Source organism: Pristiophorus japonicus, unplaced genomic scaffold (genome assembly GCF_044704955.1).
Source record: "Pristiophorus japonicus isolate sPriJap1 unplaced genomic scaffold, sPriJap1.hap1 HAP1_SCAFFOLD_251, whole genome shotgun sequence".
Lineage (NCBI taxonomy): Eukaryota > Metazoa > Chordata > Chondrichthyes > Pristiophoridae > Pristiophorus > Pristiophorus japonicus.
Genome location: NW_027252241.1, coordinates 274,705 through 346,793, shown reverse-complemented (window position 1 = coordinate 346,793; position 72,089 = coordinate 274,705). Strand labels below are relative to the sequence as shown.

Here is a 72,089-nt window from a genome sequence, read left to right as displayed (position 1 = left end):
ACCAATTCACCTGCACCTGTATTTGTACTGAGACGATCGACTCAGGAGCGAAAAGCCCCAGATCATCTCAGCTTGCAAATAAGTATACGATTGACTTTGGGAGGGAGTGATGTTATGTGTGCAACCCTATGTAACCAGAATTCTACCACCACAATAGGCCGTATCTGTTGGAGTCCCAAGGGATCCCAGCGTCCCTTGGGAGCACTGTTTATAAGCAGACCTTCCATGTTGTACGTGCACTCTGAAGTTAGAATAAAGAGACAGGTCACAATTACTCACGTCTACAGTACTCAATCACATTACTTTTTCTGAACTGAACAGGTTAAATATAGAATAAAACTCACTCTATACTGTTACACCAAACGTTTCCAGTGCATGTACAGCACAGGTTAGACACAGACTACATCTCCCTCTAACTTGTCTCAGCCATTCCAGGGCCGATACAGATCTGTTAGATCTAGAGAAAATATCCCTCTATTCTGTTCCAGCGGATATTCGCGGTACAGGTGCAGCACGGGTGAGATACAGAGTAAAGCTCCATCTACACTGTCCCACTTTAATAAAAAGGCAAGCATGAAAGCTCGGTGCCTCAATGCGAGGAGTATTCGGAACCAAGAGAGGGCTCTGAGCTAGTTAGAGTGGGGGAGAGCTCAGATGAACAGGACCCCAAGAAAGAATGCAAAAGGCAGGAGGCAACAGAGCAGAGCAGCACTGGGGTAAGAGTAAACCACAAGGTGATAGGAAGGGACAATATTTATAAATATAAAGGGCTGCAGGAGGGGTCAAAACTAAAAATTATGGTTCAAAAACTAGTATTAAAACACTCTACCTAAACGCATACAGCATTCGAAATAAAATAAATGAGTTGACGGCACAAATCATTACAAATGGGGATGATTTGGTGGCCATTACAGAAACGTGGTTGCAGGGGGTCCAAGACTGGGAATTAAACATACAGGGGTATCTGACAATTCGGAAAGATAGACAAGAAGTGAAAGGAGCTGGGGTAGCTCTGTTAATAAAGGATGATATCAGGCCAGTTGTGAGAGACGATATTGGCTCTCATGAACAAAATGTTGAATCATTGTGGGTGGAGATTAGAGATAGTAAGGGGAAAAAAAGTCACTGGTGTGCGTAGTTCATAGGCCCGCAAATAATAACTTCATGGTCGGGCGGACAATAATCAAGGGAATAATGGAGGCATGTGAAAAAGGAACGGCAGTAATCATGGAGATTTTAACCTACATATCGATTGGTCAAATCAAATCGCACAGGGTAGCCTTGAGGAGGAATTCATAGAATGCATACGGGATTTCTTCTCGGAACAGTATGTTCCAGAACCTGCAAGGGAGCAAGCTATCTTAGTTCTGGTCCTGTGTAATGAGACAGGAATAATAAACGATCTCCTCGTAACAGATCCTCTCGGAATGAGTGATCACAGTATGGTTCTATTTGTAATACAGATTGAGGGTGAGGAAGTAGTGTCTCAAACAAGCGTAATATGCTTAAACAAAGGGGACTACAGTGGGATGAGGGCAGAGTTGGCTAAAGTAGACTGGACACACAGCTGAGTGGCACAATTGAGGAACAGTGGAGGACTTTTAAGGAGCTATTTCATAGTGCTCAGCAAAATTATATTCCAGTGAAAAAGAAGGGCGGAAAGAGAAGGGATAACCAGCCATGGATAGCCAAGGAAATAAAGGAGAGTATCAAATTAAAAACCAATGCTTATAAGGTGGCCAAGGTTAGTGGGAAACTAGAAGATTGGGAACAGTTTAAACGACAGCAAAGAATGACTAAGAAAGCAATAAATAAAGGAAAGATAGATTACGAAAGTAAACTTGCACAAAACATATAAACGGATAGTAAAAGCTTTTACCGATATATAAAACGGAAAAGAGTGACTAAAGTAAATGTTGGTCCATTCGAAGATGAGAAGGGGATTTAATAATGGGAAATGTGGAAATGGCTGAGATCTGAAACAATTATTTTGCTTCGGTTTTCACACTGGAAGACACAAAAACCATGCCAAAAATTGCTGGTCACGGGAATGTGGGAAGGGAGGACCTTGAGATAATCTCTATCACTAAGAGGGTAGTGCTGGACAGGCTAATGGGACTCAAGGTAGACAAGTCCCCTGGTCCTGATGAAATGCATCCCAGGGTATTAAAAGAGATGGCGGAAGTTACAGCAGGTGCATTCGTTATAATCTACCAAAATTATCTGGGCTCTGGGGAGGTACCAGCGGATTGGAAAGCAGCAAATGTAACGCCTCTGTTTAAGAAAGGGGGCAGAGAAAAGGCAGGTACCTATAGGCCGGTTAATTTAACATCTGTAGTGGGGAAAATGCTTGAAGCTATCATTAAGGAAGAAATAGCGGGACATCTAGACAGGAATAGTGCAATCAAGCAGATGCAACATGGATTCATGAAGGGGAAATCATGTTTAACTAATCTACTATAATTATTTGGGGATATAACGGGCATGGTGGATAGAGGTGTACCGATGGATGTGGTATATCTAGATTTCCAAAAGGATAAGGTGTCACACAAAAGGTGACTGCAGAAGATAGAGGTACACGGAGTCAGAGGAAATGTATTCGCATGGATCAAGAATTGGCTGGCGAACAGAAAGCAGAGAGTCGGGATAAATGGGTCCTTTTCGGGTTGGAAATCGGTGGTTAGTGCTGTGCCACAGGGATCGGTGCTGGGATCACAACTGTTTACAATATACATAGATGGCCTGGAAGAGTGGACAGAGTGTAGTGTAACAAAATTTGCAGATGACACAAAGATTAGTGGGAAAGCGGGTTGTGTAGACGACACAGAGAGGCTGCAAAGAGATTTAGATAGGTTAAGCGAATGGGCTAAGGTTTGGCAGATGGAATACAATGTCGGAAAATGTGAGGTCATCCATCTTGGGAAAAAAAACAGTAAAAGTGAATATTATTTGAATGGGGAGAAATTACAACATGCTACGGTGCAAAGGGACCTGGGGGTCCATGTGCATGAATCCCCAAAAAGTTAGTTTGCAGGTGCAGCAGGTAATCAGGAAGTCGAATGGAATGTTGGCCTTCATTGCGAGAGGGATGGAGTACAAAAGCAGGGAGGTCATGCTGCAACTGTATCGAGTATTGGTGAGGCCGTACCAGGAGTACAGCGTGCAGTTTTGGTCACCTTACTTAAGGAAGGATATACTAGCTTTGGAGGGGGTACAGAGACGATTCACTAGGCTGATTCTGGAGATAAGGGGTTTACCTTATGATGATAGATTGAGTAGACTGGGTCTTTACTCGTTGGAGTTCAGAAGGATGAGGGATGATCTTATAGAAACATTTAAAATCATGAAAGGGATAGACAAGATAGAGGCAGAGAGGTTGTTTCCACTGGTCGGGGAGACGAGAACTAGGGGGCACAGCCTTAAAATACGGGGGAGCCAATTTAAAACCGAGTTGAGAAGGAATTGTTTCTCACAGAGGTTTGTGAATCTGTGGAAGTCTTTGATCAAGGAAGCAGTTGAGGCTAGCTCATTGAATGTATTCAAATCACAGATAGATAGATTTTTAACCAATAAGGGAATTAAGAGTTATGGGGAGCGGGCGGGTAAGTGGAGCTGAGTCCACGGCCAGATCAGCCATGATCTTGTTGAATGGCGGAGCAGGCTCGAGGGGCTAGATGGCCTACTCCTGTTCCTAATTCTTATGTTCTTATGTTCTTATCAAACACTCCCAGAACAGATACAGCGTGGGTTGGAGACAGAGTAAAGTTTCCTCTTCACTGTCTCATTAACCATTCCCTGGGCAGGTACAACCAAGCTCATGGTCTACAGGGCTGTCGTAATACCCGCCCTCCTGTATGTCTCAGAGGCATGGACAATGTATAGTAGACACATTTTCTCGCTGGAGATATACCACCAACAATGTCCCCGCAAAATCCTACAAATCACCTGGCAGTACAGGCACACCAACATCAGCGTCCTAGACCAGGCTAACGTCCCCAGCATTGAAGCACTGACCACACTCGATTAGCTCCGCTACGCAGACCACATAGTTCGCATGCCAGACACGAGACTCGCAAAGCAAGTGGTCTATGCGGAACTTCTTCACGGAAAATGAGCCAAAGGTGGGCAGCGGATACGTTACAAGGACACCCTCAAAGCCTCCCTGATAAAGTGTGAGATCACCACTGATATCCCTGGCCAGGGAGTCCCTGGCCAAAGACCACCCTAAGTGAAGGAAGTGTATCCGGGAGTTTAATCGCCAAGAGCATGCAGAAAACAAGTGCAAGCAGAGGAAAGAGCGTGCTGCAAATCGGTCCCACCCACCCCTTCCTTCAACAACTATCTGTCCCACCTGCGACAGAGTCTGTGGCTCTCGTATTAGACTGTTCAGCCCCAATTAACTCACTTAAGGTGTGGAAGCAAGTCTTCATCGATTCTGAGGGACTGCCTATGATGATGATGATGATAACACATGTTAGATGCAGAGTAAAACTCCCTCTACAATATCTCACCAGACATTCCCAGGCAGATACAGCTTTGTTTATTGAAGGTTAGATCTCCCTCTTGTCTGTCCCAAACACTCCCAGGGTATGTACAACATTGGTTAGATACAGAGTTAATCTCCCTCTACACTGTCCCATCAAACACTCGCACAATAGGCACAGCAGGGGTTAGTCAGAGAGTAAAGCTCCCCATAGACTGATCCATCAAATACTCGCATCGCAGTTACGTCATGGATTAGATAGAGAGTACAACTCTTGCAACACTGCCCCATCAAACACTCCCAGCGCAGGTATAGCACGGGTTACTAACAATGTAAAGCTCCCCCAACACTATCCATCAAACACACCCAGGGGAGGAACAACACGGGTTAGATACTGAGTAAAGCTCACCCTACACTCTCCTATCAAACACTCCGTGGAAAGATGCAACACGGAGTAGATGGAGAGAAAAGCTTGCTGTACACTATCCAATCAAGAACTGCCAGGGCAGATACAGCACGGGTTAGACAGAAATGTTTAGGTTGGGTTTTACAGAACTTGGGGACTTGGCAACAGAAGGCACAGCCACCAAAGCCATCAATGGTTGAACAAGTATAATCAGGGATGCTCAGGAAGACAGATATCTCATGGGTGGGCGGGGGGCGGGGCGGTGTGGTGCTGGTTGGGGCTGGAGCAGTTTACAGAGCTAGGGAGGGGCGAGGCCATGGAGAGTTTTGAAAATTTATTAGAATTTTGAAAGCAAGGCGTTGCTGAACGAGAAGCCAATGTAGTTCAGCGAGCACAGGGCTGATGGGTGAGCTGGACTTGGTGAGAGTTAGGGCATGGGCAACCGAATTTTGGATCAACTCAAGTTTATGCAGGTGAGAATGTGGCAGGAATGCGTTGGAATAGTCAAGTCCAGAAGTACAAAGGCAGGGATGACGGGTCAGCAGCGGATGAGCTGAGGCAACGGCGATGTTACAGAAGTGGAAATATGTATTCATAATTATGCTGTGGATATGTGGTCAAAAACATACTTCAGGGTTAAGTATGGCACCAAGGTTGCAAACAGTCCGGTTCAGGCACAGACACAAGTTGGGGAGAGGGATTGAGTCGGTGGCAAGAGAGCTGAGTTTGTGGCAATGACAATTACAAATATCAGAATATTTCACAGGCTATCACGTGCAAAATGTGTGGATGCATTTTAAAATTCAATCGGTTCCAAAACCAGGTTACAGAAAGTTACGGATTTCAAATCTTATGCAAGACAGTTCAATAAAGGGGCGGTTCAAAGGATTTCAGCTGAGTTTAAACTGCAGTTAAGTCTATTACAACGACAACTCGTGTACTCAAACGGAACACGTTTGGGGTTTGATATAATAGAAGGTGAACTAGGTGAGAAGTGATGTAAGTTAGATTAAGAAAAAGCACTAAAATGGAACAGTCGGTAACAGAACATCAATTAGTCTCCTCTGATCATGGAGCAATCAAAAAGTCGACACACTGTTTTTGAAACGAAGATAATTTGTTCAACATTTATACAAGATATTAATCTCCAGCCCATATATAGGGGTTGTTAAGATAATCGGAAACAAACAAGAGCAGTCAGAATGAACATGGTTCAGTGCCCAAAGCAACCCCAGTAAATCCTGTTCTATTTACAAATGCAGCTTTTCTCCTCAGACCATTTAAAACTAAAATGAGGAGGAATTTCTTCTCTCAGAGGGTTGTAATCTGTGGAATTCTCTGCCCCAGAGAGCTGTGGAGGCTGGGTCATTGAATATATTTAAGGCTGAGGTAGACAGGTTTAACAGAGTTGTTCACAATCAGGAAGGCTTTAGATTGAGTCAGGGAACAGAGTAGTTCTGCTCACACAATCAAAGAATGATTACAGCACGAAAGACCATTCGGCTCGTCGAGCCCTTGCCGGCTCCCAACTAGTCTCACTGCCCCGCCCTTTCCCACCGGTCCTGCAAATGTTTTCTTTCAGATGCTTATCCAATTCCCTTTTTAAAGCTGTGATTGAGTCTGCCTCCACCACCCTTTCAGGCGGTGCATTCCAGATCCTAACGACTCACTGCATTAAATAGATTTTTCTTCCATTGTCTTTGGTTCTTCTTCTCATCCACTTTAAATCCGACTCCTCTGGTTCTCGACCCCTCCACCAATGGGAACAGTATCTCTCAATCTACTCTGTCCGGACCCCTCATGATTTTGAACACCTCGATCAATTCTCCTCGCAACCTTCTCTGCTCCAAGGAGAACAACCCCAGCTTCTCCAGTCAATCCACGGAACTGAAGTCCCTAATCTCGTGAATCATTCTTGTCAATCTTTTCTGCACCCTCTCTAAGGCCATCACATCCGAATCTGCGGTGCCCAGAATTGGACACAATGATCCAGTTGAGACCGAACCAGTGTTTTACAAATGATCATCACAACCTCCTTGCTTTTGGACTCTGTGATGCCCAGGATCCTGCAAGCTTTTTTAACTGCTTTCCCAACCTGTCCTGCCACCTTCAGCGATTTGTCCACATATACCCGCAGGTCTCACTGTTCATACATCCCCTTTAGGATTGTACCCTTTCGTTTATATTGTCTCTCCTTGTTCATTTAATCATGCTTTTCTAATTTTATTTCTTAACTCAGATTCACGGCCTCATTTTATTTCTTCCTCCGAACCCCACAACTTAATCTGGCAGCGTAATGTTGGCGAGTGGTGATTGATTGCCCTGGGAACCAACAGGAAGAGATGTCAGAGGCCGGAGGGCAGAGGGTGCAGCGTGTTCTGCAACAAATCACGGTGCTTGAGGGGTGGATCCTGAGTCGGCCCATCGGGTAAGTATGTTTCAACATCTGTTAAACAATTTATCTTTAAAAGTTAAATTGAGATTTCCTTTGTCAACAAAACAGTTTAACATCTGTCAGTATTTTATTTCCATTTATGAGTTCCTATTATGAGTTTCAGACACTTCAGTTCCAAGTGTACCAGGTATTTAAAGGTCATTCATTCCCTCTTTTCATGTCGCTGTTAGTTAAAGGGACAGAGATTGATTTCCTCTCATTATGCATTTGTAGTAGTAAAAGTAACATCCTTCCTGTTGGTAGTGATTTACATTCTGTGCTGGGCGAGATGACTGGTGGCATCAACCTTTAAAATACACATTCTCGTGTTCAAATCTCTCCAGGGTCTCACCCATACCTATCTCTGTAACCTTCTCCAGCCCACCAATCCTCTTAACAGAGGAGGCTGAGTGCAGACGTTAATGAGGTGCAGAAAATTATGAGGGACCTAGATAGAGTGGCTAGGAAGGTCCTATTTCCCTTCGCAGAGGGGTCAGCAACTAGCTGAACCTTTTAACCAGTATGTAGCAAGCCCAGCAAGAGAGGGGGAAGTTCTGGACTTTGTATTAGGGATTGAAGCTGGGCAGGTGGAAGGGGTATCAGTGGGAGAGCATTGGTGCTATTGATCGTAATTCTCTTAGATTTAGGGTAGTTATGGAAAAGGACAAAGATAGACCAGGAATAAAAGTTCTCAATTGGGGGAAAGCCAATTTTACTGAACTGAGATGTGGTTTAGCCAAAGTGGACAGGAAACAGCTACTTGAAATGGTGAGAGATTGGGAAATGTTGGTGTTCAGAGGGACCTTGGTGTCCTTGTACACGAATCACTGAAAGTTAACATGCAGGCACAGCAAGCAATTAAGAAAACAAATGGTATGTCGGCCTTTATTACAAGAGGAGTTGAGGATAATAGTAAACATAAGAACAGGAACATAAGAAATAGGAACTGGAGTAGGCCATACGGCCCCTCGAGCCTGCTCCGCCATTCAATGAGATCATGGCTGATCTGATCATAGACTCAGCTCCACTTACCCGCGAGCACTCCATAACCCCTTATCCCCTTATCATTTAAAAAACTATTTCTGTCTCAAGTTTATTCAATATCCCAGCTTCCACAGTTCTCTGAGGCAGCGAGTTCGACAGGTTTACAACCGTCTGAGAGAAGAAATTCCTCCTCATCTGTTTTAAATGGGCAGCCCCTTCTTCTAAGATCATGCCCTCTAGTTCCAGTCTCCCCCCATCTTATACGTTTCGGTAAGATCACCTCTCATTCTTCTGAATTCCAATGAGTAGAGGCCAAAACTACTCAACCTTTCCTCATAATTCAACCTGCTGATCCCTTATATCAACCTAGTGAACCTTCTCTGAACTGCCTCCAAAGCAATTATATTCTTTCCTAAATATGGAAACCAAAACTGCATTCAGTATTCCAGGTGTGGCCTCACCAAAACCTTCTATAGCTGCAGCAAGACTTCCCCGCTTTTATACTCCATCCCCTTTGCAAAAAAGGTCAAAAATCAATTGGCCTTCCTGATCACTTGCTGTACCTGCATACTCTCCTTTAGTGTTTCATGCACAAGTAACCCCAGGGCCTGCTGTTTTGCGGCACATTGCAATCTTTCTCCATTTAAATAATAACTTGCTCCGAGATATCTTACTGCAATTATATAGGACCCTGCTGAGACGACACCTGGAGTATTGTGTACAGTTATGATTGCATACCTAAGGAAGGATGTACTTACCATTGAGGATGGCAACGAAGGTTCGCCAGACTGATACCTGGGATGGAGGGATTGTCCTGTGAGGAGAGATTGAGTAGACTAGGCCTATATTCTGTACAGGTTAGAGGAATGAGAGGTGATCTCAATTTAAAACATAAAAATTCTTACAGGGTTTGACAGTATAGATCAGGGGTGTCAAACATACGGCCCGCGGGCCGAACACGGTCCCGCAAGCCTCTTCCTCCGGCCCACCACGTGTTTTAATTTATATGAACCCTCCCCTCCCCCCCGCCCCGATCTTTTGCTTGCTGACTGGAACACAACTTGAATTTGACGGCCGTCACGGAACAGGAGGAGGGTGGCGGAGGAACGGGAAAGGTCAGTCGGTGTCCACGGGGCGCAATTCTGGGACAACGAGGGCACTCACATGGACTGTCAATGGGAGATAAGTTTTGAGTGAGGCAGTGAGTAGATAAACACCAAGAGAGAGGGGGAGGAGTGTCGCTGGAACTCCAGGTGATGTAACAGATGATGGGGGTTAGTGCAGGGTAGGTAGTGAGGGGGTTGTGTTCTTGCACTTCTCCCCCCTCCTCAGCCCCAGTGAGGCGCTGATTTTAAAATTCTCAGCTTCCTGTTCAAACCCCTCGATGGCCCCGCCCCTCCCTATCTCTGTAACCTCCTCCAGCCCCTACAACTTTCCCTCTCTCTGTAACCTTCTCCAGTCCCGACACCGCTCCCTATCTCTGTAACCTCCTCCAGCCCCTACAACTTTCCCTCTCTCTGTAACCTTCTCCAGTCCCGACACCCCTCCCTATCTCTGTAACCTCCTCCAGCCCCTACTCCCTCCCTATTTCTGTAACCTCCTCCAGTCCCTACACCCCTACCTATCTCTGTAACCTCCTCTAGACCCTACACCCGTCCCTATCTCTGTAACATCCTCCAGCCCTACACCCCTCCCTATCTCTCTAACCTCCTTGAGCCCATATACCTCTCCCTATCTTTGTAACCTCCTCCAGCCCTACACCCTTCCCTATCTCTGTAACCTCCTCCAGCCCTACACCCGTCCCTCTCTCTCTAACCTCTTCGAGCCCCTCCACCTCTCCCGATCTCTCTAACGTTGTTAGGGTTAACTTCAACCCACCACTAGGATTCTGTTAGCCTTAAAGTAAATGCAGGTTTTATTAATACAAGCCGGCAGGGGAGCTATCCTTGAAGGAATGCTCGAAGATAGAGCCAGAGACATATTACTTTATACAGTTTCAGATTATAGCATTAAGTAAATACGCAAGTTCGAATTAATAAATGCTGATTGATTAATACATGATTGGTACAGCGCTTCCTCCAATCTGGCTTCTATATGCCTTAATTGGCAATTCCAAATACATGTTGTTATGATTCTTTTTAATTAACTCTTATCTTGCTATACAATTCAAATTCTATGTTATATGTGTCTGTGCCCAGCTCCCAAGGCCTTTGGTCTATGAATTGGAACATCTGCTCCTCTGTGGAAGGCATCCCACACATGGTTCCCACAGTCTGAAAACAGGCTGTGGGATCCATTTTAAAAACCTCTTAACTCCATTTTAAAACATCGCAATTGTTATTATTAATTGTAATTTCAATTTGTAATCTGCCCTTTCAGTCCCTCCTGTTGATCCCTGAGTATTTCTAAATAATCAGCTGACCACATATATGTTCTGAGCAATCTGCTGGAAATGGTGTTATCAAGTCCATATTCCTGGGATCGCTCGTAGTTCCATCTTTTGCGGAGTCTTTACACACTACCCCTGACCATTCCCCTGGGATATTGGCACGCCATTTATATTTCTTTTTGTACATACAGTGCATAAGCTCGGGGGTCTTGGTTGTTTCCCTAACGCGTTACAAAATCATTCGCCTCCCTATCATGCCTACATTACATAATTAACAAGGCTGTTTGATGTTCGGCTAGAACCACGTGGTTGTATATCTCTCTGATCTGACACATCAGATATAGTTGGATCACGATACATGTCCCTTCCACTACCCTTATTATCTCAATTAAATGCCACATCAATTTGAGGACTGCGTAGGCTTCAGGTGACCAGACCTTAAAAATATCCCACCATGAACAACAATCTTCCTTTCCCTGCCTTATCCTAACCTGATTCCTATGTCTCCCGCCTCGGTTTCGTTGATCAGGCGATAGGATTGGGACACTCACGACTCAGATCAGGTGTTCATGCCGTTTTTTTTTGTTTGATTAACCCTCTTTGGATCTAGCAAAGGCTTTCTGCGTTCTTGGTTACGGGCCTTGGCCAACCTCTTCTTCCTGCATCTCTTGTATCTGCCTGTGCAGTCTCCCAGGAGCATCAACACCACTATCAGCTGCACTAGGACTAACACATGGGATATAATTCGAATCCCTATCTTGTAACTTTACTCGGGTAAGCCTCGCCTGTCTTTGCACTTGTTACATAACATCACCAACCAACTCAAGGCTATTACTATCTTTACTGCCACTAGGGTATGGGAAAGGATCCTTATCCAGGATTGTATAATCTCAAGTACCAAGGCGGGTTTTTCAGGTTATCCTTTATTTCACTGTCCAGTTCTTCAGCTTTCTCCTTCAGCTCTTAATATCTTTTAATGTTATTTCTTGAGCTCAGTTAAATCTTCAAGTAACAGGTGAATTGATTGTGCTTGCTCTTCCATGTAAACATCCATGCCTTGCTTAATCTCATCACTTATATTTCATGTCATTGTCTTCCTGGCATGTCATGTTTGCTCTTCCCACTGCCACCGACAGTCTTGGAGTAACGTAAGTTCCCAGGCTAGTTACCACACAATATTCTCCTCGCCCATGATAGGTGTAATGTGTGGGTTCGGTTCGGGCAGGGTTTATTCCCATGACACGTCCTTCCGTAGTATTGTCAAACCCGCAGCTATCCTTGCTCCCGTCTCCCACTGGGTGAGGGCATATAGTTAGACTCCCTTCTCTCCGGAACATGGATAAAGATATTCCCCTTATATTTCCATTATTTTTTATCTCATACTGGTCCATCGCGGATGCACTCTTCCCCTCGTATTATGTTTGTTTCCCCTCACATCCTCCTGTAACCGCATACACCCTTGTCATTCCTTTTAAAAAGGGCCACATTACAGCAAAAGTCTAAAGGGACAAAGTGTGTTAAAATGACAAGCCTGAAGGCTCTGTGCCTCCATGTGAGGAATATTCGTAATAAGGTGGACGAATTAACTGCACAGGCACCAATTAATGAATATGATATAATTGGCACCACGGAGACATGGCTGTCCTAAGGCTGTGTCCCCTGGTTCTGGACTTCCCCAAAATCGGGAACAAGCTACCCGCATCTAACCTGTCCCGTCCCGCCAGAATCCTTATGTTTCTATGAAATCCCCTCTCATCCTTCTCAACTCCAATATATAAAAATCCAGTTGATCCAGTCTCTCCTCATATGATAGTCCAGCCATCCCGGGAATCAGTCTGGTGAACCTTCGCTGCACTCCCTCAATAGCAAGAACGTCCTTCCTCAGATTATGAGACCAAAACTGAACACAATATTCCATGTGAGGCCTTACCAAGGCCCTGTACAACTGCCGTAAGAATCTGTTGAATCTGCATTTTACTGTAACTCTATGACATTCTGAACCGATAAAGAAATCGAATCGTGAAATGTATCTGTGTCACTCAGTCTCTGCCTCACTCTCTACCTCTGTCTCTTTAGAGATCTGTGCATGTGTTTGCGTGTTTGAGTCTTTGTCTCCCTCACGCTGCCTCTCTCTGACTCACTCTGTCTTTCCCTGTTTTTCTGTTTGTCTCGATCTCTCAATCTGCCCGTGTCTTTCTCACAGTGTCCAGTTCTGTTCCAAAGGGATTCTCACAGTCTCTCCGTCTGACTGTCTCTCTCTTTCCCATCATCACTGTCTGTCGATGTCTCTGCCTGTCTGTCTCTCTTTGCCTGTCTCTGTTCGACCCTGTCTCTAACCTGTTGAGTATTTCCATCATTTTCTGTTTTTATCTCTGTCTCTCGCTCTCACCTCTCACTATCTCTCTCTCTCTCTCTTTGACGCTCCCTTTTTCCATGACTTTGTCTTTGTCTCTGGCTTTTCTGTACTCTTTGCCTCCCTCTCTTTATGGAGCACACACACACACATATCTGTGTATGTGTGTGTTTGAGTCTTTGTTTCACTCAGTCTGCCTATCCCTCTCAGTCTCACACTTGCTCTCTCTCTATTTCTCTAGCTCGCTCTCTGTCTCTCCCTGTTCCTGTTTTTGTATCTGTCTCTCAATGTGTCTGTCTCTTTCTCATGGTGTCTAGTTCTTTTCACAGCTCGATTCCTGCTGTCTCAAAATCTACACCCGTCAGTACCTCGTTAGTATAGTCGTGAGTATCCCCACCTGTCATGCGGGAGGAAGCATTTTCGAAATGTAGAATTGTACTTCTGTTATTCGGTATAGATTCATATTAAAAGTTCCAGAGCAACATAGAAGAGTAAAAATACAGCAAGACGATATTGGCTCTTCCAGATTTTTAGGAAACGGAGACTTTTTCAGGACTCTGTGGTGTTCTGATGCAGAGAGATGGATGATTGAGTTATATCTTAGTAACATTTAAAAACACACAGACGCAGTAATCGTGGCCGAGTGGTTAAGGCGATGGACTAGATATCCATTGGAGTTTACCCGCGCAGATTCGAATCCTGCCGAATACGGATGTCAGCATTTTTCATTCAATTTCAGACTTTAACCAGGTCCCTGCAAAACGGATCCTGAGTTGGATGGAATAACGTCCCACACCTTTCAACACTGACATGTTATTCTCATTTTCATTAATCTGCAATATTTACGATACATACGGATAGAAAAACGCAAAAATCAGCTAAATTAGCGACAGTGATTCAGCCTGTCTATCCCTCTATATGTCTAAGGCACTCTGTGTATGTCCATTGGTGCATCTATATTTTTGGTTATGTATGCGTGTGTGTCTCTGTGTCTGTCTATCTGTGTGTGTGTCTCTGTGTCTGTCTATCTGTGTATATGTCTCTGTGCATGCGCAACTGTCTGCGGATATCATCACCATGAATTTGGTATGTCCTGGAACTTTTAAAAAAGATTTGGGGAAAATAATACGGTTGTGACATTTGATATCGGCTTTGCTTCAGCGACAGCATTTTCGACTTCAAGTCCCACTCCTGAGACTTGAGCATATAATCTTGGTTGACACTCAAGTGCAGTACTTGGGGAATTTTGCATTGTTGAAGATGTTGACTTTCGGATGAAATGTTAAATTGAAGCTCCATCTGCTCTCTCGGGTGAATGTGAATGTTCCGACAGCATTATTCGATAAAGAGTACTGAGTTGCCCCCATGTCACTTTTATATAAATATTCTGAAATGCTCACTGAAAACCTGTGTGTATGCGTGTGTCTGTGAGGGTGGAGCTCAAGCCCAGATTCTCACAGAGACAGAATGTGAAGGTGCACAAGTCCAGAATGGCCGAGTGTATAAGTCGTTGCATTTAAGATCCAATGGGTTTATAGTCACGTGGGTTCGAACCCCACTCCTGGTAACTCTTGAATTTAACACCGATTTTCTCCCATCCTGCTCAGTGATACCCTAATGCCTTCTGTTGAAACTGTAACTCTGTCACATTCTCAACTGACCAAGAAATGGGATTGTGAAGTGCCTCTCACTCTATGTCTTTAGAGAGCTCTGTATATCTTTACGTGTTTGAGTCTCTGACTCAATGTGTCTGAGGACCAACAAGCTGAATTCAGGGAGCTAGGAGTTAAATTAAATAGTAGGATTTCAAAGGTCGCAAACTCATAATTGCTACCAGCGCCACCTGCTAGTCGGAGCAGGAATCGCAGGATAGCTCAGATGAATACGTGGCTTGAAGTGTGGTGCAGATGGGAGGGATTCAAGTTCTGGGACTTTGGAACCGGTTCTGCGGGAGGTGGGACCAGAACGAAACCGGACGGTCTGCACCTGGGCAGGACCAGAACCAATGTTCAAGGGGGAGTGCATGCTAGCGTTTCTGGGGAGGGTTTAAAGTAATATGGCAGGGCGACGGTAGACAGAGGGAAGTAGAATGGGCGCAGAAGTGAAAGAATAAAAGTAAAGGTGGAGGGCAGAGAAACCCACGGCAAAAATCAAATAGGGCCACTTTACAGCAAAATTCTAAAGGGTCAACGTGTGTTAAAATAACAAGCCTGGAGGTTCTGTGCCTCATTGCGAGGAGTATTCGTAATATGCTGGACGAATTAACTGCACAAGCAGCAATTACTGAATATGAAATAATTGACATCACGGAGACATGGCTCCAGGGTGACCAAGGCTGGGAATTCAACATTCAGGAAGCATAGACAGAAATGAAAAGGTGGTAGGGTAGCGTTGCTGGTTAAAGAGGAAATTAAGGCAATAGTGAGGAAATTAAGGCAATAGTAAGGAACGACATTAGCTTGGATGATGTGGAATATGAATGGGTGGAGCTGCGGAATACCGAAGGGAAGAAAACGCAAGTGGAGTTGTGTACAGATCAGCAGACAGTAGTAGTGAGGTTGGGGACAGCATCAAACAAGAAATTAGGGATGCGTGCCATAAAGATACAGCTATTATCAAGGGCGACTTTACTTTACATGTAGATTGGGCTAACCAAACAGGTAGCAATATGGTGGAGGAGTATTTCCTCGAGCGTATTAGGGATGGTTTTCTCACTCAGTATATCGAGGAATCATCTAGAGGGCTGGCCATCCTAGACTGGGTGATGTGTAATGAGAAAGGACCAATTAGCAATCATGTTGTGCGAGGCCCCTTGGGAAAGAGTGACCATAATAAGGTAGAATTCTTTATTAAGGTGGCGAGTGACACAGTTAATTCAGAGACTAGGGTCCTGAATTTAAGGAAAGATAACTTCGATGGTATGAGGCGTGAATTTGCTAGAATAGACTGGCGAATGATACTTAAAGGGTTGAAGGTGGATAGGCCATTGCAAACATTTAAAGATCAAATGGATGAACTTCAACAATTGTATTTCCCTGTCTGGAGTAAAAATAAAACGGGGAATGTGGCTCAACCGTGGCTAACAAAGGAAATTAAGGATAGTGTTAAATCCAGGGAAGAGGCATATAAATTGGCCAGCAAAAGCTTCAACCTGAGGACTGGGAGGAATTTAGAATTCGGCAGAGGAGGACAAAGGGTTTAATTAGGATGGGGAACATAGATTATGAGAGGAATCTTGCTGGGAACATAATAAAGTTCGATAGATATGTGAAGACACAAAGATTAGAGAAGACAAACGTAGGTCCCTTGCAATCAGATTCAGGTGAATTTATAATGGGGAAGAAGGCAATTGTAGACCAGTTGAACAATCACTTTGGTTCTGTCTTCACGAAGGAAGAAACGCATAACCTTCCAGAAATACTAGGGCACCAAGGATCTAGCGAGAAGGAGGAACTGAAGGAAATCCTTATCAGTCAGGTAATTGTGTTCGGGAAATTGATGGGATTGAAGGCCGATAAATCCCCGGGGCCTGATAGTCTGCATTGGAAAGTACTTAAGGAAGTGGCCCTAGAAATAGCGGATGATCATTTTCGAACAGTCTATCGACTCTAGATCAGTTCATATGAACTGAAGGGTAAATAATGTAACACCACATTTTAAAAAAGGAGGGAGATAGAAAGCGGATAATTACAGACCGGTTAGCCTGACATCAGTAGTGGGGAAAATGTACGAATCAATTTATTAAAGATGAAATAGCAGCGCATTGGGAAAGCAGTGACAGGATCGGTCCAAGCTGCATGAATATATGAATGGGAAATCAAGCTCGACAAAACTTCTGGAATTATTTGAGGATGTAGCTAGTATAATGGACAAGGGCAACCAGTGGATGTTGTGTATTTGGACTTTCAAAAGGCTTTCAACAAGGTCCCACACACGTATTGGTGTTCAAAGTTAAAGCACATGGTATTGGGGGTAATGTACTGACGTGGATAGAGAACTGGTTGGCAGACAGAAAGCAGAGAGTCGGGATAAACGGTCCTTTTCAGAAAAGCAGGCAGTGACTTGTGGGGTGCCACAGCGCTCAGTGCTGGGATCCCAGCTATTTACAATATACATTAATGATTTAGATGAAGGAATTGAGTGTAATATCTTCAAGTTTGCAGATGATACTAACAGGGTGGCGGTGTGAGCTGTGAGGAGGACGCTAAGAACTGCAGTGTGACTTGGACCGGTTAGGTGAGAGGGCAAATGCATGGCAGATGCAGTATAATGTGGATAAATATGAGGTTATCCACTTTAGTGGCAAAAACACGAAGGCAGAATATTATCTTTATGGCAGCAGATTTGGAAAACGGGAGCTGCAACGAGACCTGGGTGTCATCGTACATCAGTCATTGAAAGCTGGCATGCAGTTCCAGCAGGCAGTGAAGAAGGCAAATGGTATGTTGGCCTTCATAACTAGGGGATTTGAGTATCGGCGCAGGGAGGTCTTACTGCAGTTGTACAGGACCTTTGTGAGACCTCACCTGGAATATTGTGTTCAGTTTTGGTCTCGTAATCTGAGGAAGGTCTTTCTTGCTATTGAGGGAGTGCAGCAAAGGTTTACCTGACTGATTCCCGGGATGGCAGGACTGACATATGAGGAGAGATTGAATCGACTGTGTCTCTGTGTCTGTCTATCTGTATATATGTCTCTGTGTATGTGCAACTGTCTGTGGAAATCATCACCGCGAACTTGGTATGTCCTGGAACTTAAAAAAAAAGACTTGGGGAAAGTAATACGGCTGTGAACTTTTGTCTCAGCTTTGGTTCAGTGGCAACATTCTCGACTGAATCAGGAGTTTGTGTGTTCAAGTCGCACTCCTGAGACTTGAGCATATAATCTTTGCTAACACTCAACTGCAGGACTTGGGGAATTTTGCAGTTTTGAAGCTGTTGACATTCGGATGAAATGTTAAATTGAAGCTCCGTCTGCGCACTCGGGTGGATGTGAGAGGTCCCAGAGCATTACTTCAAAAAGAACAGGAGAGTTGCCCCCGTGTCAATATTGCTAAAAATGATCGGAAATGCTCCCTGAAACCCGATGTGCATGTGTGTGGCTGTGGGGGTGGAGATGAAGCCCAGATTCTCACAGAGACAGAATCCAATTGTGACGGGACCAGGATGGCCGAGTGGTTAAGGCGTTGGGCTGGTGATCCAATGGGTTTTCACGCTCGTGGGTTCGTATCCCAGTCCTGGTGATTGCTTAATTAAACAAAGATTCTTTTCCCATCCTGCTCAGTGATACCCGAATTTCATCTGTTGCATTTGCATTTTTCTGTAACTCGGTGACACTCTGAGCAGATAATGAAATGAAATTGTGCAATGTATCTGTGTCGCTAAGTCTCTGCCTCTCTCTCCCTTTAGAGAGCTGTGTATGTGTTTGTGTATTTGAATCTTTGTCTCTCTCAGTCTGCCTCTCTCTGATTCACTCTGTCTGTCCCTTTTACTTTGTTTGTCTCTGTCTCTCAATCTGTCTCTTTCTCACGGTGTCAAGTTCTGTTCCAAAGGGATTCTCTCAGACTATCTGTCTGACTGTCTCTCTCTTTCCATCATCTCTGTCTGTCCATGTCTTTGCCTGTCTCTATTACTCCCTGCCTCTAACCTGATGAGTATTTCCATCATTTTCTGTTTTTGCCTCTTTGTCTCTCGCTCTATCTCTCTTTTTCTCCATCTGTCTCCCTCTTTGTCTCTCTCTTTGTCCCTGGCTTTTTCTTTTCATTCCATCACTATTTGACTCCCTCTCATTTTGGAGCACGCAAACACATCTCTGTGTATGTATGTTTTCAAGTCTTTGTCTCACTCAGTCTGACCCTCCGTCTCAGTCTCAAACTTTCTGTCTCTCTCTGTCTGTATCTCACTTTCTGTCACTCCCTGTTTCCCTGTTTGTCTCTGTTTCTCAATGTGTCTCTCTCTTTCTCACGGTGTCCAGTTCTGTTCCAATCGGATTCTCTCAGTCTCTCTTTCTGACTATCTCACTCTTTCCCATCATCTCTGTCTGTCTATGTCTCTGCCTGTCTGTCTCTCTTTGTCTGTCTCTGTTAGTCCCTGTCTCTAACCTGATAAGAGTTTCCATCATTTTCTGCTTTTGTCTCTATCTCTCTCTCTCTATCTGTATCTCTCCTTGTCACTGTATTTATCATTGTCTTTCTCTCATTCTATCCCTCTCTCTCTTAATAGATCACACACACAGACCTCTGTATATGTATGTGTTTGAGTCTTTTTCTCACTCAGTCTGCCTCTCGTTTTCAGTCTCACACTTGCTGTCTCTCGTTGTCTCCATCTCGCTGTCTGTCTCTCCCTGTTTGTCGGTTTGCCTCTGTCTCTCAATGTGTCTGTCGACTTTTCATGGTGTCCAGTTCGACTCACAACTCGATTCCTGTTCTGACAGAACTGATGCTCGTCAGTTTCTCGTTTGTATAGTGGTGAGTATTCCCGCCTGTCATGAGGAGTCCGGGGATCAATTCCCCGATGGGGAGGCAGTTGTTTCAAAATGTTGAATTTTACTTCTGTTTCTTGGAAGAGATTCATATTAAAAAGTTCCTGAGCAATATAGAACTGTAAAAATACAGGTAGAGGAGATTGCCTCTTCCTGATTTTGAGCAAACGGAGACTTTTTCATGATTCTTTGGCCGTCTGCTGCACAGAGATGGATGACTGAGTTGTTTCTGCGTAAAGTTCAAGGAGGCAGAAATGCATTAGTCGTGGCCGAGTGGTTAAGGCGATGAACTCGAAATCCATTGAGTTTTCCCCATGCAGGTTCGAATCCTGCAGACTTCGATAACCAGCAGTTTTCATTGCATTTCACAATTTAACCATGTCTCTACAAAACTGATCCTGAGATAGGTGGAATAACGTTCAACACTGACATCTCTTTCTGATTTTTATTAATCTGCAATATTAAAGATACACACGGATAGAAAAACGCAAAAAGCTGTCAAATTTTCTGCAGTGATTCAGACTGCCTATCCTTCTATATGTCTAATGCATCGGTGCATCTCCGCTGGTGCGTGTAACTGTCTGTGGAAATCACCACCATGAATTTGGTATGTCCTGGAACTTATAAAAAAGAATTGGGAAAAATAATACAGTTGTGAACTTTGGTATCGGCTTTGTTGCAGTGGCAGCAGTCTCGACTGAATCAGGAGTTTGTGTGTTCAATTCCCACTCCTGAGACTTAAGCATATAATCTTGGCTAACACTCTAGTGCAGCACTTGGGGAATTTTGCATTGTTGAAGCTGTTGACGTTCGGATGAAATGTTAAATTGAAGCTCCGTCTGCACCCTCGTATGGATGTGAAACATCTCGGAGCATTACTCGAAAAAGAATAGGAGAGTTGCCCCCGTGTCAATATTACTAAAAATGTTCGTAAATGCTCACTGAAAAACGATGTGTATGTGTGTGTCTGTGGGAGTGGGGTTGAATCCAGATTCTCGCAGAGACAGAATCCAGATTGTGACAGGACCAGGATGGCCGCGTGGTTAAGGCGGTGGCTTTAAAATTCAATGGACTTTTCCCGCGTGGGTTTGCACCCCACTCCTGGTATCTCTTTAATTTAACACGGATTTCCTCCCATTCCGATCAGTGATACCGGATTTTCATCTGTTGAATCTGCAATTTTCTGTACCTATGTGACACTCTGAGCCGATAATGAAATGAAATTGTGAAATGTATCTGTGTCGCTCGGTCTCTGCCTCTCTCTCTCTTTCGAGAGCTGTGTATGCGTTTGTATGTTTGAGTCTTTGTCTCAATCTATCTGTCCCTGTTTCTCGATTTGTCTCTGTCTCTCAATCTGTCTCTTTCTCACGGTGTCCACGTATGTCCCAATTGGATTCTCTCAGACTCTTTGTCTGATTGGCTCTCTCTTTCCCATCATTTCTGTCTGACCATGTCTTTGCCTGCCTCTGTTCGTCCCTGTCTCTAACCTGATAAGTATTTCCATCATTTTCATTTTTTGTCTCTATCTCTCTCTCGCTATCTGTCTCTGTCCTTGTCACTGTCTTTATCATTGTCTTTCTCTCACTCTTTCCCTCTCTTTCTTTATAAATCACACACACACATCTCTGTATATGTTTGTATTTGAGTCTTTTTCTCACTCAGTCTGCCTCAGACTCATACTTTCTGTCTCTCGTTGTCTCTATCTCGTTGTCTGTCTCTCCCTGTTTGTCGGTTTGTCTCTGTCTCTCAATACGTCGGTCGGCTTCTCATGGTGTCCAGTTCTGTTCACATCTCGATTCCAGGTCTGACAGAGCCACTATCTGTCAGTTCCTCGTTAGTATAGTGGTGAGTATCCCTGCCTGTCATGCGGGAGACTGGGGTTCAATTCGCCGACGAGGAGGCAGTTGTTTCAAATATACAAAGTTTTACTTTTGTTTCTTGGTATCGACTCATGTTAAAAAGTTCCAGAGTATATAGAACATTAAAAATACAGCAAGATCAGATTGCTACTTCCAGATTTTTAGCAAACGAAGACTGTTTCAGGATTCTGTGGCCGTCTGCTGCACAGAAATGGATGACTGAGTTTTATCTGAGTAACATTTAAAGAGGCAGCGGACCAGTAGTTGTGGCCGAGTGGTTAAGACGATGGACTGAAAATCCATTGGGGTTTCCCCGTGCAGATTTGATTCCGGCCGACTGCGTTTCTCAGCATATTTCATTCTGTTTGATAATTTAACCAGGTTCATGCAAAACTGATTCTGAGATAGATGGAACAAAAGCCAGCCAAAGTAGCGACAGTGAACCTGCCTGTCTATCCATCTATTTGTATAAGGCACTCTGTGTATATCTTGATCTGGGTGTCATGGTACATCAGTCATTGAAAGTTGGCACGCAGGTGCAGCAGGCGGTGAAGCAGGCAAATGGCATGTTCGCCTTCATAGCTGGGTGATTTGAGTACAGGAGCAGGGAGGTCTGACTGCAGTTGTACAGAGCCTTGGTGGGGTCACACCTGGAATATTGTGTTTAGTTTTGTTCTCACAATCTGAGGAAGGACGTCCTTGCTATTGAGGGAGTACAGCGAAGATTCACCAGCTTGATTCCCGGGATGGTAGGACTGACATATGAGGAGAGACTGGATCAACTGGGCTGGTATCCACTGGAGTTTAGAAGAATGAGAGGCGCTCCCATAGAAATATATAAAATTCCGACGAGATTGGACAGGTAAGAGGCGGGTAGAATGTTCCCATTGCTGTGGAATTCGAGAACCAATGGTGACAGTGTAAGATTAAGTGGTAAGGTATTTAGGACCGAAATGAGGAGAAACTTCTTCACTCTGGCATTCTCTACCGCAGAAAGTTGTTGAGGCCAGATCGTTAGATATATTCAAAACGGAGTTAGATATGGCCCTTACGGCTAAAGGGATCAAGGGGTATGGAGAGAAAGCAGGAAAGGGGTACTGAGGTTGAATGATCAGCCATGATCTTATTGAATGATGGTGCAGGCTCGAAGGGCCGAATGGCCTACTCCTGCAACTAATTTATTTGTTTCTATGTTTCTATGTTGATGCGTGTATATTTTTGGTTATTGTGTATGTGTGTGTCTGTGTATGTCTGTCTGTATGCATGTCTCTGTGTATGTGCAACTGTCTATGGAAATCATCACCATGAATTTGGTGCGTCCTGGAAATTTTAAAAAGCTTCGGGAAAATAATACGGTTGTGATCTTTGGTATCGGCTTTTTTTCAGTGGCTCCATTCTCGACTGAATCAGGAGGTTGTGTGTGTCAGTCGCACTCCTGAGACTTGAGCACGTCATCTTGGCTGACACTCAAATGCAGTGCTTGGGGAATTTTGCATTGTTGAAGCTGTTGACATTCGGATGAAATGTTAAATTGAAGCTTCATCTGCACACTCGGGTGGATGTGAAAGGTCCCATAGCATTCTCATGGTGTCCAGTTCTATTCACAGCTCGAATATTGCTTTGACAAAACCCATGCGCATCAATTCCTCGTGGGAAAGTGGTGAATATCCCCGCCTGTCACACGGGAGACCACGGTTCAATTTCCTAACGGGGAGGCTGCATTTTACAAAAGGCAGAATTTTGCTTCTGTTTCTTGGTATCGATTCATATTAAAAAGTTCCAGAGCAATATAGAGCAGCAAAAATACAGCCTCTTCCAGATTTTTCGCAAACGGTGACTTTTTCACTATTCTGTGGCCGTCTGCTGCACAGAGATGGATGGTTGAGTTTTAACTGAGTAACATTTAAAAAGGCAACGAGCCAGTAGTCGTGGCCCATTGGTTAAGGCCATAGATTAAAAATCCATTCGGGTTTCCCCGCATAGATTTGAATCCTGCCGACTCCGTTTCTCAGCATATTTCATTCTGTTTGACAATTTAACCAGGTCCCTGCAAAACTGATTCTGAGATAGACGGAACAACGTCCCACACCTTTCAATGCCGCCGCTATTTTCTTTCTTTCATTAATCTGCAATATTCACGATACATACGGATAGAAAATCGCAAAAATCAGCCAAAGTTGCGACAGTGATTCAGCATGTCTATCCCTCGAGATGTCTAAGGCATCTGTGCATGTCCGTTGGTGCGTGTAAATTTTTGTGTGTGTGTCTCTGTGTCTGTCTATCTGTAAAAATGTCTATGTGTATGTGCAACTGTCTGTGGAAATCATCACCATGAATTTGGTATGTCCCGGAACTTAAAAAAACCCTTGGGAAAGTAATATGGCTGTGAACTTTTGTCTCAGCTTTGGTTCAGTGGCAGCATTCTTGACTGAATCAGGAGTTTGTGTGTACAAGTCGCACTCCTGAGACTTGAGCATATAACCTTGGCTAACACTCAACTGCAGCATTGGGGAATTTTGCATTGTTGAAACTGTTGACTTTCGGATGAAATCTTAAATTGAAGCTCCGTCTGCGCACTCGGGTGGTTGTGAGAGGTCCCAGAGCATTGCTCGAAAAAGAATAGGAGAGTTGCCCCCGTATCAATATTCCGAAAAATGTTCGGAAATACTCCCTGAAACCCGATGTGTTTGTGTGTGTCTGTGGAGGTGGAGTTGAAGCCCAGATTCTCACATAGACAGAATCGAATCGCTGACAGCACCAGGATGGCCGAGTGGTTAAGGCGTTGGGCTTAAAATCCAATGGGTTTATACCCGTGTTGGTTCGAGCCCCACTCCTGGTAATTACTTAATTAAACAGTGATTTTTCCCATTCTGCTCAGTGATAACTGATTTTCATCTGTTGCATTTGCATTTTTCTGCAGCTCATTGTCAATCTGAGCAGATAATGAAACGAAATTGTGAAATGTGTCTGTATCGCTCAGTCTCTGTCTTTAGAGAGCTTTATATGTATTTATGTGTTTGAGTCTTTGTCTCTCTCAGTCTGCCTCTCTCAGATTCACTCTGTCTGTCCCTGTTTCAATGTTTGTCTCTGTCTCTCAATCTGTCTCCTTCACACGGTATCCAGTTCTGTTCCAATGGGATTATGTCATACTCTCTTTATGACTGTCTCGTTCTTTTCCACCATCTCTATCTTTGCCTGTCTCTGCTCGTCCGTGTCTCTAACCTGAAGAGTATTTCCATCATTTTCTATTTCTGTCTCGATGTCTCTCTCTCTCTATATATCTTTCTCTCTATCTGTCTCCCTCTTTGTCTCTCTCCTTGTCCCTGTCTTTCCCTCACTCTTTCCCTCCCTCTCTTTATAAATCAGACAAACACATCTCTGTATATGTATGTGTTTGAGTCTTTGCCTCACTCAGTCTGACTCTAACTCTCAGTCTCAAACTTTCTGTCTCTCTCTGTCTCTACCTCGCTGTCAGTTTCTCCCTGTTTTGCTGTTTGTCTCTCTGTCTCTCAATGTGCCTGTCTCTTTCTCACGGTGTCCAGTTGTGTTCCAATGGGATTCTCTCAGTCTCTGTCTGACTGTTTCACTCTTTCCCATCATCTCTGTCTATCTATGTCTCTGCCTGCCTGTCTCTCTTTGCCTGTCGCTGGTACTTCCTGTCTCTAACCTGCTGAGAATTTCCAACATTTTCTTTTTATTTCTTTGTCTCTCTGTCTATCTGTCGCTCTCTCTCCATCTGTCTCTCTCCTTGTCACTTTCTTTATGATTGTCTTTCTCTCACTCTTTCCCTCTTTCTCTTTATAGATCACACACACAGATCTCTTTAGATGTATGTGTTTGAGAGTCTTTTTCTCACTCAGTCTGCCTCTCGTTTTCAGTCTCACACTTGCTGTCTCTCGTTGTCTCGATCTCGCTGTCTGTCTCTCCCTGTTTGTCGGTTTGTCTCTGTCTCGCAATGTGTCTGTCGACTTCTCATGGTGTCCAGTTCTATTCACAGCTCGAATATTGCTTTGACAAAACCCATGCGCATCAATTCCTCGTGAGAAAGTGGTGAATATGCCCGCCTGTCACACGGGAGACCACGGTTCAATTTCCTAATGGGGAGGCTGCATTTTACAAAAGGCAGAATTTTGCTTCTGTTTCTTGGTATAGATTCATATTAAAAAGTTCCAGAGCAATATAGAGCAGCAAAAATACAGCCTCTTCCAGATTTTTAGCAAACGGTGACTTTTTCACTATTCTGTGGCCGTCTGCTGCACAGAGATGGATGGTTGAGTTTTAACTGAGTAACATTTAAAAAGGCAACAAGCCAGTAGTCGTGGCCCATTGGTTCAGGCCATAGACTAAAAATCCATTCGGGTTTCCCCGCATAGATTTGAATCCTGCCGACTCCGTTTCTCAGCATATTTCATTCTGTTTGACAATTTAACCAGGTCCCTGCAAAACTGATTCTGAGATAGACGGAACAACGTTCCACACCTTTCAATGCCGCCGCTATTTTATTTATTTCATTAATCTGCAATATTCACGATACATACGGATAGAAAATCGCAAAAATCAGCCAAAGTTGCGACAGTGATTCAGCATGTCTATCCCTCGAGATGTCTAAGGCATCTGTGCATGTCCGTTGGTGCATGTAAATTTTTGTGTGTGTGTCTCTGTGTCTGTCTATCTGTAAAAATGTCTATGTGTATGTGCAACTGTCTGTGGAAATCATCACCATGAATTTGGTATGTCCCGGAACTGAAAAAAAAGACTTGGGAAAGTAATATGGCTGTGAACTTTTGTCTCAGCTTTGGTTCAGTGGCAGCATTCTTGACTGAATCAGGTGTTTGTGTGTACAAGTCGCACTCCTGAGACTTGAGCATATAACCTTAGCTAACACTCAACTGCAGCATTTGGGGAATTTTGCATTGTTGAAACTGTTGACTTTCGGATGAAATGGTAAATTGAAGCTCCCTCTACGCACTCGGGTGGTTGTGAGAGGTCCCAGAGCATTACTCGAAAAAGAATAGGAGAGTTGCCCCCGTGTCAATATTCCGAAAATTGTTCGCAAATACTCCCTGAAACCCGATATGTTTGTGTGTGTCTGTGGAGGTGGAGTTGAAGCCCAGATTCTCACAGAGACAGAATCCAATAGCTGACGGCACCAGGATGGCCGAGTGGTTAAGGCGTTGGGCTTAAGATCCAATGGGTTTATACCCGCGTGGATTCGAACCCCACTCCTTGTAATTACTTAATTAAACAGTGATTTCTCCCATTCTGCTCAGTGATAACTGATTTTCATCTGTTGCATTTGCATTTTTCTGCAGCTCGGTGACAATCTGAGCCGATAATGAAATGAAATTGTGAAATGTATCTGTATCGCTCAGAGTCTGCCTCTCGCTCTGTCTTTAGAGAGCTGTATATGTATTTATGTGTTTGAGTCTTTGTCTCTCTCAGTCTGCCTCTCTCAGATTCACTCTGTCTGTCCCTGTTTCAATGTTTGTCTCTGTCTCTCAATCTGTCTCCTTCACACGGTATCCAGTTCTGTTCCAATGGGATTCTGTCATACTCTCTGTCTGACTGTCTCGTTCTTTCCCATCATCTCGGTCTTTGCCTGTCTCTGCTCGTCCCTGTCTCTAACCTTTGAGTATTTCCATCATTTTCTGTTGTTGTCTCGATGTCTCTCTCTCTCTATTTATCTTTCTCTCTATCTGTCTCCCTCTTTGTCGCTCTCTATGTCCCTGTCTTTCTCGCACTCTTTCCCTCCCTCTCTTTATAAATCACACAAACACATCTCTGTATATGTATGTGTTTGAGCCTTTGCCTCACTCAGTCTGACCCTAACTCTCAGTCTCAAACTTTCTGTCTCTCTCTGTCTCTACCTCGCTGTCAGTTTCTCCCTGTTTTGCTGTTTGTCTCTGTCTCTCAATGTGCCTGTCTCTTTCTCACGGTGTCCAGTTGTGTTCCAATGGGATTCTCTCAGTCTCTGTCTGACTGTCTCACTCTTTCCCATCATCTCTGTCTATCTATGTCTCTGCCTGCCTGTCTCTCTTTGCCTGTATCTGGTAGTTCCAGTCTCTAACCTGCTGAGAATTTCCAACATTTACTTTTTATTTCTTTGTCTCTCTGTCTATCTGTCGCTCTCTCTCTCCATCTGTCTCTCTCCTTGTCACTTTCTTTATGATTGTCTTTCTCTCACTCTTTCCCTCTTTCTCTTTATAGATCACACACACAGATCTCTTTAGATGTATGTGTTTGAGAATCTTTTTCTCACTCAATCTGCCTCTCGTTTTCAGTCTCACACTTGCTGTCTCTCGTTGTCTCGATCTCGCTGTCTGTCTCTCCCTGTTTGTCGGTTTGTCTCTGTCTCGCAATGTGTCTGTCGACTTCTCATGGTGTCCAGTTCTGTTCACAGCTCGAATATTGCTTTTGACAAAATCCATGCGCATCAATTCCTCGTGGGAAAGTGGTGAATATCCCCGCCTTTCACACGGGAGACCACTGTTCAATTCCCTAACGGGGAGGCTGCATTTCACAAAAGGCAGAATTTTGCTTCTGTTTCTTGGTATAGATACATTTTAAAAAGTTCCAGGGCAATATAGATCAGCAAAAATACAGCCTCTTCCAGATTTTTAGCAAACGGTGACTTTTTCACTATTCTGTGTCCGTCTGCTGCACAGAGATGGATGGTTGAGTTTTAACTGAGTAACATTAAAAAAGGCAACGAGCCCGCAGTCGTGGCCCATTGGTTAAGGCCATAGACTAAAAATCCATTCGGGTTTCCCTGCATAGATTTGAATCCTGCCGACTCCGTTTCTCAGCATATTTCATTCTGTTTGACAATTTAACCAGGTCCCTGCAAAACTGATTCTGAGATAGACGGAACAACGTCCCACACCTTTCAATGCCGCCGCTATTTTCTTTCTTTCATTAATCTGCAATATTCACGATACATACGGATAGAAAATCGCAAAAATCAGCCAAAGTTGCGACAGTGATTCAGCCTGTCTATCCCTCGAGATGTCTAAGGCATCTGTGCATGTCCGTTGGTGCGTGTAAATTTTTGTGTGTGTGGCTCTGTGTCTGTCTATCTGTAAAAATGTCTATGTGTATGTGCAACTGTCTGAGGAAATCATTACCATGAATTTGGTATGTCCTGGAACTTAAAAAAAAGACTTGGGAAAGTAATATGGCTGTGAACTTTTGTCTCAGCTTTGGTTCAGTGGCAGCATTCTTGACTGAATCAGGAGTTTGTGTGTTCAAGTCGCACTCCTGAGACTTGAGCATGTAATCTTGGTTAACACTCAACTAGAGCATTTGGGGAATTTTGCATTGTTGAAACTGTTGACTTTCGGATGAAATGTTAAATTGAAGCTCCGTCTGCGCACTCGGGTGGTTGTGAGAGGTCCCAGAGCATTACTCGAAAAAGAATAGGAGAGTTGCCCCCGTGTCAATATTCCGAAAAATGTTCGGAAATACTCCCTGAAACCCGATGTGTTTGTGTGTGTCTGTGGAGGTGGAGTTGAAGCCCAGATTCTCACATAGACAGAATCCAATCGCTGACGGCACCAGGATGGCCGAGTGGTTAAGGCGTTGGGCTTAAGATCCAATGGGTTTATACCCGCGTGGGTTCGAACCCCACTCCTGGTAATTACTTAATTAAACAGTGATTTCTCCCATTCTGCTCAGTGATAACTGATTTTCATCTGTTGCATTTGCATTTTTCTGCAGCTCGGTGACATTCTGAGCAGATAATGAAATGAAATTGTGAAATGTATCTGTATCGCTCAGTCTCTGCCTCTCGCTCTCTCTTTAGAGAGCTGTATATGTATTTGTGTGTTTGAGTCTTTGACTCTCTCAGTCTGCCTCTCTCTGATTCACTCTGTCTGTCCCTGTTTCTCTGTTTGTCTCTGTCTCTCAATCTGTCTCCTTCACACGGTATCCAGTTCAGTTCCAATGGGATTCTGTCATACTCTCTGTCTGACTGTCTCGTTCTTTCCCATCATCTCTGTCTTTGCCTGTCTCTGCTCGTCCCTGTCTCTCACCTGATGAGTATTTCCATCATTTTCTGTTGTTGTCTCGATGTCTCTCTCTCTCTATTTATCTTTCTCTCTATCTGTCTCCCTCTTTGTCGCTCTCCTTGTCCCTGTCTTTCTCTCACTCTTTCCCTCCCTCTCTTTATAAATCACACAAACACATCTCTGTATATGTATGTGTTTGAGTCTTTGCCTCACTCAGTCTGACCCGAACTCTCAGTCTCAAACTTTCTGTCTCTCTCTGTCTCTACCTCGCTGTCAGTTTCTCCCTGTTTTGCTGTTTGTCACTGTCTCTCAATGTGCCTGTCTCTTTCTCACGATGTCCAGTTGTGTTCCAATGGGATTCTCTCAGTCTCTGTCTGACTGTTTCACTCTTTCCCATCATCTCTGTCTATCTATGTCTCTGCCTGCCTGTCTCTCTTTGCCTGTCGCTGGTAGTTCCAGTCTCTAACCTGCTGAGAAATTCCAACATTTTCTTTTTATTTCTTTGTCTCTCTGTCTATCTGTCGCTCTCTCTCCATCTGTCTCTCTCCTTGTCACTTTCTTTATGATTGTCTTTCTCTCACTCTTTCCCTCTTTCTCTTTATAGATCACACACACAGATCTCTTTAGATGTATGTGTTTGAGAGTCTTTTTCTCACTCAGTCTGCTTCTCGTTTTCAGTCTCACACTTGCTGTCTCTCGTTGTCTCGATCTCGCTGTCTGTCTCTCCCTGTTTGTCGGTTTGTCTCTGTCTCGCAATGTGTCTGTCGACTTCTCATTGTGTCCAGTTCTATTAACAGCTCGAATATTGCTTTGACAAAACCCATGCGCATCAATTCCTCGTGGGAAAGTGGTGAATATCCCCGCCTGTTACACGGGAGACCACGGTTCAGTTCCCTAACGGGAAGCCTGCATTTTACAAGAGGCAGAATTTTGCTTCTGTTTCTTGGTATAGATTCATATTAAAAAGTTCCAGAGCAATATAGAGCAGCAAAAATACAGCCTCTTCCAGATTTTTAGCAAACGGTGACTTTTTCACGATTCTGTGGCCGTCTGCTGCACAGAGATGATTGGTTGAGTTTTAACTGAGTATCATTTAAAAAGGCAGCAAGCCAGTCGTCGTGGCCCAGTGGTTAAGGCAATAGATTAAAAATCCATTCGGGTTTCCCCGCATAGATTTGAATCCTGCCGACTACGTTTCTCAGCATATTTCATTCTGTTTGACAATTTAACGAGGGCCCTGCAAAACTGATTCTGAGATAGACGGAACAACGTCCCACACCTTTCAATGCCGCCGCTGTTTTCTTTCTTTCATTAATCTGCAATATTCACGATACTTACGGATAGAAAATCGCAAAAATCAGCCAAAGTTGCGACAGTGATTCAGCCTGTCGATCCCTCGAGATGTCTAAGGCATCTGTGCATGTCCGTTGGTGCGTGTAAATTTGTGTGTGTGTCTCTGTGTCTGTCTCTCTATAAAAATGTCTATGTGTATGTGCAACTGTCTGTGGAAATCATCACCATGAATTTGGTATGTCCTGGAACTTAAAAAAAAGACTTGGGGAAAGTAATATGGCTGTGAACTTTTGTCTCAGCTTTGGTTCAGTGGCAGCATTCTTGACTGAATCAGGAGTTTGTGTGTTCAAGTCGCACTCCTGAGACTTCAGCATATAATCTTGGCTAACACTCAACTGCAGCATTTGGGGAATTTTGCATTGTTGAAACTGTTGACTTTCGGATGAAATGTTAAATTGCATCTCCGTCTGCGCACTCGGGTGGTTGTGAGAGGTCCTTGAGCATTACTCGAAAAAGAATAGGAGAGTTGCCCCCGTGTCAATATTCCGAAAAATGTTCGGAAATGCTCCCTGAAACCCGATGTGTTTGTGTGTGTCTGTGGAGGTGGAGTTGAAGCCCAGATTCTCACATAAACAGAATCCAAAGGCTGACGGCACCAGGATGGCCGAGTGGTTAAGGCGTTGGACTTAAGATCCAATGACTTTATACCTGCGTGGGTTCGAACCTCACTCCTGGTAATTACTTAATTAAACAGTGATATCTCCCATTCTGCTCAGTGATAACTGATTTTCATCTGTTGCATTTGCATTTTTCTGTAGCTCCGTGACAATCTGAGAGGATAATGAAATGAAATTGTGAAATGTATCTATATCGCTCAGTCTCTGCCTCGCGCTCGGTCTTTAGAGAGCTGTATATGTATTTGTGTGTTTGAGTCTTTGTCTCTCTCAGTCTGCCTCTCTCTGATTCACTCTGTCTGTCCCTGTTTCTCTGTTTGTCTCTGTCTCTCAATCTGTCTCCTTCACACTGTATCCAGTTCTGTTCCAATGGGATTCTGTCATACTCTCTGTCTGACTGTCTCGTTGTTTCCCATCATCTATGTCTGTCCATGTCTTTGCCTGTCTCTGCTCGTCCCTGTCTCTAACCTGATGAATATTTCCATCATTTTCTGTTTTTGTCTCGATGTCTCTCTCTATTTATCTTTCTCTCTATCTGTCTCCCTCTTTGTCTCTCTCCTTGTCCCTGTTTTTCTCTCACTCTTTCCCTCCCTCTCTTTATAAATCACACAAACACATCTCTGTATATGTATGTGTTTGAGTCTTTGCCTCACTCAGTCTGACCCTCCCTCTCAGTCTCAAACTTTCTGTCTCTCTCTCTCTCTACCTCGCTGTCTGTTTCGCCCTGTTTCGCTGTTTGTCTCTGTCTCTCAATGTGCCTGTCTCTTTCTCACGGTGTCCAGTTGTGTTCCAATGGGATTCTCTCACTCTCTCTGTCTGACTGTCTCACTCTTTCCCATCATCTCTGTCTATCTATGTCTCTGCCTGCCTGTCTCTCTTTGCCTGTCGCTGGTAGTTTCTGTCTCTAACCTGCTGAGAATTTCCAACATTTTCTTTTTATTTCTTTGTCTCTCTGTCTATCTGTCGCTCTCTCTCCATCTGTCTCTCTCCTTGTCACTTTCTTTATGATTGTCTTTCTCTCACTCTTTCTCTCTTTCTCTTTATAGATCACACACACAGATCTCTTTAGATGTATGTGTTTGAGAGTCTTTTTCTCACTCAGTCTGCCTCTCGTTTTCAGTCTCACACTTGCTGTCTCTCGTTGTCTCGATCTCGCTGTCTGTCTCTCCCTGTTTGCCAGGTTGTCTCTGTCTCGCAATGTGTCTGTCGACTTCTCATGGTGTGCAGTTCTATTCACAGCTCGAATATTGCTTTTGACAAAATCCATGCGGATCAATTCCTCGTGGGAAAATGGTGAATATCCCCGCCTGTCACACGGGAGACCACGGTTGAATTCCCTAACGGGGAGGCTGCATTTTACAAAAGGCAGAATTTTGCTTCTGTTTCATGGTATAGATTCATATTAAAACGTTCCAGACCAATATAGAGCAGCAAAAATACAGCCTCTTCCAGATTTTTAGCAAACGGTGACTTTGTCACTATTCTGTGGTGTCTGCTGCACAGAGATGGATGGTTGAGTTTTAACTGAGTAACATTTAAAAAGGCAGCGAGCCAGTAGTCGTGGCCCATTGGATAAGGCCATAGACTAAAAATCCATTCGGGTTTCCCCGCATAGATTTGAATCCTGCCGACTCCGTTTCTCAGCATATTTCATTCTGTTTGACAATTTAACCAGGTCCCTGCAAAACTGATTCTGAGATAGACGGAACAACGTCCCACACCTTTCAATGCCGCCGCTATTTTCTTTCTTTCATTAATCTGCAATATTCACGATCCATACGGATAGAAAATCGCAAAAATCAGCCAAAGTTGCGACAGTTATTCAGCCTGTCTATCCCTCGAGATGTCTAAGGCATCTGTGTATGTCCGTTGGTGCGTGTAAATTTTTGTGTGTGTGTCTCTGTGTCTGTCTATCTGTAAATATGTCTATGTGTATGTGCAACTGTCTGTGGAAATCATCACCATGAATTTGGTATGTCCTGGAACTTAAAAAAAAGACTTGGGAAAGTAATATGGCTGTGAACTTTTGTCTCAGCTTTGGTTCAGTGGCAGCATTCTTGACTGAATCAGGAGTTTGTGTGTTCAAGTCGCACTCCTGAGACTTCAGCATATAATCTTGGCTAACACTCAACTGCAGCATTTGGGGAATTTTGCAGTGTTGAAACTGTTGACTTTCGGATGAAATGTTAAATTGAAGCTCCGTCTGCGCACTCGGGTGGTTGTGAGAGGTCCCAGAGCATTACTCGAAAAAGAATAGGAGAGTTGCCCCCGTGTCAATATTCCGAAAAATGTTCGGAAATGATCCCTGAAACCCGATGATTTTGTGTGTGTCTGTGGAGATGGAGTTGAAGCCCAGATTCTCACATAGACAGAATCCAATAGCTAACGGCACCAGGATGGCCGAGTGGTTAAGGCGTTGGACTTAAGATCCAATGGGTTGATACCTGCGTGGGTTCGAACCCCACTCCTGGTAATTACTTAATTAAACAGTGATATATCCCATTCTGCTCAGTGATAACTGATTTTCATCTGTTGCATTTGCATTTTTCTGCAGCTCGGTGACAATCTGAGCAGATAATGAAATGAAATTATGAAATGTATCTGTATCGCTCAGTCTCTGCCTCTCGCTATGTCTTTAGAGAGCTGTATATGTATTTGTGTGTTTGAGTCTTTCTCTCTCTCAGTCTGCCTCTCTCTGATTCACTCTGTCTGTCCCTGTTTCTCTGTTTGTCTCTGTCTCTCAATCTGTCTCCTTCACACGGTATCCAGTTCTGTTCCAATGGGATTCTGTCATACTCTCTGTCTGACTGTCTAGTTCTTTCCCATCATCTCTGTCTTTGCCTGTATCTGCTCGTCCCTGTCTCTAACCTGATGAGTATTTCCATCATTTTCTGTTTTTGTCTCGATGTCTCTCTCTCTCTATTTATCTTTCTCTCTATCTGTCTCCCTCTTTGTATCTCTCCTTGTCCCTGTCTTTCTCACACTCTTTCCCTCCCTCTCTTTATAAATCACACAAACACATCTCTGTATATGTGTGTGTTTGAGTCTTTGCCTCACTCAGTCTGACCCTAACTCTCAGTCTCAAACTTTCTGTCTCTCTCTGTCTCTACCTCGCTGTCTGTTTCTCCCTGTTTTGCTGTTTGTCTCTGTCTCTCAATGTGCCTGTCTCTTTCTCACGGTGTCCAGTTGTGTTCCAATGGGATTCTCTCACTCTCTCTGTCTGACTGTCTCACTCTTTCCCATCATCTCTGTCTATCTATGTCTCTGCCTGCCTGTCTCTCTTTGCCTGTCGCTGGTAGTTTCTGTCTCTAACCTGCTGAGAATTTCCAACATTTTCTTTTTATTTCTTTGTCTCTCTGTCTATCTGTCGCTCTCTCTCCATCTGTCTCTCTCCTTGTCACTTTCTTTATGATTGTCTTTCTCTCACTCTTTCTCTCTTTCTCTTTATAGATCACACACACAGATCTCTTTAGATGTATGTGTTTGAGAGTCTTTTTCTCACTCAGTCTGCCTCTCGTTTTCAGTCTCACACTTGCTGTCTCTCGTTGTCTCGATCTCGCTGTCTGTCTCTCCCTGTTTGTCGGTTTGTCTCTGTCTCGCAATGTGTCTGTCGACTTCTCATGGTGTCCAGTTCTATTAACTGCTCGAATATTGCTTTGACAAAACCCATGCGCATCAATTCCTCGTGGGAAAGTGGTGAATATCCCCGCCTGTTACACGGGAGACCACGGTTCAGTTCCCTAACGGGAAGCCTGCATTTTACAAGAGGCAGAATTTTGCTTCTGTTTCTTGGTATAGATTCATATTAAAAAGTTCCAGAGCAATATAGAGCAGCAAAAATACAGCCTCTTCCAGATTTTTAGCAAACGGTGACTTTTTCACGATTCTGTGGCCGTCTGCTGCACAGAGATGATTGGTTGAGTTTTAACTGAGTATCATTTAAAAAGGCAGCAAGCCAGTAGTCGTGGCCCAGTGGTTAAGGCACTAGATTAAAAATCCATTCGGGTTTCCCCGCATAGATTTGAATCCTGCCGACTACGTTTCTCAGCATATTTCATTCTGTTTGACAATTTAACGAGGGCCCTGCAAAACTGATTCTGAGATAGACGGAACAACGTCCCACACCTTTCAATGCCGCCGCTGTTTTCTTTCTTTCATTAATCTGCAATATTCACGATACTTACGGATAGAAAATCGCAAAAATCAGCCAAAGTTGCGACAGTGATTCAGCCTGTCGATCCCTCGAGATGTCTAAGGCATCTGTGCATGTCCGTTGGTGCGTGTAAATTTGTGTGTGTGTCTCTGTGTCTGTCTCTCTATAAAAATGTCTATGTGTATGTGCAACTGTCTGTGGAAATCATCACCATGAATTTGGTATGTCCTGGAACTTAAAAAAAAGACTTGGGGAAAGTAATATGGCTGTGAACTTTTGTCTCAGCTTTGGTTCAGTGGCAGCATTCTTGACTGAATCAGGAGTTTGTGTGCTCAAGTCGCACTCCTGAGACTTGAGCATTAAATCTTGGCTAACACTCAACTGCAGCATTTGGGGAATTTTGCATTGTTGAAACTGTTGACTTTCGGATGAAATGTTAAATTGCATCTCCGTCTGCGCACTCGGGTGGTTGTGAGAGGTCCTTGAGCATTACTCGAAAAAGAATAGGAGAGTTGCCCCAGTGTCAATATTCCGAAAAATGTTCGGAAATGCTCCCTGAAACCCGATGTGTTTGTGTGTGTCTGTGGAGGTGGAGTTGAAGCCCAGATTCTCACATAAACAGAATCCAAGGGCTGACGGCACCAGGATGGCCGAGTGGTTAAGGCGTTGGACTTAAGATCCAATGGGTTTATACCTGCGTGGGTTCGAACCCCACTCCTGGTAATTACTTAATTAAACAGTGATATCTCCCATTCTGCTCAGTGATAACTGATTTTCATCTGTTGCATTTGCATTTTTCTGTAGCTCGGTGACAATCTGAGAGGATAATGAAATGAAATTGTGAAATGTATCTATATCGCTCAGTCTCTGCCTCGCGCTCTGTCTTTAGAGAGCTGTATATGTATTTGTGTGTTTGAGTCTTTGTCTCTCTCAGTCTGCCTCTCTCTGATTCACTCTGTCTGTCCCTGTTTCTCTGTTTGTCTCTGTCTCTCAATCTGTCTCCTTCACACTGTATCCAGTTCTGTTCCAATGGGATTCTGTCATACTCTCTGTCTGACTGTCTCGTTCTTTCCCATCATCTATGTCTGTCCATGTCTTTGCCTGTCTCTGCTCGTCCCTGTCTCTAACCTGATGAATATTTCCATCATTTTCTGTTTTTGTCTCGATGTCTCTCTCTATTTATCTTTCTCTCTATCTGTCTCCCTCTTTGTCTCTCTCCTTGTCCCTGCTTTTCTCTCATTCTTTCCCTCCCTCTCTTTATAAATCACACAAACACATCTCTGTATATGTATGTGTTTGAGTCTTTGCCTCACTCAGTCTGACCCTCCCTCTCAGTCTCAAACTTTCTGTCTCTCTCTCTCTCTACCTCGCTGTCTGTTTCGCCCTGTTTCGCTGTTTGTCTCTGTCTCTCAATGTGCCTGTCTCTTTCTCACGGTGTCCAGTTTTGTTCCAATGGGATTCTCTCAGTCCCTCTGTCTGACTGTCTCACTCTTTCCCATCATCTCTGTCTATCTATGTCTCTGCCTGCCTGTCTCTCTTTGCCTCTCGCTGGTAGTTTCTGTCTCTAACCTGCTGAGAATTTCCAACATTTTATTTTAATTTCTTTGTCTCTCTGTCTATCTGTCGCTAACTTTCTCCATCTGTCTCTCTCCTTGTCACTGTCTTTATCATTGTCTTTCTCTCACTCTTTCCCTCTTTCTCTTTATAGATCACACACACAGATCTCTTTAGATGTATGTGTTTGAGAGTCTTTTTCTCATTCAGTCTGCCTCTCGTTATCAGTCTCACACTTGCTGTCTCTCGTTGTCTCGATCTCGCTGTCGATCTCTTCAAGTTTGTCGGTTTGTCTCTGTCTCTCAATCTGTCTGTCGACTTCTCATGATGTCCAGTTCTATTCACAGCTCGAATATTGCGTTGACAAAACCCATGAGCATCAATTCATCGTGGGAAAGTGGTGAAAATCCCCGCCTCTCACACGGGACACCACGGTTCATTTCCCTAATGGGGAGGCTGCATTTTACAAAATGCAGAATTTTGCTTCTGTTTCTTGGTATAGATTCATATAAAAAAGTTCCAGAGCAATATAGAGCAGCAAAAATACAGCCTCTTCCAGATTTTTAGCAAACGGTGACTTTTTCACGATTCTGTGGCCGTCTGCTGCACAGAGATGGATGGTTGAGTTTTCACTGAGTAACATTTAAAAAGACAGCGAGCCAGTAGTCGTGGCCCAGTTGTTAAGGCCATAGATTAAAAATTCATTCGGGTTTCCCCGCATAGATTTGAATCCTGCCGACTCCGTTTCTCAGCATATTTCATTCTGTTTGACAATTTAACCAGGTCCCTGCAAAACTGATTCTGAGATAGACGGAACAACGTCCCACACCTTTCAATGCCGCCGCTGTTTTCTTTCTTTCATTAATCTGCAATATTCACGATACATACGGATAGTAAATCACAAAAATCAGCCAAAGTTGCGACAGTGATTCAGTCTGTCTATCCCTCGAGATGTCTAAGGCATCTGTGCATGTCCGTTGGTGCGTGTAAATTTTTGTGTGTGTGTTTCTGTGTCTGTCTATCTCTAAAAATGTCTATGTGTATGTGCAACTGTCTGTGGAAATCATCACCATGAATTTGGTATGTCCTGGAACTTAAAAAAAAGACTTGGAGAAAGTAATATGGCTGGGAACCTTTGTCTCAGCTTTGGTTCAGTGGCAGCATTCTTGACTGAATCAGGAGGAATCATTTTTGATGCAGCGTGTTGTTGTGATCTGGAATGCAATGCTTGAAAGGGTGGTGGAGGCAGATTCAATAGTAACTTTCTAAAGGGAATTCGATAAGTACTCTAAGATGGAAATAGCACGGTTCCGAGAGGAGAACAGGGGATAGCTCTGTCAAAGAGCCTGCACAGGCACGATGGGCCGAATGGTTTCCTTCTGTGCTGTATCATTCTCTGCTTGGCCCTCGGCCTCCTACTTCAGATTGGAGCAACCCCTTCGTCATTTTACTGGAGCCGGTCAACCAGTGGCTCATTTGCTCCTCCAGGATATTTCCGTGTAACTCCTCATCCCATCTTCAAACCGGGAGCCAAAATACAAATTTAACCCGACCGTTCGTCATCCCTTGTGGAATGGTCCACATTCACCACCTCTGAAATGATTCACAACATTTAACGTGTCTTTTACAATCTGCTTCTTGTTGCATGTCCGATTCTGAATGGGTGGCTCCCATTAAGCTCTCCGTCACCACCTATCCCGCAGGCTATAAGCTCATCCACGACTGTCACTTAGTGGCTCCCATTAAACGCTCCCTCAACACGTTTCACGCAGGTTCTAGACAGATACTGGCTTTCACTGAGTGGCTGCCATTAAACGCTCCCTCACCAACTATGCCGCAGGTTATAAGCTCACCCCCGGCTGTCACTGAATGACTCACATTAAAGGCACCCTCACCACCTATCAAATGAGTTATAGACTCACCCCCAGCTCTCACTGAGTGGCTCACACTACACGCTCCCTCACTACCTATCCCACAAGTTATGGACTAACACCCGTCGCTCACTGACTGGCTCACACTAAACGCTCCCTCACTACCTATCCCACAAGTTATGGACTCACCCCCGGCTCTCATTGAGTGGCTCCCATTAAACACTCCCTCACCACCTATCCCACAGGTTATGGACTCACCCACGGCTCTCACGGAGTGGCTCACACAATACTCTCCACACCTTCTATCCCACAGGTTATGGACTCACCCCCAGCTCTCATTAAGTGGCTCTCATTAAACGCTCCCTCACCACATATCCCGCAGTTTATAGGCTCACCCCCGGCTCTCAAGGAGTAGCTTACACTATACGCTCCCTCACCACCTATCCCGCAGTTTATAGGCTCATCCCCGGCTCTCAAGGAGTGCTTATACTATACGCTCCCTGACCACCTATGCCACAAGTTATAGACTCACCCCCGGTTCTCACTGAGTGGTTCCCATTAAACACTCCCTCACCACCTATCCCGTAGGTTATAGACTCATCCCTGGCTGTCACTGAGTAGCTCCCATTAAACGCTCCCTCACCACCTAACCCACAGGTTGTGGACACACCCCCGGCTGTCACTGAGTGGCTCATGTTAAACGCTCCCTGAACACGTATCACGCATATTATAGACTGACCACGGCTCTCACTGAGTGGCTCCCATTAAACGCACCCTCATCAAGTATTCATCAGGTTATAAACTCACCACCGGCGGTCACTGAATGGCTCCCAATAAACGTGCCCTCACCACCTATCCAATGGGTTATAGACTCACCCCCAGCTCTCACTGACTGGCTGAGACTAAACGCTCCCTCACCACCTATCCCGCAGTTTATAAACTCACCTCAGCTCTCATGGAGTGGCTCACACTATATGCTCTCTCACCACCTATCCCACAGTTTATAGGCTCAATCCCGGCTCTCACTGAGTGGTTCCCATTAAACGCTCCCTCACCACCTGTCCAATGGGTTATAGACTCACCACCAGCTCTCACTGAGTGGCTCACACTAAATGCTCCCTCACCACTTTTCCCGCATTTTATAGACTCACCCCCGGCACTCATTGAGTGACTCCCATTAAACTCTCCCTCACCACCTATCCCGCAGTTTATAGACTCACCTCGGCTCTCATGGAGTGGCTCACACTATACGCTCCCTCACCAGCTATCCCACAGTTTATAGGCTCACCCCCGGCTCTCACTGAGTGCTTCACATTAAATGCACCCTCACCACCAATCCCACAGATTATGTACTCGCACCGGGCGCTCACTGACTGGCGCCCATTAAACGCTCCCTCACCACCTATCCCACAGGTTATGGACTCACCCCCGGCTCTCACTGAGTGGCTCCGATTAAACACTCTCTCACCACTTATCGCGCAATTTATAGACTCACCCCCAGCTCTCAAGAAGTGGCTCACACTATACGCTCCCTCACCTTCTATCTCACAGGTTATGGACTCACCTCTGGCTCTCACTGAGTGGCTCCCATACAACGCTCCCTCACCACTTATCCTGCAGTTTATAGGCTCAACCCAGCTGTCACTGACAGGTTCTCTGCAGTGCCGCCATTACAGTGATACTGGATACCATGACACTGTCTAATGGTCAAGGAACAACTGGACCGAGTGCTGGGAGTTGTGCCCTGACCAACATTTGTCCCTCAAACAATATCACAAAGGTGCAGTTTGCTGGTCAATGATCACATTGCCTTTTTTCACCGCCCATTAGCAGAATGGCTGCTCCATTAACCAGATAGCAACAATCGTAATTGGAGTCATTCCATATGGGAATTTTACGATTCTCCTGAGGTGTAAATAGCAGTCGATCGCACTCTTTCTACCATCAATTTTCAAGGTGACATTATGTTTAGCTTGTCCTATTTAATGTTGGGATACATTATTCATTAACTATTAGTTTATGTCTGTTCTTTACTATGGTCAGTTTCGCTCTCCTTCTCTTTTTGTGCCGAGTTCAGGCGATTATAGCTTCAAGTCTATCGAGCAAAACGCTTTCCCTGCGATTCCATATTGTTCCGTATTTAGTAAAGCTCTGCTGATCTGGCAAATTGATTGGTTTCCATCAACTGATCAGGTAATGAACTCAGAAACCAAGTCCAGTCAAACTAAGACTTTGAATGGCTATGGAGGCTGGGTCACTGAAGATAATTAAGGCGGAGATAAACAGATTTTTGAGCGATAAGTGAAAGAAGGTTTCGGGGGGTTGGGCAAGGAAGTGGAGCTGATCCATGATCAAATCAGCCATGATCTTATTAAATGGCGGAGCAGGCCCGGGGGAGGGGGGTGCGGTGGGAGGCAAATTGCCTACTCCTGCTCCTATTTCATATGTGCTTATGTTCTTATGATGGTAGTCTGATGTGTAATTTCCATTTTGCTCCTTTTTGCAGCGAACATCGCGGCGATTGTGATCCTGTCCCGAGGAAGGTGCGGTCTCTCCAGGTGAATCACTCGGTACCTGGTGTTCATGGCGGTGACCGATCTCCTGGTCATTATCACCGCTGTGATATTGAATAGAATTGGTGGTATCTATTTCCGGAATAGCATTCTGTCCACCACACCAGCGTGCAGCATCAGCACTGTGCTCATTTATTCATCAAGTGACAGTTCTGTCTGGTTAACGGTCGCGTTCACCTTTGATCGATTTGTGGCCATTTGTTGCCAGAAGCTGAAAACAAAATACTGCACCGAGACAACGGCGGCTGTGGTGATAGGAGCGGTCTGTGCCCTGAGTTGCTTAAAAAAACATCCCTTTCTACTTCACGTATGAGCCATTATTTACTATTAATAAGGTGGCCTGGTACTGCAACATAAAACTTACCTTGAATGTTTCACCCGCTTGGACAGCGTTTGACTGGCTGGACCGTATTCTAACCCCGTGTGCACCGTTCCTCCTGATGTTACTGCTCAATGCTGTGACCGTCAGATACATTCTAGTAGGGTCCCCAGGAGACTCCGGCCCAAAACAATGGAGCGAGTCAGAGTGATCCAGAGATGGAGAGCCGGCGAAAGTCCATAATTTTACTCTTCACCATCTCGGGAAGTTTCATCCTGTTGTGGTTGACGTATGTTATCAATTTTCTCTATGTCCGAATTGAAAACAATAATTATTTCAATGACCCCAAATTTATTCTGCAGGAAAGTGGAAATATGCTTCAGCTCCTAAGCTGCTGCACTAACACGTTTATTTATACAGTGACTCAGAGTAACTTCAGACAGCGGTTAAAGAACGCGCTGAAATATCCATTGAATCTAGTTGTTAAATTACTTCTATAACGAAACTAGCTATTCCAGCACTCAACCTCCATTAAGCTCTGCACTGTAGTCTTTCGTTCCAATTCTCCAAACCCGCTGGTCATTCCTATTCTCCACAGTGGAAACATACACTTTATCACCCAATTTAATGTTGTAAACTGATTTAATTTATTTCCAAGTGACCCGTCATGTCCTATGGATGCTGACACTTACCTTAGTGCAGTAAGTCAGTTGTATCTTTAGGAATAACTTGGTTTTTGAGGTGGATGCACTCAGCCGTGGTAGCCCTCTTGCACCTCAGTTAGAATAATGTGAGTTCAAGTCCCATTACAGGCTGACCCGCCAGTGCAGTACTGATGGAATGCTTCTTTGTCAGATGGTGCTGTCTTTCAAGTGAGACTTTAAACGAGGTTCCGTCTTCTCTCTCAGGTGGATGCCAAGGATCTGAGTGTATTATTTTCAAGAAGTGAGTAAATGTTCTGCCGATGCCCTGACCAATGCTTATCGCTCAACAAATATCACCAAAACTGATTATCTGCGCCTGTATTTATTTCTCGGTAGGTGGAACTTTGCTGAGTGCAAATCCGCTGCCACGTTTCCCTGCATTACAACAGTGACTACACTTCAATATAAAGCACCTTGGAACCTCCCTGGGTGTGAAGCTCCATGGAACCTTCTTGGGAGTACATCGCCTTGGATCCTCCCTGGGAGTAAAACACTTTGGAACCTTCCTGGGTGTAAAAAATTTTGGATCCTCCCTGGGTCTGAAATACTTTGGAACCTCCCTGGGAGAAAAACAATTTGGAACCTCCCTGGGTGTAAAACACTTTGGAACCTCACTGGGTGTAAAGCTCCAGGGAACCTCCCTGGGTGTAAATCGCCTTCGAACCTCCTTGGGTGTAAAACATTTTGAAACCTCCCTGTGGGTGTCAAACACTTTGGAACCACCCCCCATCCCGGGTGTAATGCTCTTTGGAACCTCCCTGGGTGTAAAACACTTTGGAACCTCCCTAGGTGTAAAACACTTTGGAACCTCCCTGGGAGTAAAACACTTTGGAACCTCCCTGGGTGTAAAACACTTTGGAACCTCCCTGGGTGTAAAACACTTTGGAACCTCCCTGGGTGTAATGCTCTTTGGAACCTCCCTGGGTGTAATGCCCTTTGGAACCTCCCTGGGTGTAATGCGCTTTGGAACCTCCCTGGGTGAAATGTTCTTTGGAACCTCCCTGGTTGTAAAACACTTTGGAACCTCTCTGCATGAAAACACTTTGGAACCACCCTGGGTGTAAAACACTTTGGAACTTGCCTGGCTGTGAAACACTTTGGACCCTCCGGGTGTAAAACACTTTGGAACCTTGCTGGGGTTTAAGTATCTTTGGAAACTCCCTGGGTATAAATCTCTTTGGAAGCTCCCTGCGTGTAAAACACTTTCGATCCTCCCTGGGGATACATCTCTTTGGAAACTCCCTGAGTGTGAAGCACTTTGGAACCTCACTGGGTATGAAACACTTTGAACCTCCCTGAGTGTAAATATCTTTGGAAACTCCCTGGGTGTAAATATCCATGGAACATCTCTTGGTGTAAAGCACTTTGGAACCTCCCTCGCTGTAAAGCTCCATTGAACCTCCCTGGGTATAAAGCCCTTTGGAACCTTTCTAGGTGTAAAGCACTTTGGAACGTCTCTGGGTGTAAAGCCCTTTGGAACCTCCCTGGGTGTAAAGCGCTTTGGAACCTCCCTGGTTGTAAAGTTCTTTGGTACCTTCCTGCATGTCACACTCTTTTGGTCAACCCTCGCTGCAACGCCCTTTGGAGCCTCCCGATAGGTTGGACAGACAAGTTCATTACTGCTCCCAGATGAGAACAGCTTCGTTGTTCTATCCTCCTATTGCCCACCGCTCAGCTGCAGTCCTTTGTCCGTACAGCTGAGATTGGACATTGCATCAGGAAAGGGAAAAGGATTGAAACTGCAGCGAGTGAGTTGTGTCCCGAAAATGGAATACTGTTACTTTGCCTCTAGCAGAGATAAGCTATAATTTTATTATCCCTCTTTCGTTCTCCTTTTTACCAAATTTGCTGTCTCCACTTTAAACACAAGTAGCTGTACCATTAATGAGAGAGCTATGGGTCCGAATCTTAAACATAACACTGCCAGCTCACTTGGATGTACAAAATGTCCCTCGTTGTTTTCACTTTGAATAGCTTAAACGGGCAAGGAATAATTGCTCCATTACTGATACAGTAAATATAAGAAAATATATTCTCCATCGTTAGTTCTAGCGAAATTGAAAGAATGTTTGTACAATATTTCGCTAGAAATCTCCGAAAAATAAAACTGTAAAGTGTCTACACACAAAAGTGGGACTACATCTCGGTCGCAGCTTTTTCGTAATGTTGTTCTGTTGCATTAATCGTTGATTAATGTAAACAGCACGCACTTTTACATCGCAATCTCTGCCTGTTGTAATTTGAAGAACAACTCTTCAGTCTTACATGTGATGAACCTCCCCTATCCATTCCAGCTGCCTCTGTTCCAATGAAATGATAAGAATATATACACTGAGACTGTGAAATAGGAACGTGAAGGGTAAATGTTAGAGAAAACATGGTGATGTACTGGGCCAACTGATTACCAGGCACTGACTGGCACTTCTTCAATGTATAAATATACACTGTGAACTTTATGGCTTTAAAGGAATGTTTGCAATTCACCAAATCAACACGTTTCTCTTCCGTGTCCATTCGCTGATACCAAAAAATAAATGCTTCGTGTCATTCTGGCTAATATATCATTCCTCTTGCGCGGTGCACAACAACAATAAATTACATTGATTCAGCGCCTTTAACATAGTAAAGAATCTCAAGGCACTTCACAGGATCTTTATCGAACAAAATGTGACAACGAGTCACTTAAGGAGATATTAGCGCAGGTGATCAAAAGTTTGGACAAAGAGGTAGGGTATAAAGAGCGTGTTAAAGAAGGAGAAGGTGTCAGAGAGGCGTAGATGTTTAGGGAGGGAATTAGAAAGCTTATGCCTTTTCAGCTGAAGGTACAGCTGTCAAAGGTTGAGCGATTAAGAACACAAGAAATAGGAGCAAGCATAGGCCATTTGGCCCGTCGAGCCTGCTCCGCCATTTATTAAGATCATGGCTGATCTGATCACGGAATCAATTCCACTTCCTTGATCGCTCCCCATCACCCTTTACACCCTAATCACTCAAAAAGCTGCCTATCTCCGCTTAAAGATATTCAGTGACCCAGCCTCCACAGCTTTCCTTGGCAGACAAATCCAGAGATGTAAGACACACTGAGAGAAAAATTCCTCCTCATTTCCGCTCTGAATGGGCGAACCCTTATTTTAAAACTATGCCCCCTAGCTCTTGAATAACCCACGAGGGGAAAAATCCTCTCTGCATCTACCGTGACGAGCCCTCTCAGTATCTTGTATGTTTCAATAAGATCAACTCTCATTCTTCTAAACGCCAAGGAGTATATGCCCAACTTGCTCAACCTTTCTTCACAAGTCAACCTGTTCATCTCAAGAAGCAACCTAGTGAACCATCTCTGAATAGCCTCCAATGCAAGTATATCCCTGCTTGTATAATGAGACCAAATTCGTACACAGTACTCTAGGAGTGTTCTCACCAATACTTTACACAGATTTGTAGGACTTGTCTGCTTTTATACTCTTTACACCTTGCAATAAAGGTTAACATTCCATTTGCCTTCCCAATTATTTGCTGTATCTGCATACCAAATTTTTATGTTTCATGCACACGGACCCCAGTTCACTCTGTACTGCAGCATTTCGCAATTATTCTCCATTTAAATAATAATTTGCTTTTTTATGTTTCCTGCCAGATTTTCTGTGTCCTCCTCACATTTTGCTTTCCCACCCATCATTGTATCATTAGCAAACTTGACAACATTACATGGACCCTTCATCCAAATAATTATTATAGATTGTAAATAGTTGAGACACTTGCACCGCAGTCTTTATCATTTGCCAACCGGAAAATGTTGCATTATTCCAGACTCTATGTTTTCTGTTCGGTAGCCAGTCCGCTATCCATGGTAATATATTTCCCCAAACCCCGTGCACTCTTATCTTGTGCAGTAACCCTTTATGTGGCACTTTATAGACTGCCTTCTGGAAATCCAAACAAATCACATCCACTGGTTCCCCCTTTTATATCCTCAAACAACTCCAGAAAATTTGTCGAACATGATTTCCCTTTCATAAAACACAGCTGACTCTGCTTGACTTTATTATTGGTTTCCAAATGTCCTGCTATTGCTTGCTTAATAATGAACTCCAGCAATTATCCAACGACAGATATTAGTCTAACTGGTCTATAGTTTCCTGCTTTCTATCTGCCTCCTTTTCAAATAGGGGTGTTGCATTTGCGGTTTTCCAATCCACCGAGCCCTCTACAAACTCCAGGATATTTTACTAGATTAGAACCAATGCATCCAGTATCTCCGCAGCAACTTCTGTTATGATCCTAGGATGCAGGCCACGAGGTCCAGATGACTTGTCCATCTTTAGTCGCCATATTATACCGAGTGCTTTTACTTTAGTGATAAGGATAGTTTAAAGTTCCTCCCTCCCTATACCCCCTTGATTATTTTTATTGCGATGTTTTTATTCTACCATAAAAACCGATACAAAATATGTATTCAAAGTATTAGCCACTTCCCTGTTCCCCATTATTTTTTCACCAGTCTCATCATGTAAGGGACCAATATTTACTTTTGCTACTCTCGTCCTTTGTTTATACCTGTTGAAGCTCTTACTATCTGTTTGTTTATATTTCTTGCTAATTTACTCTCATAATCTATCTTTCCTTTCTGAGTTTTTTTTTTAGTCATCCTTTGCTGTTAAAAAAAAATCCCAATCCTCTGGATTCCCAGTTACCGGAGATATTCAAGAGGCCAGAACTGGAGCAGCGCAGAGATCTCGTAGGAGTGTCGGGTTGGAGGAGACTACAGATGTCGGGAGAGGCGAGACCGTAGAGGGATTGGAAAACAAGAATTAATGTTATAAAATCGAGCATTTATCAGACGAGGAGCCAACGTGGGTCAGCGAGCACAGGGATGATTGGTAAGCAGGACTTATAGCGAATTAAGCCATGGACAGCAGAGTCTTGGATGATCTAAAGTTTACGGTGGGGTAGAATGTAGGTAAGCTGCAAGGAGTGCATTGCAAAGTCAAGTCTAGATGTCAAAAAGCAATGGCTCATGTTTTCAGCAGCAGCTGAGCTGAGGCAGAGATAGATTTTGCGAAGTTATGGAGTTCCGAGTAGGCGGTCGTGGTGATGGATCAGTAATGTGGTAGGGTGCACATCCAATGTTCAATTATGGCACCAAGATTACGATCAATCTCGTTCAGGCTCAGAAAGTTACCAGGTAGAGTCAGTAATTAGGGAACGGGGTTTGTGCCAGAGACCAAAGACAATGATATTTAGTACTGGATGTAACACAGGCTGTTTGACAAATCTGAGAGAGTTTAGGTGTCGAGAGACCAGATGATGAGGTAAAGCGTGGTGTCATCAGCATACATGTGCAATCTGTAATATTGTGTTCGGATATAATCGCCGAGGGGCAGCACGGAGATGGGAAGCATGAGTTGCCAAGGATAGATACTTGGGGAACTCCAGAGGTAACAGTGCTGGAATGGGAATTGAAAGAGGTCCAGAATTGAACACAATACACTAAATGTGTTTTACCTACAGTCTTATATATGTACTTGTACTTCCATCTTTTTGTATTCCAGTTCGCTTGTAATAACTTGCGATAATGGCCAATATTCCATTAGCCTTTCTGAATATATTTTGTGCCTGTCCACTGAATTGTAGTGCTTCCTGTACGTGGGAACCTCTCTGTTCCTCTCAAGTTCCAAGCTTCTCACAATTTAGTAAATACTCTGATCTATCTCTCTTAGGTCCAATTGGATGATCTCAAACATACTCACGTTAAACTCCAACTGCCACAGTTTGCCCGGTTTTGGATTATATCTCAATGTATTGGCATTAAGTATGATCTCATTGAAAGACGTAAGATTCTCAGAGGGTTTGATAGGCTAGATGCTCAGACGGTGTTTCCCTTGCCTGGATGGTCTAGAAATAGGATGTTTCATCTTAGGAACAAGGGTTGACCATTGAGGACTGAGATGAGGAGATTTTGTTTCGCTCAGAGGGTTGCGATTCTTTGGAATTCTGTAACGCAGAGGACTGTGGATGTTCAGAGGTTGATTATATTCAATGCTTAGAGTGATAGATATTTGGACGCAAATGTAATCATGTGATATGGGGATCAGGTGGAAAATTGGGGTTGAGGTCGAAGAACAGCCATGATCTTATTAATTGGCGCTCAGGGTCAAGGGGCCGTATGGTCGACTTCTGCGCCTATTTATTATGTTCTACGCTATTCAGCATTCTTTGCCAGACTTTGCATCAATACAGTTCAATTCCAATAGAGTGCTTTCCCATTCATCTCGCATTGTAGGTGTGTGATCTCCATTGGGCTGGGAAATCATTTCCCCTTGCAGATTAGGTCAAGGAGCTATATCCAGGAACTGTGGGCTTTAGACTTTGCAACCAGACCGCATAATGCCCTCACCCCACATCAACATAAACCAGTTAACTGCTAGATTTGCATTTAAAATGTATTTCACATGGCTTCCTCCTGAATTTCGAGCAGGAATTTCCTGGATCTTAGTTACTTAACAATCACGCTGAACTATGAACCAGTATATGCCTCAATCTGGGCGCCAGTAACTTTCGCCCAAATTTGCATGGATCTTACAAGAGAGCATATACCCCATCCGATTTGATTCCCATTAACAAATAAATAAATTAGGGCGGGCTGTACAATCAACCTACTGCAGGATTTGATGCCCTGTAGAGGTTACAAGTTTTAATCTTGTTTTAATAAAGCTGTCAAAACTATACACCCGCAGCTAACCTTTGACTGCAGTGCATGCGTATGTCAATAATCAAACTTGTTAATAAATGAAACCTAATTTTCCACCAATCTATGTTGGTTCTTGATAGGGGCAACTGTCAGAAACCCGAATGTGAATTTTGCTACTGAAATATTTGACACCGAGCCGCATTAGGAGAAATTAGCGCAGGTACCAAAAGATTGGTCAAAGAGGTAGATTTTAAAGAGCGCCTTGAAGGAGGAAAGGGAGGTAGAGAGGCGGAGAGGTTTAGGGAGGGAGATCCAGAGCTTGAAGCTCAGGGAACAGAAGGCACGGCCAACAATGGTTGTGCGATTATAATCAGGGATGCGCAAGAGGGCAGAATTAGAGGCTGGAAGAAATTAGAGAGATTGGAGAGGCGATGCCATGGAGGGATTTCAAAATAAGGATGGTAATTTTGAAATTAAGGCATTACTTAACCAGAAACCAATGTAGCTCAGTGAGCCCAGGGACGATGGGTGAGCAGGAAACGGGCAGCTAAGTTTTGGATACCTATCGTTTATGTAGGGTAGAATGTGGGAGGCCAGCTATGAGTGCATTGGAACAGACACATCTAGAGGTAACAAAAACATGGATGAGGGCTACAGCACCGGATGCGCTGAGGCAAGTGCTGTGGCCACGTCGTCAGAAGCTCATTTCAGAGTCAAAATATGACATCAAGGTTTGCTTCAGTCTCAGACAGAAGTTGGGCAGAGGGATGGAGTCAGCTGCTCCAAGGAAATCACGTTTCACACATTTATTTGAGTTATGATATTCTTTTATCATTTCCTCAGTAATGTATTCCAGCATGTGCCCGACGACTGAGTTCAGGTTCCTGGCCTGTAGTTCCCTTTCTTTTTAATCTTTGCTCCATTTCTTGAATAGTGGCGTTATATTTATTACCTCCCAATCCACTGGGCCATTCTATTATCAGAAAAGTTTGGAAGATGACAACCAATGCATCCACTATCTCTGCAATCACCCCATTTAGAACCCTAGGATGTAGGCAATCCGGTCGAATGGATTTGTAGGCCTTTAGTCATTTTGGTTTCTCAAGTACTTTTTCTCTTCTGATATTAATGAATTTAAGTTCCTCACTCTTAATATTCCCTTGTTTTTCCATTGCTTTTTTATGTTTTTGTGTCTACTACTGTGAAGGCAGAAATAAAATATTTGTTTAAAGTCTATGCCATTTCATTATTTCACCTGTTCCAGCCTGTAAGGAACCAACACTTACTTTTGCTAATCTCTTCCTTTTTACATACTTGTAAAAGGTCTTACAATCTGTTTTTATCTTTCTTGCTACTTACTCAACATTTACCAAAAGATGTAGTAGAAAAACATCTATAAACTAGAAACTAGATGTCATAAAGATTAATCGTTGCGGAATACAAAAGGTCCAATGATGTCTAACCAATCTGCTTAATTTATTTGAGGAAGTAAATAAAGGGTAATGCAGTAGACGTAATGGCTCGGATTTTGCGGTTGCAATTGCAGCGAAACTGTCAGCGTTCACCACGTTTATCCTGTGAATCTGACAGCAACTTCTGTCTGATTCCTTCTCTTTCTAGACTACTCTTTATTCTAACGTGCCTTCTCTCCCAGTTATATTCTTGACATGTTTCTCCTCTCTGACACATCACCCTTGTTTCCCTCCCTCTGCCAAATAGGTTTGAACAGTAACAGTGTTACTGTGACCTCCTTTCATGTTTGGCTCTTTGTTTCACCATGGCAACTCCACAACAAGCTTTTCATAGAATCTCTTAAAATCGCTTTAGGCCTGTATAATTTCTATTTGAATCCAGTCTAATGCATCCAACCCATTCGAGTAAAAGTGACTCACATCTGCTTGTTCCATTCACTGTATTCAATTCCCATGCGTGAAAATCATTGTTAATTTGTTTGTTTAAATAACTGACAAAAATAAATTTATGATGTGATCAAATCGTCTCTCGGACGAGTAACACCAGATATAAACAAGGTACCTTTTTATGTGTCACAGAGAATGGCTCACAGAAAATGCATGCACCACAAAAGAGCCTGATTTATACCATTTACTACATCGTTCTTGCAGCTCTCGGAGTCCCATGTAAGTTATTGTATTAATGTATTATTGATACAAATCGCTTACTTGTTGGAGTTAAGTTATAATTGTCTCGTTGTCTTAACCACCAATTCCTCCCTTAAAGTTGTATCCTTTGAGACAATAATGTATCCCAGCTTTCTGTTTTTTATTTTTTTGAAACAATTAGTTAACTTCCGATTCACACTCTTACACACACTCATACACACTCATGCACATAATGGATACAGGATTATTCTCCTTCACAACCGATTTGCAGCCTCGTATCTGAACCCGCCCAGTTTATGGAACACAGCACTGATAGCCTTGCCGTTGTTTCTACAGGAAATCCGAGACATTGTGTCTTACTTCTGATCAGTGCCTTGAAATGAGGTTTAAAAGCTTTGGCCCTGACTTTGCTAAAACAATTAAAGGCGAGGCTATCAGCGCTTACTCTTATTAAAAGTAAATCGGACATCAACTTGCGGCGTCCCCACATGCAGAATCAAATGGTGAAATCAGAAAGTTGCCATCCGAGTTGCTTGGCTCCTACAGGAGCTTCCTGTATCCTTTAACCGGTTCTTGCCGACAGACTCGGCTTTCAAATACACTGCGTGAAGTAGGAAAAGTTATGTGATAGATACACACTTTACACCGCAGAATCATTTAGGGTAAGTCAATTGATATGTAAATTATTTTTAACGGCGAGATAATTATTAATGACTGTCAAGCTATCTCTCTGGGACTGTAACATAACGTTTACATATGCAGATTCCTGTTCCTTCAGTTGTTAATTTTTGTTGGAGATGTTCAATAAGTGTAAAAGATAAATATTTGTTATTTCTTTCACTTTTATCTCTCTCCCTTTATCCTAGCTTTCGTTGATTCAATTTAGTTCGCTTTACCTGATTGGTTTTGAAGTAACTATTCTAACTACACTTTTTAGTTCAGATTCTGCGGATTGTTCGATCTGATTGGTTAATTGTGGACAGCGTTCAACGAACAACGCTAGCCGTTCATTGTACTTACACTTGCCCACTTTATATGGATTTTTGCACTGGAACTTTTGGTCTGCAGAAATCCAACACAGCGCCGATCAGTGTGTGTAGAGGACCAGTAACTGCGTATCTCCTTAACCAACCAGACTGAAAGAAATCCTTACACAGACTTGCCAAGTTTGATCCAGGAAGTGTAAGTTATAATAGTTAATCAAAAGCCAAGTCATGGACACAAAGCAAAAGAAAGTGATGGAAAAAAAGGAGAGGATAAAGGAGAGGCATGGATTTTGCAGTTAGCTGCCCTCAATTAATACTGCCCACAATCATCTAGCGATCACTGTGGCATGGATTGCACCTTTCCCAACATTAATTTCATTCTGGTGTTACCTATAGGGGATCACTGGCGTGCAGCGACAGTGATGTCATCAAGCAGGCTAAGAAGACGGTGACAATGAATAATTCTTTAAACAGCAACCCAGGAAGTAGAAAGCATGGATTATCATTCACTTTTTACTCATTTAATAGCAAGCGAAAATGATATTGGGACATACTCATGGCATTAAGAATGAAGCTGAAATATAAATTAAAAAAACTTTAAATATATATTGTATTAATTTAACAATCTCGGATTTTTTTCACAATGCAGAAATCTAACAGTCAACAACGTATTTATCCAATGCAAGAGAGCGTTTTCAACAGTAATTATGACTTGCTATGCATTTAAACCCGCCGTTCGCCGCATTCAACAAGGAATAACGTTTTCAGTTTTTTAGATGCGATATTAGAGTGTAAAAGTGGAAGTTCACGTTAATTCCGATGATTTTAAGATTTCTTTCTTCGAGAGCTTCATCAGTGCATCCTATGGAGGAGCAGGGTATTACTTGCAGCAACTTCCAGATTTCGACATTTAAATCTGCGTCTTTGGACACTAGAATGTGCTGGTAGTTTCATAAGTTAATGAAGGCAAACGCTGAGAGTTTCGTCATTCTTACAAAGACAAAATCCTGGCCAAATTATTTGCTTGATTTTGAATTGATGATTCATTAAATTATTAATTCTTACATTGACGTTGAAAGCTCATTTTCTGTTTTTATATTTTCATCATTTACCGTTGCTTTTTAATTTATTGTGATTTCACAGTTTCTTATTTTCCAATTAACTTCAATGTTCCATGTACTGCAACAAACTACCTTCACTTTTAACCCATTATTTTTCACGTTATTTTACTTTCACTCAGGTCTTTTGACAAACTTCAGTTGTAATTTCAAATGTTACTGTATTATTCCATAAAAACATAAGAATATGTGAAAAAGAAGCAGGATTAAGCTACCTGGCCCCTCGAGCCTGCAACGCCAATTAATGAGATTATGGCTGATGTGATCAAGGACGTCCCTGCACGCTCCCCATAACCACTTCCGCTCAAAAATCTGTCTCTGCCCGCATTACATCTATTCAATGACCCAGCCTTCACAGCTCTCCGGGGTCGAGAATTCCTTAGATTTATAACACTCTGAGAGAAGAAATTCCTCCTCACCTCAATTTTAAATGGTCGGCCTTGATTCTGAATCTCTGTCCACTAGTTTAAGTTCCCCTATGAGTGGAAATATCCTTTTTTGAACACCGACTAATGCAAGTATATCTTTCCTTAAATACGGAGACCAAAGCTGTACGCAGTACTCAAGGTGTGGCCTCACCAATACCCTGTACAGTTGTTGGAGAACTTCTCTGCTTTATGTGATATCCCTCTTGCAATAAAGGTCAACATTCCATTTGCCTTCCTGATTACTTGCTGCACCTGCATACTCACTCTTTGTTTTTCATGCACAAGGACCCCACAGGTACCTATGTACTGCAGGTCTTTGCAATGTTTCATGTCCTCCTCACAATTTACTTTCGCACTTATACCACTTGGTTATATGCCATGCATCGGTATCAGTGGACACTATGTTAGTTCTGTAAAATAAAGAGGCTACTAACTTCAGACACCATTCACACAAAGTCATATTGGAATTCTAATCTGCCATTTCTCTTACTTGCAGCGAATTTTGTGACGAAAGGGATCCCTTCCCAAGGAAGGTGTGGTCTCTCCAGATGTATCATTTTGTATCTGGTGTCGATGGGGCTGACCGATCTCCTGGTCATTATCATCGCTGTAATATGAAATAGGATTAGTATTACTTATTCCCCAGGTAGCAACCTATCCATTACCCCGCTGTTTAATGTCAGTAGTGTATTAATATTTGCAGCCAGTTCGGCCTGGTTCACACATCGCTTTCACTTTCGATCAATTTGTAGCCATTTCTTGCAAAATCGTAAAACAAAGTACAGCATCGAGAAAACGGCGGCTGTGGTTTTTGAACGGTCTGTGCGCTGTGCTTTACATCCATTTTGATTTTATCTATAAATCATCGTATATAATTAACAAGATATCGTGTTACTGCAACGTTAAGTTACTTTTTTATACGCCTCCTTTATGGACAGCGTTTAACTGGAGTGGCTGCATTCTAGCCCCGTGGCTCCCGTTGATTCTGATCTTGCTGCTCAATGCTCTGACCGTTAGACGCATTCTAGGCCAGTAGAGCCCGCAGGAGACTTCGAGCCCACGGCAATGAAGATACTCAGAGTGAGCTAGAAACAGAGAACCGCAGAAATTCCATCGTTTTACTCTTCGCCATGTCATGAAGTTTTAACTTTTTATTGATGGCTATGTTGCAAAGGTATTATTTGTTGAAATTACAAAAGGTAATTATTCCGTGGGTTTCAACTTCAATGAGCCAAAGTTTATTTTCAGGTTATTTGTAACTATGCTGAAGCTATTGAGTTCCTACACCAACACCTGTATTTATGCCATTATCCAGAATAAATTCAGACAACAGTTGAAGAATATGGTGACTTTTCCTCTCAATCTACTTGTTAAATGATTTACATAATTACATAGATTGTAACATTGATTCTGTCCAATATCCCACGATGCAGACCTTTACCAAACATATGCACTCACTACCTTTGCTTTCACACGGAACTCCCAGATTGCCTCTCGCTCCAAGATTGTTCCACATACACACAACGTGGGCATGTTTGAGGGTATTTTAACTATTTCTCCCAAATCGAATCTTGTAAAAGGCTCTGATTAGGTTTTCAGTAATTCTATCCATTCTGCAGGCGCTGTCTTACTTTTGCACAGATTTTAGAGCGCCAATCACCCTTGACAATCTCGACATTAATAATTGAGATAGTCAGATTATTGAATATAATCAGATGCACGTATAGATTATGAAATAAAATAACTTAGTTGGTATTTTGTGTAATTAAACGAAAGTACTGTAAGATTGTAAGGTTAAAACACACAACAGCGAGATGCAAAGCTGTAGAAGTGAGCTTTTATCAGAGGGGAGTGTGAAGAAGGAATTTCGAGTGCCAGCTTAGAAAAGAGAAAATCAATATTATGAAATAAAGGTTTGAAGAGATAAGACATCAACAGATGCACAACAAATTGTAACAGTTAAACTTAGGACAAAATGCGTGCAACTGTATCAATAGCATTTACGCAGAGAGGTAGTCCTAACATATGGTACAAACATTCTTTAGAAAAATACCACTGTCTGAAGCTGCTGGAAAATCTTCAATCTGCTTCTTCTGAGGCTAGTGTAAAAAGCAAACACAACACGCATGTGATCTCCTGATGACCAATCATTTGCAAATTATTTATAAATACTACCGATCTCATATGCATTGTGCATAATTGGTGCGTATTATTATCTCTTTGAATTGATTTCCTACATTACAACAGCGATTGTACTTCAGAAGAACTTTATTGATTGTAAAGCGCTTTGGTGCATCTGCGGTTCATGAAAGGCGCTATATAAATGCAGGAGCTTTAAATAATCTTTTAATTGTTTTCCATTTTTCGAACTTGTGTTACAGGTAAAGAATGCATGATGAATTTTAATACCTTCATATTAAAGCAATAAGGATAAATGACAATATTCTATAATACGTCTAAACATAGGCAATACAGATACATGACAATTATCAATAATGCCTCTACTTAAAGTAAATAGCGATATATGACACTAATCTTCACATAAAGCAATAAATATACATGACAATAACCAATAATATAAACGAATTAATCCAATAGTGTGATGTATAACCATATCCTATGTAAACGCAACAATGATGTGTTAGACTTTTAGTTTCATGTTAGTTTCATGATGTGGAATCTTTATGGGGAGAGCTGCATAACAGCAAAGGGCAAAAAACGTTAGTGGGGGTTGTGTACAGACCTCCAAACAGTAGTAGTGATGTTGGGGAGGGCATCAAACAGGAAATTAGGGATGCATGCAATAAAGTTGCAGCAGTTATAATGGGTGACTTTAATATGCACGTAGATTGGGATAGCCAAACTGGAAGCAATACGGTAGAGGAGGATTTCCTGGAGTGCATAAGGGATGGTTTTCTAGACCAATATGTCGAGGAACCAACTAGGGGGGAGGCCATCTTAGACCGGGTGTTGTGTAATGAGAGAGGATTAATTAACAATCTCATTGTTCGAGGCCCCTTGGGGAAGAATGACCATAATATGGTGGAATTCTGCATTAGGATGGAGAATGAAACAGTTAATTCAGAGACCATGGTCCAGAACTTAAAGAAGGGTAACTTTGAAGGTACGAGGCGTGAATTTGCAAGGATAGATTGGTGGATGATACTTAAGGGGTTGATTGTGGATGGGCAATGGCAGACATTTAGAGACCGCATGGATGAGATACAACAATTGTACATTCCTGTCTGGCGTAAAAGTAGAAAACAGAAGGTGGCTCAACCGTGGCTATCAAGGGAAATCAGGGATAATATCAAAGCCAAGGAAGTGGCATATAAATTGGCCAGAAATAGCAGCGAACCTGGGGACTGGGAGAAATTTAGAACTCAGCAGAGGAGGACAAACGTTTGATTAGGGCAGGGAAAATGGAGTACGAGAAGAAGCTTGCAGGGAATATTAAGACGGATTGCAAAAGATTCTACAGTTATGTAAAGATAAAAAGGTTAGTAAAGAAAAACGTAGGTCCCCTGCAGTCAGAATCAGGGGAAGTCTTAAACAGGGAACAAAGAAATGGCAGACCAATTGAACAAGTACTTTGGTTCGGTATTCACTAAGGAGGACACAAACAACCTTCCGGATATAAAAGGGGTCAAGGGTCTAGTAAGGAGTAGGAACTGAGGGAAATCCTTATTAGTCGGGAAATTGTGTTGGGGAAATTGATGCGATTGAAGGCCGATAAATACTCAGGGCCTGATGGACTGCATCCCAGAGTACCTAAGGAGGTGGCCTTGGAAATAGCGGATGCATTGACAGTCATTTTTCAACATTCCATTGACTCTGGATCAGTCCCTATCGAGTAGAGTGTTGGCAATGTAACCCCACTTTTTACAAAAAGAGGGAGAGAGAAAACAGGTAATTATAGACCGGTCAGCATGATCAGTAGTGGGTAAAATGAAGTAATCAATTATTAAGGATGTCATAGCAGCGCATCTGGACAGAGGTGACATGATAGGTCCAAGTCAGCATGGATTTGTGAAAGGGAAATCATGCTTGACAAATCTTCTGTAATTTTTTGAGGATGTTTCCAGTAGAGTGGACAAGGGAGAAGCAGTTGATGTGGTATATTTGGACTTTCAGAAGGCTTTCGACAAGGTCCCACACAAGAGATTAATGTGCAAAGTTAAAGCACATGGGATTGGGTGTAGTGTGCTGAATTGGATTGAGAACTGTTTGTCAGACAGGAAGCAAACAGTAGGAGTAAATGGGTACTTTTCAGAATGGCAGGCATTGACTAGTGGGGTACCACAAGGTTCTCTGCTGGGGCCTCAGCTGTTTATACTGTACATTAATGATTTAGACGAGGGGATTAAATGTAGTATCTCCAAATTTGCTGATGACACTAAGTAGGGTGACAGTGTGAGCTGCGAGGTGGATACTATGAGGCTGCAGAGTGACTTGGATAGGTTAGGTGAGTGGGCAAATGCATGGCAGATGAAGTATAATGTGGATAAATGTGAGGTTATCCACTTTGGTGGTAAAAACAGAGAGACAGACTATTATCTGAATGGTGACAAGTTAGGAAAAGGAGAGGTGCAACGAGACCTGGGTGTCATGGTCCTTACTACTAGGGAGATCAAGAGGTATGGCGAGAAAGCAGGAAGGGGATACTGATGTTGCATGTTCAGCCATGAACTCATTGAATGGCGGTGCAGGCTATAAGGGCCGAATGGCCCACTCCTGCACCTATTTTTCTATGTTTCTATGTTTCTATGTTAACTAAATGTTCGTCCTGCGAAGGATTCAATTACCAATAATAGGAAGGTTCCTGAATTTAGAACACCTACCATGCCCATCCGCTGTCTTTCCCTCATTTGTCACCACCACTCAGGCACGCCGCTGTGTGACTGAAATGTCCTTAAATATCTTTGTTGTGTACCCTCTGTACCTGCTGAGTTAGAAGTTGCCCCATGTCATCTGCAAGGACCAACTTCGGAAGCCATCTGGACTGGAAGATGACATTCTTTGCTGCTTCGAGAAGCTTTTATGAAGGATAAGAGCATAAAATATGACTCTGACATGTTAACTCTACTTCAGTCAGGTACTCCCAGATAACCGCTTTCCTAGATGAACGATATCGATGGGAGTCACAGTGAGTCACTGAGAGACAATATTCCCATTTATTTTACCAGGGATACAAACAGCCGCAGGAACAGGATGTGTTTGGAGTCGATCCCCATCTGCGTGTAAAACAGATTCTGACCAGTGACCCACCGATTTATCAGATTCATGTCATGTCGTAGATATATATCATAACGTTGACACCAAACATCTTACCAATGTTCGTCAAACTCTTTCCATCGCTGATTCTTCCAACATGCTTCGAGTTTGCACATGTCATTTCAGTATACAGAAATGACTTTATTTCTCCAGCATGGATGATCAGTCCAAGGAGTTGCGGTAGCACTGATATTAAAGAAAGAGGTAAAGGCAATAGGGAGAAAGGCTCTTCGCTCAGAACATCAGAATGTGGGCTCAGTATGGGTGGAGGTCGGATGAAACAAAGGGCAGTAAACAGTGGTGGGAGTACTTTATAGCTGCACTGAGAGTACTAATAGTAGTGGACAATATATAAATTGTGAATCATTATTAATCTTCATATGGACTGTGAGAAACACATTGGCAAAAAGTACTTGAAGGATGAGTTATTGGAATGCATTCGAGAGAGTTTACTAGAACAATGTGTCGATGAACCAAAAAGGAACAGGTTATTTTATATCTAGCATTGTGTGACGAGGCAGGGTTAATTAGTAATCTTCTAGTGAAGTATCATCTGGAGAAGAGTCATCAAATTATGATAGTATTCCATGTTCAGTCCGAAACATCAGTCTTAAATTTAAACAATGCCATTTAGAGGCGAGTTGGCTGAGATACATTCTAGTAATTAGATTAAAAAATATGATGGAAGATGAAGTGGAAAATATTTAAATAAATAATTGATGATTGTCAACGAGTATACATAACGTACGGGAAGAAACTCCATTGGAAAATCACGACAGCCATGACGAACTAAACAAGTTATGGATAGTGCTTGGTTAAAAGAAGAGGCTTATAGTGTTTCAAAAACTACTAATAACCATAAAGATTGGAAAGGTTTTAAATATCAGCAATGATGAGTAATAACTTGATGAACAGGGAGAATATAAATTATGAGAGTTAAACAGAAATAAACTTTAAAAGATATTAAAAGCTTTTGCAAGTATGGAAAAAAACATATGAGCGAAATTAAACGTATGTCCCTGAGAGGCAGAGACATGAGAAATGTTAATTGTAATAAGAAAATCGCAGAGGGTTTCTACGAATGTTTTTTGTGTGTCTTCACAGTAGAAGACACAAAGATCATAACGGAAATTGTGGGGAATCAAATGTGTATTTATAGTGAGGAACTTAAAGTATTTATTATCAGTAAAGTAAAAGTATTGGATAAATTAATGGACTGAAAGACGACAATCCCCTGGACCTGACGGCCTATCTCATAGGGCTCTAAAAGAGGTAGCTGCAGAGATAGTGGATGCATTGATTCCCCAGAATCTAGAACGGTACCAGTGGATTGGAAGGATGAAAATATATCCCGGCTATACAAGAAAGGAGGGAGAGAGAAAACAGGAAACCATAAACTGGTTTGCCTGAGATCAGGAATAGGGAACATGCAAGAATCCAATATTAATGGCATAGCAACATGGCACTTGGAAAAACTCAAAAAAGTTACGTAGAGCCAAAATTGTTTAATGAAAGGAAATTAGTGTTTGACAAATATATTCATGTTTTTTAAGGGGTAGATAAGGCGGAACCGGTGGATGTAGTATATTTGCACTTCCATAAGGCATTCAATAAGTTGCCACACAAGAGGTTTTTACACAGGATTAGGGATCATGCAATTGCAAAATGTAGCATGGATTGAGGATTGCTTACGGCCAGTAAAAATGAAAAAGAAAGACTTGCATTTATAGAACACGCTTCATGAACACCGGACATCACAAAGAATTTTACAGTCAATAAAGGACTTTTGAAGTGTAGTTATTGTTGTATTGTAGGAAACACGGCAGCCAATTTCACACAGCAATCTCTCGCAAACATCAATGTGCAATGTCGAGATAATCTGTTTTAAGGGATATTTATTAAGGAATACATATTGGCAAGAACAACGGGGAATATTGCCCTATTCAGTGCTGTGGGATCTTTTACATAGACCTGAGAGCACAGCAGGGGCCTCAGTTTATTGTCTTATCTGAAAGACGGCAACGCCAACAATTCAACACTGCTTCAGCCTAGAGCTTTGTGCTGAACTATTTGGTGTGGGACTTGAAGCCAGAAGCTCTGATTCAGAGGTGAGTGTGCTGCCTACCGAGCCACGGCTGGAAAGGCGAGCAGGAATAAACAGGTGTTTTTTCTGAATGGCTGTTTGCAACTTGTGGGTTACCAAGAAGACGAATGCTTTGGCTTGAGCAATTTCAAATCTACATCAATGACTAAATGAGGAGACGTGCAGAAATATATCCAAGTTTTCTGATGAAACAATGTGACGTGGGAAGATAAGTTTTGGGCAGGATGCAAGGAGGCTCAAAATGGATATAGACCTTTAAATGAGGTTAAATGATTCGGCAAATCGTGGCAAACCCTGCAGTTCACGGGCTGATTCATGTTAACAGAGGCTGAGTTCTATGTTAAGTGGCCGAGTTCATTTTAGCAGAGGCCGAAAACTTTGGTCAGGGGCCGGCTTCATGTTAGCTTAAGGGGACAATTCTACAGGAGGTGCATGAATAGCGAGACCAGGGGTTATATGTGCATAAATCATTGAAGATGGCAGAGCAGGTTGAGAAAGCGTGAAAAGATACTGGGCTTCAAAATAGAGGCATAGAGTACAAAAGCATGGAAGCTTTGACATACCTTTATGAAACACTGGTTCGGCCTCGACTGGATTATTGTCTCCAATTCTGGACAACTATTTTACGAAGGCTGTTAACGCCTTAGAGAAGGTGCAGAAACAATGTACGTCAAAGGTTCCTGGGTGAGGGAATTGAGTTACATGGATAGACTGGACATACTGTGGTTGCTCTCCTCAGAAGAACATGGAAGTTGAAAAAGTGACTGGATTGAGGTGTTCAAAATTATGAGTGGTCTGTACAAAGTAGTTAGAGAGAAACTATTCCCATTGGCAGAATGGTGGAGAACCAGAGGACAGGTGATTTAACGTGATTGGCAGAAGAACCAAAGGCTACATGAGGATAAAATTTTTTTATCCAGATAGTGATTAGAATCTAGAATGAACTGCCTGAAAGGGAGTGGAGGTAGTTTCAACCACTGCCTTCAAAATGGAGTTGGATAAGAACCCGAAGGAAAAAAAAACTGCAAAGATACGGGGAAAGGACGGGGTAGTGGAGCTAGCTACATTTTGAACACCTCAATCTCGTCACTTTTCCAACTTCCATGTTCTGAGGAGAGCAACCACAGCTTGTCCAGTCTCTCCATGTAACTCAATTCCCTCACCCAGGAACCTTCGACGTACTTTGTGTCATAGAGGTGTAGTGGTAAACATAGTTGCTTTCCAAGCAGTTGACCTGGGTTCAATTCCCAACCATCATATTTTTTACTTTTTGAGGATGTTTCCAGTAGAGTGGACAAGGGAGAACCAGTTGATGTGGTATATTTGGACTTTCAGAAGGCTTTTTACAAAGTCCCACACAAGAGATTAACGTGCAAAGTTAAAGCACATGGGATTGGGTGTAGTGTGCTAACTTGGATTGAGAACTGGTTGGCAGACAGGAAGCAAAGAGTAGGAGTAAGTGGGGACTTTTCAGAATGGCAGGCAGTGACTAGTGGGGTACTGCAAGGTTCTGTGCTGGGGCCTCAGCTGTTTACACTGTGCATTAATGATTTAGACGAGGGGATTAAATGTAGTATCTCCAAATTTGCTGATGACACTAAGTTGGGTGGCAGTGTGAGCTGCGAGGAGGATGCTATGAGGCTGCAGAGTGACTTGGATAGGTTAGGTGAGTGTGCAAATGCATGGCAGATGAAGTATAATGTGAGGTTATCCACTTTGGTTGTAAAAACAGAGAGACAGACTATTATCTGAATGACGACAGATTAGGAAAAGGGGAGGTGCAACGAGACCTGGGTGTCATGGTACATAAGTCATTGAAGGTTGGCATGCAGGTACAGCAGGCGGTTAAGAATGCAAATGGCATGTTGGGCTTCATAGCGAGGGGATTTGAGTACAGGGCAGGGAGATGTTACTACAGTTGTACAGGGCCTTGATGAGGCCACACCAAAGTATTGTGTACATTTTCGGTCTCCTAACTTGAGGAAGGGCATTCTTGCTATTGAGGGAGTGCAGCGAAGGTTCGCCATACTGATTCCCGGGATGGCGGGACTGACATATCAAGAAAGATTAAATCAACTGGGCTTGTATTCACTGGATTTCAGAAGAATGAGAGGGGATCTCATTGAAACGTTTAAAATTCTGACGGGATCAGACAGGTTAGATGCAGGAAGAATGTTCCCAATGTTGGGGAAGTCCAGAACCAGGGGTCACAGTCTAAGGATAAGGGGTAAGCCATTTAGGACCGAGATGAGGAGAAACTTCTTCGCCCAGAGAGTGGTGAACCTGTGGAATTCTTTACCACAGAAAGTTGTTGAGGCCAATTCGCTAAATATATTAAAAAATGAGTAAGATGTAGTCCTTACTACTAAGGGGATCAAGGGCTATGGCGAGAAAGCAGCAATGGGGTACTGAAGTTGCATGTTCAGCCATGAACTCATTGAATGGTGGTGCTGGATCGAAGGACAGAATGGCCTAATCCTGCACCTGTTTCCTATGTTTCTATGTTTCTATGATCTGGCAGAGACCCGGTACCGGCTTATCTGGCAGAATGGCCTCCTTCTGCGTTGTAACTATTCTATCATTTCTGATGAAAAGACGAGTCCTGTGTTAAAGGAGCCGAGGTCATGTTAACAGAGACCGAGTTCTGTGCTCAGAGGGCCGGTTTCATATTAACAGAGATCGATTTCTGTGCTCAGAGCCGCGTTCATGTTAGCGGAGACCCAGTCCTGAGTTCAGTGACCGGGTTCATGTTAACAGAGGCTGACTCCTGCGACCAGGGGCCGGGTTAATGTTAACAGAGGCCGAGTACTGTGTTTAAAACCGAGTTTGTGTTACCAGCGACCCAGTCCTGAGCTCAGGGGCTGTTTTAATGTTAACTGAAGGTTATAATCCTAAAGTGGGTGCATGAACAGAGAGAGCTAGCTGTATATGTGTGCAAATCGTTGAAGCTGGGCAGGGTAGGTTGACAAAGCGGTTACAAGTCACACGAGACACCGGGCTTCAAGAATACAGGTATAGAGTACAAAGGACATTGTTATGAACCCGCCCAAAACACTGGTTCCACCTCAATTGGAGTATTGTGTCCGATTCTGAGCACTGCATTTTAAAAACGATCCGAAAGGTTTCGAGAAGGTGCAGAAAAGTTTTACAAGACTGATTCCACAGATGAGGGACTTCAGTTACCTGGACAGACTAGAGGATCTGTGGTTGTTCTCCTTAGAGCAGAGATGTTTGGCAGGTGATAGAGGTGTCCAAAATCATGAAGGTTCTGCACAGAGCAGATCGAACGAAACGGTATGCATTGGCAGAAGGATAGAGAACCAGAGAACACAGATTTAAGGCGATTGGTAAAAGAACCAAAGGCAATATAAGGAACAAACTTTTTCGCACAGCTACTGGTTAAGATCTGGAATGCACTGCCTGAAAGAGTGGTGGAGTCACCGAGGCCGACCTGGTTGGGAACACCAGCAACTACAGCGGAAATAAGATGAGCTAGCCCAACGCAGGGAGCAGCGTAAGTCGTCCTGAGAGGAAGACAAAAGCAAAGTGGGTGACAAAACCGACTTCACAGCAACTCAGGTAGCTGGTTGTTGGCGTAACTTGGAGTGACATCGAGCCAAGCGGCGAGGTCGGGGCCCAGAAGAGTTTGGCGAACAATGGAAAGTTTCGGAGGTTGGCGAGCAGCGTGAGGTCCGGAGGACGGTAACCAGTGGGAGTTCCGGATGTCACCGATCAGCATAAGCTCCGCAGGACGGTGATCAGTGGGAGCAGTGGCAAGGTTCGGAGGTCGGCCAGCAGCAGGAGGTTTGCAAGTCGGCGATTAGGGAGAGGACAGGAGGTCGGCGAGCTGTGGACATTAGCGAGGAGCGGAGGACGGGACCAGCGAGGCTTGGAGATGGGAAGTAGCGAGGAATAGATGTTGGGAACAGCGAGGTCAGTACCCATGAGCAGCAACTTCGAGTCCCATGAATACCAGGGAGACAGGAACTGCTGGAACGAGAGACGAAGACAGTTGGTGTATGCATGAGTGTACGTACTATACCTTTGCAGCAGAGCGTGGTCTTCAGTCACCTTGTATCCCCTTGCCACTTGGCCAAGACCTTGCTCTGCCAAGCCCGTGTGATAGCTGGTGTGCAACCGCAACCCGAGTTTAAAATATATCACATACAGGCATTTTCCTCCCTTCAAAAGGAAGTGCTGGACCTGGAACGTCAGGACCCTCATGGACAACTTCAACAGTGACAGACAGAAATGTCGCATTACTGTCGTTGCCCGGGAACTCTGACGTTTTAATGGACACATCACCGCATTAAGCGAGATAGCGGCTAGGGGAAAGCCAGCTCAAAAAACAAGGCGGTGGGGACAGCTTCTTCAGGAAAGATAAACCAGAAGAAGAATGCCGGCTCCGTAGTGTTAGCTTCGCCATAAAAAAATGAGCTAGTCGGCCGTGTCAGAGACTCCCCTTGCTGGATAAACGAAAGCATCATGATTCTTTGCCTCACTATAGCCCAGAACCAGGGTGCTACGGTCTACAGAGCGTACCCCCCAACCCTGGAAGCAACAGACGTGACCCAAGAGTAATTCTACTCCAGGCTCGAACAATCCCTGTCCCTCGGCTCAGCGGGTGTATTGTATAGGGTTAATCATATAGGGTTAATGATGATATTTAGTCATCTTGAGTGTGTTTCTGTCCCAGGCCTCATGGAATGATAAGCAGAGAAACAGAGAGAGAGAGCTTGAGGTCTCATGCTTTGTGGACGAGCACCTGCGGCCTTATAGATTAGGAGTTCGCCATAAGCCACATGCACATGTTTTGCTCAATAGTATGTTATTTGATAATATAAAGGTACAGCACTGTCCCGTAGCTCTTCGAACTTCACCTTGGACCGAAATTCGCGAGCTGTGCCGGGACCCGCAATGCTCCAGACCAGCCGTCCCTTGAGGAGTTCTGGACGAGCAGAAGGCCGTGAGCTTTGTTACTTTGTATCATACTTCTCTTTTGTTCGTAAACTGTATTTTTAATGTTTCTTTTCTCTCAGTAAACGGTATGTTATTCTTTACTTCATTTGCCTTGTCTCTTATTTAACATTCATCCAGATCCCGAATCTGAGTCTATTATTATCAATCCAAAACATTTTGGCGTCACAAACAGGATCTGGTAAAATGCTTAAGAGAAAAGACGAGAAGCAGTCTCCTCCTGCGAGATAGAATACCAGGGTGGGGCACGAGGGATGAAGGTTTTGGCTCTCTTGCCAAGGTGCTAGCCCGGTTTGGACCCCGGCAACATGGGGATACGCCGTTATTGGAACAGAACAAAGGTAGAGCCGTACCCCACGCAGTACTGCCTCTCCTGGACGAAGAGGGCTTCCCACAGGAGAAAAACAGTCTCCCACAAATGGAATGGATTTTGTTGATAGCCTTAAGGGCGATGTGTAAACAACTGAAGGAAAGTGAGACAGAAAACCTACCGCTAAAAACAGCTGTTAAGGTTTTGGAAAGTCAAAACTCGACCCTGACTGAAGCAGTCCACACTGCACAAGAGCGGGCGGACAAGATCAATGAACAAACAGAATCTTTAATATGCCGTCTGGTGACAGTACAAATTAAAAAGAAAGCTAGACGACGGAAATTACAGCTGGATTCGAAATATATCGTTTGTATTTGCTGCTGCATGTGGTATGGGCTTGCTCAATCCGATCCCAGTGAGTGTTTAAAAGCCCATACAAAATCATATGGGGAATGTATACAAGCTGGAAGAAATGGAGAGGAGGGGGGAACGGGAGAAACTAAAGACCCTCCCCCATACGCTGCGAGCACGGAAGCTAGACCCCTTATGACAAATAAGACAAAACAGTAAGATGGGGAACAGCCGGTAACCACTAGGATGGTGCATGACTTCACCACTAGTGAGTTACAAGAAATGGCTACTATTGGGGTCCAGCAAAACTATCCCTCTGCCGTTGATTGGGAAGGGGAGGTAAAACCTTGGAATACTATGGCAGAGTGTGCAATACAGTTGCGCAACATGGCAACACAGGGAGGAATATATCACCAACAATCTGGGGGGCCAGATCACGAGCTCTTTACGACAGGAAGGCGGAGCAGCCTGATGAAGAGTGGCCCTCCTATGATGAGGGGTGCGCTACACGCATTATTGGGACCAGCCCAAGGGCAGCGGGTGGCACACGCCAGCCTATTTTTAGGACAGTTAGAGGATGTAGAAGATCCCCTCGACTAGGGGTGTTGCCGGAATCAGGGAGCACCCCCCGTTACAACCATATCAACCCAAGCTCCCGGGCATCTGAGGCCACACATTCTGATTACTTACCTGACAGGGGAGTAACCATAATCAGCTTTGTTGAATGACGAAAGACTTTGTGAATGACTGTCTGTGAATGAAAGCGCTTTTGTGTTTTTTTGATTGCGGAATTAATTTTTCATATGTCTGAAAGCCTGTTTGGAAAAATAGTGGAGCTGCCTGTTTGTTTTAGCTCCACCCATTTTTTCAAACAGAGTGAAAACATGTTTAACCCTTCGTAGTGTTGTCCTGTATGTTGGAAGTCTTCAGAAAGTGTGAACCATACAGCGGACACCATACAAGAGTTCTTGGGGGCGGGTATCATTGGACACGCAGTGTCCCCCTACAATAGTCCTGTTTGGCCTGTGCAGAAACCCGACAAATGTTGGAGAATGACTGTGGACTACCGACAACTGAACAAATTTACCCCTCCCCTGGCAACCGCTGTCCCAGATGTAGCAACTATAACAGAGCGGCTGTCTGAAGAAGGTGCGGAGTGGTATGCGGTAATCGACCTGGCCAATGAGACACACAAGGTCAGGCGAGCGCAGGAAAGCTCCATAATGCGCTGGAAATTGTATTTCGCAGACAGAGCAAGTACAAGAATAGAAGGAATCACCAGACTACATGATCATGTGGATGAGTGCCTACATATAGCTGAGAGTGAACTTACGCAGTCGTCTGTCAGTTTAACCAAAGAGTCACCGGTCTCCTGGGGCGTGTCTTTTGAACAGTTAACACCTGAAGAACGTAGCCATGCCTGGTTCACAGATGGCTCAGCGGTCTGGCGAAACCGCCTTCGGTGATGGCGAGCCGCTGCCTTCAATACAATAACCCAGACAAATGTGTATGATGAGGGCGTGGGAGGCTCCAGCCAGCTCGCAGAACTAGCAGCTGTAGTCCTTACGTTAGAAGAGGAACAGCAACAAGTAAACATATATACTGACTAATGGGCAGTAGCCAATGGCATGGCGAGCTGGATGCAAAACTGCGATGAACATAACTGGCAAATAACTGGTAAAGACTTGTGGGGAAAGCACTTATGGGAACAAATATCGTTCAAAGCCCAGAAGATGAAAATAGCTGTACATCATGTGGACACTCACATGAAAAACACTTCAAAGACCTCTGAATATAATAACACCGTTGATAATATAGCCCGGGTACGGGCTGTCAAAGAGGCGGAAGAGGAAGAATATGGCATAGGCAAGTGGACCCACCACAAATCTGGACGTTTGTGCATTCAGGGTACGATAAAATGGGCACGAAATAGGGGGTTACATTAGATTACGGACGGTGTTAAACAGATCATAAACACCTGTGAATTTTGTAAAAAGGTGAAGCATTTTCCCTACAATGACAAACCGGTGCCCAAATTAAGAGAGGGACTCAACCAGCACAAATATGGTAAATTGATTATATAGGACCTTACCATTGCAACAAAGGTTCCAATATTTCGTCACTGCTGTCGATAACTATTCTGGACTTTTGATAGCTTATCCAGTGACTAAAGCGAATCAACAAAGTACGATTAAACGACTGGAGAATTTAAACGTATACTACGGAGAGCCAGCAGAAGTACAGTCCGATAATGGGTCGCACTTCACAGGTCAAGCAGTGCAACAGTGGGTGTTAGACAATGGGATCTATTGGATGTTTCACATACCTTACTATCTGCAAACAAAGGGTTAATAGAACGCATGAATGGTCTACTTAAACAACAGATTAATATTAATTCCCACTAACACCTTGCAAGGGTGGTTAAAGGTCTTACCACAACCAGTGCGCAATCTGAATCACCGACCATTAAGCGGGGGGAGCTCCCATAAGCCACATGTTAAGCAAAGTTAGTGTCCCTACTATTGAAAGGGAAAATCAGACTCAGGACTCAGTTTGTGAAGGAGGAAAAGTGGTGGTGCAGTACCCCCAGAAACCCTTACAAGCAGGAGAAATCTTAACGAAAGGATAAGAAAACACTTATTGGGTGTTCCTGACTGGCCACGATATTCCTCGTTGTGTTGACAAGGGTAAATTGACTAAACGAGGCTGAATTAACATACCTATGCTTCCTCCCGCAGGAATTCTGCCCAAAATGGCGAAATACCAACTCATGCTGGCCAGTCTCTGTGTCTCGTTATCTGTGACCGTGCTCCTCCATCCTCAAACATAGCATGGGATGGCTGTATAGGGTGGCGGTTAGCTAACACTGGTCGTATGCACGACAATGACTAACCTTCCTCCCACTGCAGACCTAACTCGTTTAGCTCAATTTCTAAAAGCTAACACTGATCGTCATTTGACTCGTCGTGTTATTACTGATATTACTGCTTGTATGTATTCTTTGGTGTAGATTGCGTGTGTTGCTTGTGCCTACTCAACGTGTAACTGATGCATTACGCCTTTAACTTGATTATATCACTTAGAATGTCTAGATATCAAGGGTGGATTGTATTTTATAGGGTTAATCATATAAGGTTAATTATGATATTTAGTCATCTTTTCTGTGTTTCTGCCCCAGGCCTCGTGGAATGTTATGCAGAGAAACAGAGAGAGAGAGACCTTGAGGTCTCATGCTTTGTGGACGAGCACCTGGGGCCTTACAGATTAGGAGTTGGCCATAAGCCACATGCACCCATGTTTTGCTCAATAATATGTTATTTGACAGTATAAAGGTACAGCACTCTACCGTAGCTCTTCGAACTTCACCTTGGACCGTGATTCGCGAGCGGTGCCTGGACCCCAATGCTCCAGACCAGGGGTCCCTTGAGGAGTTCCAGACGGGCAGAAGACCGTGAGTGTTGTTGCATCTTATCATACTTTTCTTTTCTTCGTAAACTGTATTACTAATGTTTCTTTTCTCTCAGTAAACGGCATTTTATTCTTTACTTCATGTGTCTTGTCTCTTAGTTAACATTCATCCAGATCCCGAACATGGGTCTGTTATTATTGATCCAAAACAGCGGCCGACAATCTAATCCTCCTCAGCGAAATTAACGCCGGAATTGGAAAGGACACAGACCTCCGGGGATTTGTGTCCTGCAGAGAGGGAGTAGGGAAAACCTACTCCAACAGCACCCTCCTCCTGACGAAATGCTTGGAACATGGCCTTCTCATAACCAACATCTTATTCCATCAAAAAGACAAATATAAGACTTCATGGCAACACCCTCACTCCAAGCATTGGCATCTGTTAGACTATGTCATCGTCCGAGCAAGGGACCGCAAGTTCATGCGCATCACCCACGGCATGACAGGAGCTGACGACTGCTGGACGGCCCACTTCTTAATCCGCTCTGTCATCACCATTAATGAAGCTCCATAATTGCAACGGCAACAGAAGCAATGCGGCAGGAAAATCAACACTGGAGCACTCAAAGACCCGACTAAGAAAGTTCTATTCAGCCAGCGCCTCACTGCCAACCTGACGACGACCAGTGATCCAGAGGCACAGAATCTCCACAGTGCCTGGTCTGCCCTCAAGGCCTCTATAATTAGCACCTGTGAAAAGACGCTCGGTCATTCGACCAGGAAATACCAAGACTGGTTGTACGAGAAAGATCAGAGATCCAGTAGCTAATAGCCGACATGTTTAAGGCATTCTTGAACTCGAAATAGCAACACAACTCAAGAGCAAGAAAGCAAATCTACTGACGTCTGAAGAAGAGGTCTGACAAAAAACTCGCGACCTAAAAACAGATGATGTGTGGAGAAATGGAGGAGATTTAGCAACTAGCCGACAACCACGACATGCAAACACTCTTTATCGAAGTCAAGACCACCTACAGCACAAGCACCCAAGGACCTACCCCACTGAGGGCCAAGAACGGGGCATTACTCGTGAAGGACAGAGAGGGTGTGGGGGGGGGGGTCACTGCCCGCAGGAAGTTGCACTTCGATGATCTCCTTAACCAGTACACTGTCTTCGACGAGAGTATCCTCGACTCCATAACCTCAGCACTTGCCCAGCCCGGCATGAGGTTGAAAAGGACATCTGACAACTGAAGAACAAAAAAGATTCAGGAGCAGATGGAATCCCCGCTGAAGCGCTAAAGTATGGTGGAAAAACATTCTTGGCGCGAATCCATAAACTCATCTCTCTTATTTGGAAGGTGGTGAGCATGCCAGGGAATCTCAGAGACGCTGTGATCGTGACGATCTTCAAGAAAGGTGACAACACCGATTGTGGTAATTACAGAAGAGTTTCCATGCTATCTGTCAAAGGGAAAGTCATCGCGAGAATCCTCCTCAATCGCTGTCTTGAAGTGGCTGAACAGCTCCTCCTAGATTTGCAATGTGGATTCCGCCCCCAAATTCCAGAAAAATGCAGGGACAGCACAAACCTCTGTACATGGCGTTCTTTGATCTCACAAAGGTCTTGGACACTGTCAAGTGCGAAGGGTAATGGCGTGTCCTGCTGAAATTCGGCTCGCCTCAAAAGTTCGTCACGATCCTGCACCTGCTTCATAATGACATGCAAGCCGTGATCCTGACAAATGGAGTCATCCCAGACACAATACACGTGCGGACCGCTGTCAAGCAA

At 43.7% G+C, this 72,089-nt stretch overlaps 7 non-coding genes across 7 annotated transcripts; all 7 read left to right on the top strand.

Annotated features, from left to right (window-relative positions):
• The first annotated feature begins 18,206 nt into the window (after positions 1-18,206).
• trnat-ggu (transfer RNA threonine (anticodon GGU)) lies at positions 18,207-18,289 on the top strand. The gene has a single exon. It is a non-coding gene; the product is annotated as a tRNA-Thr (tRNA).
• A 5,853-nt stretch (positions 18,290-24,142) lies between these two features.
• trnal-uaa (transfer RNA leucine (anticodon UAA)) lies at positions 24,143-24,225 on the top strand. The gene has a single exon. It is a non-coding gene; the product is annotated as a tRNA-Leu (tRNA).
• Positions 24,226-26,534: 2,309 nt separating this feature from the next.
• On the top strand, positions 26,535-26,617 carry trnal-uaa (transfer RNA leucine (anticodon UAA)). The gene has a single exon. It is a non-coding gene; the product is annotated as a tRNA-Leu (tRNA).
• A 2,321-nt stretch (positions 26,618-28,938) lies between these two features.
• trnal-uaa (transfer RNA leucine (anticodon UAA)) lies at positions 28,939-29,021 on the top strand. Its single transcript has one exon. It is a non-coding gene; the product is annotated as a tRNA-Leu (tRNA).
• Positions 29,022-31,339: 2,318 nt separating this feature from the next.
• trnal-uaa (transfer RNA leucine (anticodon UAA)) lies at positions 31,340-31,422 on the top strand. Its single transcript has one exon. It is a non-coding gene; the product is annotated as a tRNA-Leu (tRNA).
• A 2,327-nt stretch (positions 31,423-33,749) lies between these two features.
• Positions 33,750-33,832, top strand: trnal-uaa (transfer RNA leucine (anticodon UAA)). The gene has a single exon. It is a non-coding gene; the product is annotated as a tRNA-Leu (tRNA).
• A 2,320-nt stretch (positions 33,833-36,152) lies between these two features.
• On the top strand, positions 36,153-36,235 carry trnal-uaa (transfer RNA leucine (anticodon UAA)). The gene has a single exon. It is a non-coding gene; the product is annotated as a tRNA-Leu (tRNA).
• The last annotated feature ends 35,854 nt before the right edge of the window (positions 36,236-72,089 follow it).